This window comes from Phyllobates terribilis, unplaced genomic scaffold (assembly GCF_046119375.1).
Source record: "Phyllobates terribilis strain yellow unplaced genomic scaffold, ASM4611937v1 Scaffold_1__5_contigs__length_1240528914, whole genome shotgun sequence".
In the NCBI taxonomy this organism is placed as follows: Eukaryota; Metazoa; Chordata; class Amphibia; order Anura; family Dendrobatidae; genus Phyllobates; species Phyllobates terribilis.
This window is the reverse complement of record NW_027362761.1, coordinates 249,967,296-250,039,384: the sequence shown is the minus strand read 5'-3', so window position 1 is coordinate 250,039,384 and position 72,089 is coordinate 249,967,296. Positions and strand designations below refer to the sequence as shown.

Here is a 72,089-nt window from a genome sequence, read left to right as displayed (position 1 = left end):
TCAAAGCAAAAGGTGGCTACTTTGAAGAACCTAGAATATAAGACATATTTTCAGTTGTTTCACACTTTTTTGTTAAGCATATAATTCCACATATGTTAATTCATAGTTTTGATGCCTTCAGTGTGAATGTACAATTTTCAAAGTCATGAAAATACAGAAAAATCTTTAAATGAGAAGGTGTGTCCAAACTTTTGGTCTGTACTGTAGACATCTTTGAATAAGTTCTCAAGAGACCCTTAAAATCAGGAATGTTAGGAGTAAGATCAGCGGTGTTGAGTTTCACAGGATAGTTGTAGTAAAGAAAACATTTTGAGTGTAATAAGGAAAGATAAGAGTTCAAGGTGAATGCCTGAAATAGGAGTGGGTTGGTAGAGATGAAAGCATACAATAGATATATGGCGGAGCAGCAATGTGTAGAAGTTGTAGACTAATAGAGTAATAGAGTTCTGAATTTAATTCTGCAAGAAACAGCAACCAGTAAAAATAGTAACAAAGCAGAGTCATTAGTATAACTGCTAAGCAGAAGGATCATACTTACTACTACGGACATAATGAATTAAAGCACAGTTGGTGTTATGTTCAATGTCAGTTATTAGAGAGTTGTAGTGACCTAGGCAATGGTGAGGTTGAAACATAGATGCAAGTGTGACGCCCTGCAGCTGCAGGCTGTCACAGAACTCCTTGGTGTTGCACAGATGGGATTGTCCCCAGTGGCCTCAATACATGCAGACACCTCCACCCAAGTCCACTAGATGGAGCCCTGTCAGGTATATATATACTGGGGGGTGGAGTTCAGGAAGTCAGTCAGTGGGAAGCAGTGAGTGTAATACGATGCTGCAGCACTAGACAAGCTGAAGTCTGTGTGGCTGAAAGCCAGGCTAGGCCCAAGCTGCGGGCTAGTCTGGCCAGTGAGAGCCTAGAGTGGGCTAGAAGGAAAGGAGAAGAGAAGAGCCATGAGGGACAGAGGAACCACAGAGGGTCCGAGCCAATTGGGATCTCTATGCCCAGTAGGGAATCCGGCATACTGAGGAGGATTTCATATTCCTCAGTCCACCCGTGAATAGCGCACACACAAAGGACTAGGTATCACGAAGGCTCCAGCGTCCGGGGATCGTGGTAACCAGTGGGAAAGCCCTCGCCGCCAAGCACACAGGTGAAAGAAACATCAAGGGAGCTAGATCCTGTTCCAGGCAGGTCAGAAGCTCCAGGGAGAGAGACAGGAAGATACAGAAAGGAGGCCTTACACCCACTCACTGGGGAGCAAGACCAGAAGTGCACACCACCTACAAGTACCAAGGACTGTACCTGACTACCATCTGCAGTAAAGGTACTGAAACTAGCCCCAGTGTGTGTGTCTGTTCTTCCTCTGACCCGGCTGGGTCCCCTCTCCCCAGCATCCAGCATCTACCCCTACACTGCCCTGGAGCTTGCTCTACCTGTGGAGAGCCACACCATCCCTGCTGCCGTAACACCAGCTCCAGAGGACTGCTCCGCAGCGGCGGCTCCCTTTGGCCGCATTCCACAGGTGGCGTCACGAACTTTCCAAATCCCCTATAAATATCCCCCCTTTTTACTGACCGCCCTGGGTCACGGACCAGGCCAGCCACCGTGATATCCCCCAGCGACCAGAAGCCCGGCTGCCGAGTACCCCACGGCCCAGGGGGCGCGTCACAAGTTTATTTTTAGGTGAATCCAACAGTATTTGGCAAGGAGTTTAAAGTGTGAGGGAAAGGAAACATCTCCATCAAGTATAATAATAATGTTTATTTTTATATATAGCGCTAACATATTCTGCAGCGCTTTACATACATTATCATCACTGTCCCCATCAGGGCTCACAATCTAGATTCCCTATCAGTATGTCTTTATGTGGGAGGAAACCGGAGAACCTGGAGGAAACCCATGCAAACACGGGGAGAACATACAAACTCCTTGCAGATGTTGTCCTTGGTGGGATTTGAACCCAAGACCCCAGCGCTGCAAGGCTGCAGTGCTAACCACTGCGCCACCATGCCAATTCTGCTCTAAAGTCTGAAATGGAGGAGTATTGCAAACAAAGATGGAAATATCAGGTTTGGAGGAAGAGGACGATGCAGGAATCAGAAGAATGTGACATGTAGAAGTAGTGCAGTTTCTTTAAAAGCATTCAGCAACTATTAGAAGTAACACAAGCACAGGAGACAGGAAGTGTTGGGCTCCAGAAGCATCCAGCAACTAGAAGGGTTAACACAGTCACAGGAGAAGGGGAGTGTTTTAGCAGAGCCCCAGGGGGATTGTGGTGCAGTTGTTTACTGTCTGGCTAGAGCCGAAGAGAAAGGTGGTGTGTGTGTTCTGTATCTCACAGTAGCGCCCCTGCAAGTGAAAAGGATTCAAGTCAGGAGTGAAGCTAAGCACAGGCCAGGTAGAGTTCCTGAACTAGCAGTGCAAGGTATTGTCAGGCAGAAAGATAAGGACTGGAAGAAATGGTGTCACAGGGATCATCTCCCTCAGCAAACCCTCCCCCCACTCCATCTCACTGTGCTGTAAAGAATGCTGTGTTCATTAATGTGCCTTTGCATTAGAACTGTGCTGTCCTGTTCTACTGGGAAGATTGTGAACTGCTGTGCTGCTAAGGAAACTGTACTGTTTGTCACTGGAGCCTGTTGCTCATAAGACTTAACTTGCACTGGCTGTGCGGCTTCTTATTAAATGCTACTGTTCTACTGTTTATGAGGACTCTTGTCAAGTGTGTGTGCTCAGCAAGTGAAACAAGCTACGTGTCTGTTCCTGAGGGTCAATACCCCTGTGTGCCTGAGAGAAGCTGCAGCACATGGTCTATGGTCACCCTGAGTAACGGTTCCCCAGGATACCAAAGAATTCATGTAACCTGTCTCTCCCCTATCTGAACCTAGCGGCGTGCGTGTAACAAGAAGCTATGTATTCTAAAGATTAAGCTTGAGCTAAATAAAGGATATGTCAGTACTGACATCTGTAGGGCTACGCCGTTGCTAAGCGGGTTGCTCAGGTCTGTTGCTTTTATTTATTCATCTAATCTGCTGCATCAAAGTGCATCTTGACATAACTGGCTCTGCTGCACCATCCCACTCTAATGCACTATCATTCTGCTGCTGTGCCACTATCGTAATTCTTTTTTATTTTTCTCCCTTCGCTGAGTCTCCAGCTTCCATGTGTTTTTATTACTCTACACTCCCACATTGCTATCCAGTCTCTAGAGTCTCTAGGTCTGACAAGCAGCTCGGACCAGAGGCTATAGTGCAGCTGTTCGCATCTTGATGGACGACAAACGGTTCAGAGAGAAGAAGGGCAGCAGTGTATACAGGACAGCTGACAACAAGCAGAGCAAATATAACAGATGCAGCAGAGCCAGGCATGAAACACACAGTAACAGTAGCAGTATAGGAAACTGGTTGTAACGCTGGTGGGTGTGGATCCACTGCACCACAGGCAGGGCTTACCTTGGAGGGGGCGTAGCTACTACCGGATATTTGCCAGAGCCTCTGATGGTGAGGAAAGGCTCTGACACCGATTGTCACCAGGTACCACTCAAAGGCAGTTTCCGGGTCTGCAGCAGCTGATCAGAAGGTCAGAGGCTCGAGTACGCAGTACCGAAGGGTGAGACAGAGGCGTAGTCAGATGGTCCGAGGCTGGTGCAGGTAACACAGGATGAGTAAATGTAGCAGAGGTCAGGAGCTAGGAGGTCAGGCAAGATGAGTAAACAGGCCGGGTCGTTAACGGGAAGCGGAATACAGATGAATGCATACACGCGTGCTACAAAAGCAGGAACCACCATTTGGGCGGGGAGTGGTAGGCGGAGCTGCCTAATAAAACCAATGCTAGCACGGAATATGCCGGAGAACCTAATCTCTCCAGGACCCAGCAGGGTTAAATTCCTGCAGAGACTAGCCATGCTCCCCTAAGGCTAAATGAATGCCACAAGCAGATGCAGCAGTGCTGCATGAGGCAGACTAGTGGAATCGCCTGATGTGGGGAGAAACCACACAGTGAGTAGAAGGTCGCTGAAGAGGCATGCGAGTTACGGCTGTGACACATATATTCTAGCAGGACAAATGTTAATAGCAACAATGTTATAAAGAAGTAAATTTATCCAGGGATCTTTCACTAAGGCAATAGTTAATAGCAGAAATATATACAAACTGGAACTTCTAGCATGGGAATGTTTATCCACAGGAATGTAATGAAGTTTAGGCAAACAGGAGACATGCCTAAAAACGTCCATTACCTTCACTGCAGAAATCAAGTGTGAACAGAAATAAGAATAGTTACGAGGAGTGAATAACTTACATGCTGAGAGGTTAGTGTGGATGAAACCTAATAAACAGGATTGAACTTGGAAACAATGCTGGTTTGTAGCTTGGAAGTTAGGAGTACCAGGGAAAAATTAGAAGTAATCTTCTGATAGACTTTTAGCAACTGAGTACTATGCTGCTTCATTTCCCAAGCACCTGATCTCTGCCTAAGTCAGCCTTACAAGGCCTAGAGTGATGAAGTCAGATAAGTTTGCCAGGCTTCTTGAGAGGCATGCATACACTAATTCAAATGAAGGAAGTCATAAAAGATGAGATAGATGAGAAACAAAGGGTTTTGAGAATATGACGCGCCCCCTGGGCCATGTTCAAGGGATACCCGGAGCCGGATCTGGATAGGGGTAGTAGTCCTTGTGGCGGTGACCCGGTCCGTGCCCAGGGTGTCAGACTAAGTGGCGGTGTATTAGCAGTAGATGTTGGACGACTACGCCACCCGTTGAATGCAGCTATGGAGCTGCCGCTGCAGGGCAGACCGCTGAGGCCGGTGGTAGGATTGTGCAGCGTGGATGGTATAACCCCCAACGGGAGGGGTATGGCCTCAGGGCAGCCAACGTGGATGATGGGGGTAGCAGGAACCACTCAGAGACGATGCGGTGTAGTTCAGGGTCTTTACTGGTGACAAAGATAGACCCTCCCGGAGTACTGGCTAGCGATCGGGGCCTGGTCAGTCTTTGAGCAGATGGGATTTTCCCCTGGCCAGGCGGAGTTGTAGGCCTCCCCAACTAATTGTACTCTTCTGGCTACCTTGCTAGAGGCGGGTAAAAGTAGCCCACGTCCCTGAGTGTACCGTGTGGTGCTCACCCGTATGGCCGGTGACTCGGGGCCTTCTAGTGGCTTCCGCTCCACGACGGCGGTGCTGGTCCCACGCGTGTGACCGTGCCTTCGGGTTTCTTGGCCAGAGGACCTGAAATCCCCTGCCGGTCGGTCTCTGCTGCTGGGTCAAGGTTAATCCCCACAGCCTCGGACTCCGGGTCCGGTGGTAACTCTTCAATCAGGGCGAGCTCTTCAGCTGCCAGCCCCTGATTCCTTTTAGCACGACTTCCCCAGAGCTCCTGATCTCTCTTTCCTATAGCTGCTTCTCCTCTTCTCTCTACTCTTCTCTCTCACCCTGCCTCAGCCCCAGGTTTAAATAGGGGAAGTCCTTCCCCTCCCAGGACTGGGCAGGAGGTGTGGCATGCATAGGATTCCTGACCAAGAGACCTCCCACCTGCTCTCAGACATAACATTGCTGTTACTGTGGAAACCAGACCCCTGGGGTACCACATTCCCCCCTAGTGAAATTTAGTACTCCGGGACTAAACATATTTTTGTAAACATAACAAGGTGTAAACAATAACATACTGATAAAGACAACACATAAGGTGGTTACGGCGTGTCCGCAACCGGGTGTAACTTTTGAGGAAAACGAGGGTGTCCATTTCACCAAAACAGGGAGACGTAACCAGGTAGGGGTCTGTCCTGCCCCGAGTCCTTAACAGTCTTTAGTCCATTCCTAAGTTACGCTCCAACCAATTGTACAAGGATTCCCGGTAAATCCACCAAGGACTCCTAAAAATAACTAGAAACACATAATTATTTACAAGTAACAGACAGGTGGCCACAAATAAAACAATTTAAACACTTCAAATCCTCCAACGTGCGGGTAACTGGCCTCTAGTGGCCCTAGTGGACCTACGGAGCTGACTGTCTGGCCCTGAACTACAGGGTGTAGGAGCTGTCAAGGGTAAACTGGGCAGCTGTCTACGGGCTCTTTGGCTCACTAGGGGTATGGCAGGCTCACTATAAGTAGAGGGTTGATCTGCTTGTGTGGAGTCTTCTGCCTCCTGGACCGGCTGTTCTTCCAGCTCTACCGGTTGCTCCGTAAGTACTTGGGATGCTGGTTGGAGGAACGTGAGGACGGGTACCACAACTGCACCATTGACTTGAGTCCAGGACCGAGGGAAGTCTCCGAGCACAGTACTAACCATATCTTCCCTTTCCTCTACGGGTCGAGGATCTTCTTGTTCCTCTTCAGGGTTCCGTAGCTGTTCGGGACACTTCTTCAGGTGATCCCGGGATACAATGGTTGTGGTTTCCCCTCCGTCTTTACTGATGGTACAGACCTTTGGGTTGTCGTGGCTTGAGGGCAGTACGATGTACGGGTCCTTCTCCCACTGGTCGTCCAACTTGTGGAGCCGTCTTTTCCTCTTCAAGACCTGCTCTCCGGGCACCAGGGGAACAGCGGGAGCATACTGGTTGTAAGTTTTCTCTTGTCTTTCCCTAGCTTGACAGAGACTTCACTCCACGCTCTCCTGTACTTTCCGGTACTGCTGCTGCCTCTCTGTGTCCCAGTCTGCTTCTGGTGAAGTGTCCTCGGGTGTCAGGACTCCCATCTCCAGGTCAACAGGCAGCTTACCGGGTCTTGCCCTCATTAGGTAAGCCGGGGTACAGTTGGTGGAACCTACAGGGATGTAGTTGTATAGGTCCACCAGGTCGGGCAGCTTCTCAGGCCACAGACTGCGTTCTTCCAGGGGCAATGTTTTTAGAAGATCTATCACCACCTGGTTCATTTTCTCACAAAGTCCATTAGTTTGCGGATGATAGGGTGTCGTCCTGATCTTCCGGCAGCCATACAGAGTACAGAACTCTCGGAAGACCTCCGCTTCAAAGGCAGGTCCCTGGTCCGTCAGCACCTGCTCTGGGTAGCCGTGTGGACGTCAGAAGTGCTGCTGGAAGGCTCTAGCTGCTGTTTGAGCCGTTAAGTCCTTGACGGGGACGACAACCAAGAACCGGGAGTAGTGATCCACGATGGTTAATGCATAGACGTAGCCACTTCTGCTTGGGGTCAGTTTTACATGATCCAAGGCTACCAGTTCCAACGGCTGCCGGGTGACGATGGACTGAAGGGGGGTCTTCTGGCTGGCACGGTCCTTCCTTCTTAGGTTGCATGGGCCACAGTCTCTGCACCACCTCTCAATGGTTCCTCTCATGCCTACCCAATGGAACCGCCCGCGCAGCAGGAACTCCAGCTTCTTCCATCCGAAGTGCCCAGCCCCGTCGTGGTATGCCTCCATCACCATAGCTGCGTCCCTTCTTGGCACCACTACTTGCCAGATCAGTTCATGCGTCCGGGAGTTAACCATTCTGCGGCACAACTTCCCCTTGTAAAGGAACAGTCGACTCTTCTCTGCCCACAGTTGCTTGGCTTCCTCCGGAGCGTCTGGGTCAAGGCGAGCTTCTGGCTGAGTCAGCATCTCCTTCACCAGCCGGACGGCAGGGTCACTGTCTTGCGTTTCCGCCCAGTTGTAGTGAGGTAAGGGGTTGAACGTAGCGGCTTGCTTACCCCTTACATGGTGGGAATACTGGATAGTCCCATGACGGTGGAACGCAGGGAGTTCGACCTCTTCCAAATCTTCTGAATCCTCACCCTCGTCCGGTAGGTTTAGCATCCTGGACAGGGCGTCCGCGTTGGTATTGGAGCGTCCTGCCCGGTATTTGATTGTAAACTCATAGTTGGACAAGCGGGCCATCCATCTCTGCTCTAGAGCACCGAGTCTTGCAGTGTCCAGGTGTGTCAACGGGTTGTTATCCGTGTACACGGTGAACCGGGAAGAAGCGAGGTAGTGCTTAAAGCGTTCGGTGACTGCCCACACCACTGCCAGGAACTCTAGCTTAAATGAGCTGTAATTCTCAGGGTTTCTTTCGGTGGGTCGCAGTTTTCGGCTGGCGTAAGCAATTACCCGTTCTTTCCCCTGCTGGATCTGGGACAGTACTGCTCCTAGCCCGATGTTACTGGCGTCAGTGTAGAGGATAAAGGGCTGGCTATAATCAGGGTACGCCAGGATTTCATCCATGTGAGGGCCTTCTTCAGCTGGCGGAAGGACTCTTCTTCCAGCTTCTCCCATCTGAAGGGTGGCTTCTGGTTCTTGGCTTTCCTGGACTGGCCTATCAGGAGGTCCTGCATAGGAGCTGCCTTTTTGGTGAAACCGGGAATGAACCTTCGGTAGTAGCCTACCAACCCGAGGAACTGCCTCACTTCCTTTACGCTGGAGGGGCTTGGCCATTCCTTAATTGCGGTGATCTTATCAGGGTCGGGAGCCACTCCGTCTGCACTCACCACGTGTCCCAGGTACTGCACCTTTGGCTTCAGGAGGTGACACTTGGAGGGTTTCACCTTTAGGCCGTAGCTTGCCAGAGCTTCGAACACTTCCGCCAGGTGTTTCAGGTGATCCTCATAAGTCTTGGAATATACGATGACATCGTCCAGGTACAACAGGACCGTCTCAAAGTTTCGGTGTCCCAGACAGCATTCCATCAATCGTTGGAAGGTTCCTGGTGCGTTACAGAGCCCGAACGGCATGCAGGTAAACTCACTAAGTCCCATCGGGGTGGTGAATGCGGTCTTCTCCCGGTCCGCCTCTGCTACAGGAACCTGCCAGTACCCGCTAGTGAGATCCAAGGTAGAGAAGAAGTTAGCAGATTTTAAAGCAGCCAAAGACTCCTCTATCCTTGGTAAGGGGTACGCATCCTTGTGTGTGATACGGTTGATTTTCCGGTAATCTACACACATTCTCATGGTGTTGTCTTTCTTTTTGACCAAGACTAGTGGAGCTGCCCAGGGGCTACAGCTATCTCTGATTACCCCAGCCTCCTTCATGTCTCTAAGCATCCCCTTGGCGTGTTGGTAGTGTGCAGGGGGTACGGGTCGATACCTCTCTTTTATGGGAGGATGGTCTCCCGTGGGGATGTGGTGTTCTACCCCCTTGACTCGCCCGAAGTCTAACGGGTGTTTACTAAACACTCTCTCATACTCTTGAACCACCCGATAGACTCCCTGTTTCTGGTGTGAGGGAGTGGAGTCAGTACCCAAATGTAGTTGCTGACACCAATCCTCCATTTGTTGTTTAGAGCCGTTACCTTCCTCCGGAGAAGATGGAGGCAAGGGTTCTACGGACTGTATGGAATTCTGATTGATGGTATACAATTTGGCTAGCGTGGCATACCGGGGCAGGTACACTTCCCTCTTCCCGATATTTATTATGCGAACGGGCACCCTCCCATGGCGTACATTGACCACCCCCCGTGCTGTCAAAATGGTGGGCCTACTGTCTGAGTAAACTGGTTCTACCATTGCCTGGTAATCTCTACCTCTCAGACCAATAGCCGCCCGGCACCAAATCATCATTTCACTTTTTGGGGGCATGGCAATAGGAAAAGGGTCACACATTCTCACGCTACCAATCTCACCGCCGGAGAGTTCCACCTGTTGCCGTCGCATCAGTGCCCGGATCTCTTTTTGGAGCACTCGCTGCTGGCCGGAGCTGGCGTTCTTGGCAACCTGCTGTAAAATAAAAATCACCTCTGCAAGACAATTTTCAATTACATTAGTTCCTAGAGTTATCTTAGGGTGACTCTCGCGCTTGTCAATGTCCACAATGATCAGTCCCTGGGCTGCCAGCTCGACTTTACCGATTTTAATGGTCACCTCTTTAAATCCGATCTGTGGCACGGGCTGACCATTGCTGGCGATGATACTCAAGTCGTCGTCAGGGTAGCGGGTTATATCCGAGTCATTCCAGTACTGCTTGAAGAGCACGTACGGGATGGTGGTGACCTGTGACCCAGTGTCCAGTAGGGCACTCAGAGGAATGCCATCCAGTACCACAGGCAAGACTGGACGTCCTCCCACATATTTGTCACGCCAGTTTGATGGGCCTGATGATCTTTTTCCTAGGGGTTGGCCCTCTACCCTAGGTTGTGCCAGTTTAAAGGACAGTACCTTGCCATATGTCCGGGTTGATTGCAGCGGCGGCAGATAGGTTGTCCGTCCTCGTTGTATCGGTCGCTGGGTCTTCCTCTGGCCGGTGGGGTCCTCCTTGGTCGGCGCCACGGGATGTCCTCCGGTCCGGATGCCAGCTGGATCTTCCCTGGAGTAGAAACCTGTAAAGACTGCACAGTTCGGGTTAGCGCAGCAACGCTTTTAGCTAGCTCTTGGACCTGATGGTGCAGGTCTGGAGCCGGGTCATTGTTCAAAGCCTGCGCATCAGCTCCCACAGGCCCTGCCGACAAGGGCGCCGCCTCCTGGTGGTAAGTGGTAGTGGGGCGTCTGTGGGTCATAACGCCACCTGGTGCCGGTTCTCGGAGCACCCGGATGGCTCTGTCCTTGAACTGTGCAAATCCCAGATGAGGGTCCTGTAAGGCCATTGCCCGCAACTGGGTTCGGTGGGCATTGCAATATAAACCCTCTATAAATTGTTCAGTCAACAGCCGGTCCTCGTCTCCCATGCCGTCAGTGTCGGTCTGCTTAATGGCTCTCAGGGCCTCTTGTAGGTTTAGTGCATAGTCCCTTATACTCTCTTGTGCTCGCTGCTTGCACCCGTAGAATCTAAGCTTGATCTCGGCTGAGGTGCGGGTATCAAAGGTGTCCTTCAGCCGGGTTAGTATCCCTGCGACAGTCCTCCCCCCAGGTGGCCAGGACTTTACCTCCCTTTGGGCTGCCCCAGTTAATTGGGCCACCAGGATGCTCACTTTTTGCTCTTCTGTGAGGGGGTACACCTGGAAGAGGCTATCCAGCTTTTCTCTAAAGTCATGCAGAGTATGTGACTCCCCTGAGTACTGGGGTAGCCAGGCTGCTCCCGGGATATAGGGCATGGTGAAAGGCATGACTGCAGCAGCGGTGGCGCTGGCGGGGGTTGAGGCAGTGAAGCTCTCCTCCGTATCCGACATCTTCCTCCCCCCTAGTGGACCGTGGCCTACCTTGCGATGATCCTCTTCCGTAGGCCGCGGCTCCGCAGTGGATCGTCGCGCTCCTATGACGTCGGCGTCTGCTGGGCTCCTTCCAGGACCTTACGCAACGTCCGGACGTGAGGCGGGGCTTCAGTTCTCGCGCGCTTTCGGAGTCCACGCCCCTCTTCTTCCCGCGCGGCGTCTTCAAGATGGCGTCCAACGGCGGGAAAACTCCACGGATGGCGGGAAGAAGGCAGAAGATGGCGCCGGATGGCGGGAAAACTTCGCGGATGGCGGGAAGAAGGTAGAAGATGGCGCCGGATGGCGGGAATCTTCACCACTGGTAAGTTTGAACAGTCTTTTTCAGGCACGCAGTACCCGGTGGTTGCGGGCACGAGATCCTGCCGACTACGCCAAAAGCTGACGCGCCCCCTGGGCCATGTTCAAGGGATACCCGGAGCCGGATCTGGATAGGGGTAGTAGTCCTTGTGGCGGTGACCCGGTCCGTGCCCAGGGTGTCAGACTAAGTGGCGGTGTATTAGCAGTAGATGTTGGACGACTACGCCACCCGTTGAATGCAGCTATGGAGCTGCCGCTGCAGGGCAGACCGCTGAGGCCGGTGGTAGGATTGTGCAGCGTGGATGGTATAACCCCCAACGGGAGGGGTATGGCCTCAGGGCAGCCAACGTGGATGATGGGGGTAGCAGGAACCACTCAGAGACGATGCGGTGTAGTTCAGGGTCTTTACTGGTGACAAAGATAGACCCTCCCGGAGTACTGGCTAGCGATTGGGGCCTGGTCAGTCTTTGAGCAGATGGGATTTTCCCCTGGCCAGGCGGAGTTGTAGGCCTCCCCAACTAATTGTACTCTTCTGGCTACCTTGCTAGAGGCGGGTAAAAGTAGCCCACGTCCCTGAGTGTACCGTGTGGTGCTCACCCGTATGGCCGGTGACTCGGGGCCTTCTAGTGGCTTCCGCTCCACGATGGCGGTGCTGGTCCCACGCGTGTGACCGTGCCTTCGGGTTTCTTGGCCAGAGGACCTGAAATCCCCTGCCGGTCGGTCTCTGCTGCTGGGTCAAGGTTAATCCCCACAGCCTCGGACTCCGGGTCCGGTGGTAACTCTTCAATCAGGGCGAGCTCTTCAGCTGCCAGCCCCTGATTCCTTTTAGCACGACTTCCCCAGAGCTCCTGATCTCTCTTTCCTATAGCTGCTTCTCCTCTTCTCTCTACTCTTCTCTCTCACCCTGCCTCAGCCCCAGGTTTAAATAGGGGAAGTCCTTCCCCTCCCAGGACTGGGCAGGAGGTGTGGCATGCATAGGATTCCTGACCAAGAGACCTCCCACCTGCTCTCAGACATAACATTGCTGTTACTGTGGAAACCAGACCCCTGGGGTGCCACAAATACATTTCATACATTTCACTAGCTGAGGCATAACGGATAGATTTCCACTGAAGATAAGCTACATTAGGAAGCCTGAGCCTTTGAGCAGCAGTATGGCACCCCCACCTTTCACGGTGTAGAACACCCACTGATCATGAATGTCAGTGGATGTGCCCAATAGTTCCTTTACTTCTCGAACAGATAAATGTATTTCTGTATCCTACTTCTCACCCGCCACATGTCTTTTGTGTCTGACACTAGGATGTCTCCTGAAGGCATTGTAGAATATGCAGCATGTGATGGGGTGAATGTATGGAGAGCACCCAGATTAAACATACTTCCACATTTTGATTTTGCCTTCTAGGTTTCTGTAAGAGTCAAACATCAGTGGTGTGTTAGTATATCGAGATAGGAAAGTCCAAGGCACAGATATAAGAAAAAAGGACCTCAGTAGTGAAGAGGACAGCAGACATACCTATGGGAATGTTAAAATCTTCCATGATTAGTGTTAGTTGTTCACTGAAATGAAGGTAGGAAATGTGGGAGATAAGCTGAAAAATGATCAAAAAAGAAACTTGTTGAGAATGGAAGATGTTACTCATCTGTCCCGGCACCACTGGTCGTTCCTGCTTTCTCCTCTCTTTGTTATTGTCCACGCCAGGTTTTCCATCTAATGCAGCATACTCATTTCACATCATCAACCAAGGCCTTTTGAGGCCATCTAAGACAGCTGTGTGCTGTCTGAGAATTCAGTAAGCTTTGCATTCAATTCCACATGTATTTCTGGAGTTTGCCTCACCATCCATTTCTTACAGTTGGCAAATCATCTCTTCAGTAAACTCCTGCTTGTTTATCATGTATCGACATTTACGTTTTGGCTCAGACCTGTGGATTTCCATATGTTTGCTGTAATAATGAACGGAGATGCTGTTCACACTACAACCCTGCTGCAACAGTGTATAATTGTTTCTTCAAGTAAGTATCCAGTTTGCCTGTTTATCATTTCTGACTGTGGTTAACCATGTGTTTTCTGATTGCCAATGTCTCTACAATTACCATTTGTCTATTGATAGCATGCAACTCTGCCGTTAACCATTTGTTTGCTACAAATCCTGGCTTGACTATACTTTTTCAGTTCATGTATACTATATATCCACACTCCTGGCTTTGTGTCTTCTGGTTTACCCTACTCCGCTTGTCTGCTGCATACCCTGCTGTTCTGCTTCTCCTTGATTCATGTCCTGTCCACCAAATACTGTCTACTGTGCCATAGCCTTCGATCTGTGTTGCTCACACTGACCTATGGTTTCGAGAATCCACCTGTGAGCCCAAAACACACCTTAACTACTGTCAGAACTTTGAGTGAGAGAGAGCAGCAGAAACAGCAGTGTAAATAGCAGTGTCAGAAACTAGGGTCAAGGTTTCAGTAAGTGCCAACAAGTTAAAGGGAATCTGTCAGCACAGAATGACTGTGCAAACCAAGTACAGGACCTCGGAGCAACCTTGGAGTGGCTAAACAGTTCAGTGCACCTTCCCACCTTTTTGTGTTCCCTGTGTCTCTGCCCACCCTCTATTTTGAAAAAATAGGGAAATCCAGCTCTTGACAAAGATAAAAAATACACTTTTATTTGTGGAAAAACTTAAAAAATTTGTTTTCAAGCAGGAACAGCAATAACATGTTTGCGGCATCAAATCATTTGGTGATTCCTTGAATCTCCTAGGAATCACCAAATGACACTCAGTGCCAGGCGGGCACTGCTCCCAGAATTTTAACCCCCTAAATGCTGTGATCGGTGAGATCACAGCATTTAGCGAGCGAGCAGAGGGACAGAAGCCCCTCTGCTCTTGGACCGGAGTCGTCAGCTCAGGGTCCCAATCGTTGCGATGGTAACCCGTTGTTGTCATGATGACATTCGGGTCACCAGACACTAGCAAGTTACTTTAATCATAATTCCTCTGCTTGCTGTATATGCCACCATCTAATGCTCTGCTCTCCTGATTCAACTCACTGGTACATGCTCTTCTCCTGCATAATTCCTCTGCTTGCTGTATATGCCGCCATCTAATGCTCTGCTCTCCTGATTGAACTCACTGGTACATGCTCTTCTCCTGCATAATTCCTCTGCTTGCTGCATATGCCGCCATCTAATGCTCTGCTCTCCTGATTCAACTCACTGGTAGAATTCTCTGCTTGATATTTCTGCTTTATCTGTGCCTTTCCACTCAATACTCACATATGTCTGTCCTTTCCCCACTGTAGACTTTATCTGATGTTTAGAGGTGCTAAACTGCAGAGCCTACAGAGTCCTAGCTCTGTCTTTGATCACCCAGCCATCTCCTGGTGAGATGACCAGCTGCTAATTTAGCCACAAGCAGCTCCCACAATGCCCCTCACCTGATGGTTTAGTATGCCCTATATATTTAGAAGCTCTTTAAGGGGTGCACGCGTGCTGGGTTGTGCACGCCTCTTCTTGTGCAAAGTGGCTTCGGAGATAAGTGGCAGTTATTTCAGAGGCCATGGACTAACACCCGTCTTCTTCTCTTTTCACACAGGTACATGCTCTTCTCCTGCCTAATTCCTCTGCTTGCTGCATATGCCGCCATCTAATGCTCTGCTCTCCTGATTCAACTCACTGGTAGAATTCTCCTCTTGATATTTCTGCTTTATCTGTCCCATTCCACTCAATACTCACATATGTCTGTCCTTTCCACACTGTAGATTTTATCTGATGTTTAGAGGTGCTAAACTGCAGAGCCTACAGAGTCCTAGCTCTGTCTTTGATCACCCAGCCATCTCCTGGTGAGATGACCAGCTGCTAATTTAGCCACAAGCAGCTCCCACAATGCCCCTCACCTGATGGTTTAGTGTGCCCTATATATTTAGAAGCTCTTTAAGGGGTGCACGCGTGCTGGGTTGTGCACGCCTCTTCTTGTGCAAAGTGGCTTCGGAGATAAGTGGCAGTTATTTCAGAGGCCATGGACTAACACCCGTCTTCTTCTTCTCTTTTCACACAGGTACATGCTCTTCTCCTGCCTAATTCCTCTGCTTGCTGTTTATGCCGCCATCTAATGCTCTGCTCTCCTGATTCAACTCACTGGTAGAATTCTCCTCTTGATATTTCTGCTTTATCTGTCCCATTCCACTCAATACTCACATATGTCTGTCCTTTACACACTGTAGATTTTTCTGATGTTTAGAGGTGCTAAACTGCAGAGCCTACAGAGTCCTAGCTCTGTCTTTGATCACCCAGCCATCTCCTGGTGAGATGACCAGCTGCTAATTTAGCCACAAGCAGCTCCCACAATGCCCCTCACCTGATGGTTTAGTGTGCCCTATATATTTAGAAGCTCTTTAAGGGGTGCACGCGTGCTGGGTTGTGCACGCATCTTCTTGTGCAAAGTGGCTTCGGAGATAAGTGGCAGTTATTTCAGAGGCAGTTAGTCAGGGCAGAAGTCAGGCAACCAACACTTTGACCACTTACTCTCTTTTAACTATGTTTCTGTTAGCTCTCACTTTTTCCTCTATAGCCCTCCACTTTCTAATAACCCCTCAAATCCCTACACCTAGTAAGAAACTCTTCATCTCTCACTCCATCCTCCCCATTCATCTTACCTCCTCCTCCGAATTATTCCTCAACATTCAATCCTGGATCTCCAAACACAGACAGCCACCTTATGCTCTCTCTTGCGCCCCCCTGCTAACACTTTCTCTGCTCCTCCTCACTGCTGGAGATATCTCTCCAAATCCTGGTCCTCTTCGCCATATCCCCACAGTTACTTCTACCCCCTATCCACGACCTTACACAAACTGTCGCAACCCTTCTAGCCTCATACCCATCCAACTAATCCCCAATTCCTCAGTTGCTCTACCAGGAGCTCCCTGGAACGCTCGCTCCGTCTGCAACAAACTTTCCTACATCCACGACCTTTTCATTGCTAACAAACTTTCCTTCCTCGCCATTACCGAAACCTGGCTCACCCCCTCTGACACAGCCTCCCCAGCTGCACTTTCATATAGCGGATTCCACCTTTCCCACACCCCCCGCCCCAACGGCAAACATGGCGGAGGCGTAGGTTTTCTCCTGTCAGATACCTGCGCTTTCACCCAAATATCACTGCCACCCTCTGTTACACTCCCCTCTTTTGAGGTGCACTGTGTGTGCATCTATCCCCCCTCTGACCTCCAACTGGCCGTCATTTACTGACCCCCAGGGCTAGCCACCACTTTCTTAGACCACTTCACCACCTGTCTGCTTCACTTCCTTTCCATTGACATCCCCACTATCATAATGGGTGACTTCAACATCCCCATTGACACTTCCCACTCGTCTGTCTCTAAGCTCCTATCCCTCACTTCCTCCTTCGGCCTTGCTCAATGGTCTTCGGCAGCTACTCATAAAGATGGGCACACACTGGACCTCATCTTCACCCGCCTCTGTTCCCTGTCTAACCTCTCTAACTCACCCCTCCCTCTCTCTGACCATAACCTCCTCACATTCTCTACCCTCTCCTCTCCAAGTGCACAATCCCCACTCCACAAACTTACACATGCTCGCAGAAACCTCAAACACCTTGACCTACACTCACTCTCTGAATCCGTCCTCCCTCTTACAGACATAAATTCCTTACACAATGCAGATGTTGCTGCCACTTCATATAACACCACAATAGCTGCAGCTCTCGACTCGATCGCCCCTCTCACACATACCAAATCTCGCACAATCAACAGGCAACCCTGGCACACCAAACTTACTAAAAAACTGCGACGGGCCTCCAGGGTAGCGGAGAGGAGATGGAAAAGATCTCACTCCATCGAGCACTTCATCGCATTCAAACAATCCCTCACTATCTTCAAGTCCGCACTCACTGCAGCAAAACAAACCTACTTCTCATCTCTCATATCCTCCCTGTCTCACAACCCTAAACAGCTATTTAACATTTTCAATTCTCTCCTTCGTCCCCCAGCACCTCCTCCCTCTTCTCTCATCTCAGCCGAAGACTTTGCCTCATTCTTCAAGCAGAAGATTGACACCATCAGACAAAGCTTTTGCCTAAAGCCCGCACAACCCATCCTCATATCTACTCAACCTTCATCCTCCAAACCCCACTTCTCCACCATTACAGAAGGTCAAGTCTCCTCTTTACTCTCCAAATCACACCTCACCACCTGCGAACTTGACCCAATCCCATCCCACCTCATCCCTAACCTTACCAGTCTTCATCCCAACCCTAACCCACCTCTTCAACCTGTCACTAACAATCGGTGTCTTCCCCTCATGTTTTAAACATGCCGCAATCACACCCATCCTCAAAAAGCCCTCCCTTGACCCATCCTCTCTGACTAGCTACCGCCCCATATCACTTCTCCCCTTTGCCTCAAAACTACTAGAACAACATGTCCACCTTGAACTGTCCTCCCACCTCTCCTCCTGTTCCCTCTTCGACCGCCTGCAATCTGGCTTCCGACCGCATCACTCGACTGAAACTGCCCTGACCAAAGTCACCAATGACCTACTAACTGCCAAATCCAAGCGACACTACTCCATCCTCCTCCTTCTGGACCTGTCATCTGCCTTTGACACAGTGAACCATTCCCTCTTACTACAGATTCTCTCATCTCTTGGCATCACGGGCTTGGCCCTATCTTGGATCTCCTCATACTTAACAGACAGGACATTCAGCGTCTCCCACTCACGCACCACCTCCTCATCTCGCCCCCATCTGTCGGTGTCCCCCAAGGTTCAGTTCTAGGACCTCTGCTCTTCTCCATCTACACCTTTGGCCTGGGACAGCTCATAGAGTCTCACGGCTTTCAGTATCACCTCTATGCTGATGACACACAGATCTACCTCTTTGGACCTGATATCTCCTCCCTACTAACCAAAATCCCACAATGTCTGTCCGCCATTTCATCCTTCTTCTCTGACAGACTTCTAAAACTCAACATGGATAAAACAGAGTTCATCATCTTTCCACCCTTTCATTCATATCCCCCATCTGACCTATCCATCAACGTCAATGTCTGTTCACTCTCCCCAGTCCCACAAACTCGCTGCCTTGGGGTAACCCTGGACTCTGATCTCTCCTTCAAATCACATATCCAAGCCCTTTCCACTTCCTGCCGACTCCAACTCAAAAATATCTCCCAGATCCGAGCATTCCTCAGCAAAGACTCTGCAAAAACACTAGTGCATGCCCTCATCATCTCCCGCCTCGACTACTGCAGCCTCCTGCTCTGTGGCCTCCCTTCCAACACTCTTGCGCCCCTCCAATCTATCCTAAACTCTGCTGCTCGACTAATGCACCTGTCCGCCTGCTATTCCCCGGCCCCACCCTCTGTCAATCCTTTCACTGGCTCCCTATTGCCCAGAGAATCCAGTTCAAAACCCTAACCACGGCATACAAAGCCATCCACACAACCTGTCTCCTCCATACATCTGTGACCTAGTCTCCCGGTACCTACCTACACGCAACCTCCGATCCTCACAAGATCTCCTTCTCTACTCCCCTCTTATCTCCTCTTCCCACAATCGCATACAAGATTTCTCCCGTGCATCGCCCCTACTCTGGAACTCTGTACCCCAACACATCAGACTCTCGCCTACCATGGAAGCCTTCAAAAGAAACCTGAAAACCTACCTCTTCCGACAAGCCTACAACCTGCAGTAACCACCGCTCCACCACATTACTGCATGACCTCCTCTACCCTCACCTACTGTATCCTCATCCATCCCTTGTAGACTGTGAGCCCTCGCGGGCAGGGTCCTCGCTCGTCCTGTACCAGAACGCTGACTCGTTTTGTTAAGATTATGTAAATGTTTTTGCTATGTACAGCGCCTACAAGTAGTATTCAACCCCCTGCAGATTTAGCTGGTTTGATAAGATGCAAATAAGTTAGAGCCTTCAAACTGCAAACGAGAGTAGGTTTTATGAACAGAAGCATAAATCTTACAAACCAAAAAGTTATGTTGCTCAGTTGAATTTTATTAAATTTTAAACATAAAAGTGTGGGTCAATTATTATACAACCCCTATGTTTAATATTTTGTGGAATAACCCTTGTTTGCAATTACAGCTAATAATCGTCTTTTATAAGACCTGATCAGGCCGGCACAGGTCTGTGGAGTTATCTTGGCCCACTCCTCCATGCAGATCTTCTCCAAGTTATCTAGGTTCTTTGGGTGTCTCATGTGGACTTTATTCTTGAGCTCCTTCCACAAGTTTTCAATTGGGTTAAGGTCAGGAGACTGACTAGGCCACTCCAACACCTTGACTTTTTCCCTCTTGAACCAGGCCTTGGTTTTCTTGGCTGTGTGCTTTGGGTCGTTGTCTTGTTGGAAGATGAAATTACGACCCATCTTAAGATCCTTGATGGAGGAGCGGAGGTTCTTGGCCAAAATCTCCAGGTAGGCCGTGCTATCCATCTTCCCATGGATGCGGACCAGATGGCCAGGCCCCTTGGCTGAGAAACAGCCCCACAGCATGATGCTGCCACCACCATGCTTGACTGTAGGGATGGTATTCTTGGGGTCGTATGCAGTGCCATCCAGTCTCCAAACGTCACGTGTGTGGTTGGCACCAAAGATCTCGATCTTGGTCTCATCAGACCATAGAACCTTGAACCAGTCTGTCTCAGAGTCTTCCAAGTGATCATGAGCAAACTGTAGACGAGCCTTGACATGACGCTTTGAAAGTAAAGGTACCATACAGGCTCGTCTGGAACGGAGACCATTGCGGTGGAGTATGTTACTTATGGTATTGACTGAAACCAATGTCCCCACTGCCATGAGATCTTCCCGGAGCTCCTTCCTTGTTGTCCTTGGGTTAGCCTTGACTCTTCGGACAAGCCTGGCCTCGGCACGGGAGGACACTTTCAAAGGCTGTCCAGGCAGTGGAAGGCTAACAGTAGTTCCATAAGCCTTCCACTTACGGATGATGCTCCCAACAGTGGAGACAGGTAGGCCCAACTCCTTGGAAAGGGTTTTGTACCCCTTGCCAGCCTTGTGACCCTCCACGATCTTGTCTCTGATGGCCTTGAAATGCTCCTTTGTCTTTCCCATGTTGACCATGTCTGAGTGCTGTTCACAAGTTTGGGGAGGGTCTTAAATAGTCAGAAAAGGCTGGCAAAAGAGATCTTTAATCCACACATGTGAAGCTCATTATTCTTGGTGCCTGAACTACTTCTTAATACTTTAGGGGGACCAAACAGAATTCTTGTGGTTTGAGGGGTTGAATAATAAATGACACTCTGAATTAACTTTTAACGTTTTTAAAAAAAAAAAAAAAAATTGCTGCAGTGCATTTCCCACTTCCAGGCTGATCTACAGTACAAATGTCACAATGCCAAGTTAATTCCGCATGTGTCAACCAGCTAAATCTGCAGGGGGTTGAATACTACTTGTAGGCACTGTATATCCCAATCACATGTAAAGCACCATGGAATAAATGGCGCAATAATAAATAATAATAATAATAATCATACGCAGTGCATGATCAAAGTAACTTGTGTCCGCAGGGCAGACAGTTTCTAATGTATGGCAGAGATCCTGCACTACTATACATTATAACTGCCATCAGACTACAGAAAGTGAAAGTTCCATAGTGAGACTAAGTAAAAAAGTGAAAAAAAAGTAAAAAAAAAAGTTGTAAAAATAGAAAAAAAAAAATAATAATAAAAAATAAATAAATATATATATATATATATATACACCGCGTGCAGAATTATTAGGCAAATGAGTATTTTGATCACATGATATCTTTTATACATGTTGTCCTACTCCAAGCTGCATAGGCTTGAGAACCAACTACCAATTAAGTAAATCTGGTGATGTGCATCTCTGTAATGAGGAGGGGTGTTGACTAATGACATCAACACCCTATATAAGGTGTGCTTAATTATTAGGCAACTTCCTTTCCTTTGGCAAAATGGGTCAGAAGAGAGATTTGACGGGCTCCGAAAAGTCCAAAATTGTGAGATGTTTTGCAGAGGGATGCAGCAGTCTTGAAATTTCCAAACTTTTGAAGCGTGATCACCGAACAATCAAGCGTTTCATGGCAAATAGCCAACAGGGTCGCAAGAAGCGTGTTGGCCAAAAAAGGCGCAAAATAACTGCCCATGAATTGAGGACAATCAAGCGTGAAGCTGCCACATGCCATTCGTAACCAGTTTTGCCATATTTCAGAGCTGCAACGTTACTGGAGTATCAAAAAGCACAAGGTGTGCGATACTCAGGGACATGGCCAAGGTAAGGAAGGCTGAAAAACGACCACCTTTGAATAAGAAACATAAGATAAAACGTCAAGAATGGGACAAGAAATATCTTAAGACTGATTTTTCAAAGGTTTTATGGACTGATGAAATGAGAGTGACTCTTGATGGGCCAGATGGTTGGGCCAGAGGCTGGATCAGTAAAGGGCAGAGAGCTCCACTCCGACTCAGACGCCAGCAAGGTGGAGGTGGGGTACTGGTTTGAGCTGGTATCATCAAAGATGAACTTGTGGGACCTTTTCGGGTTGAGGATGGAGTGAAGCTTAACTCCCAGACCTACTGCCAGTTTCTGGAAGACAACTTCTTCAAGCAGTGGTACAGGAAGAAGTCGGTATCGTTGAAGAAAAGCATGATTTTCATGCAGGACAATGCTCCATCACATGCATCCAACTACTCCACAGCGTGGCTGGCCAGTAAAGGTCTAAAAGAAGAAAAAATAATGACATGGCCCCCTTGTTCACCTGATCTGAACCCCATAGAGAACCTGTGGTCCATCATAAAATGTGAGATCTACAGGGAGGGAAAACAGTGCACCTCTCGGAACAGTGTCTGGGAGGCTGTGGTGGCTGCTGCACGCAATGTTGATTGAAAACAGATCAAGCAACTGACAGAATCTATGGATGGAAGGCTGTTGAGTGTCATCGTAAAGAAAGGTGGCTATATTCATCACAAATTTTTTTTGTTTTTGTTTTTCATGTCAGAAATGTTTATTTCTAAATTTTGTGCACTGATATTGGTTTGCCTGGTGAAAATAAACAAGTGAGATGGGATTATATTTGGTTTTTATTAAGTTGCCTAATAATTCTGCACAGTAATAGTTGCCTGCAGTAATAGTTACCTGCACAAACAGATATCCTCCTAAGATAGGCAAATCGAAAAAAAGCCCACTCCAACTTCCAAAAATATTAAGCTTGGATATTTATGAGTCTTTTGGGTTGATTGAGAACATAGTTGTTGATCAATAATAAAAATAATCCTCTAAAATACAACTTGCCTAATAATTCTGCACACAGTGTATATATTGTGCACATAAATAAATATTATTATGAAAAGCAAACAAAAAAAAATAAAAGTACACATTTTTGGAATTGCCGTGTCCAGAACCACCTGACCTATAAAACTGTCCTACTAGCTAACCCCTTTAGTGAACACCATAAATAAAAATAAATAAAAAACAAAGCAAAAAATGATGCTTTATCATCATGCCGTCAAACAAAAAATGGAATAAAACGCGAAAGTAAATAAAAATGGTACAGCTGAAAACATCATCTTGTCCCTCAAAAAACAAGCTGCCATACAACTCCATCAGCTGAAAAATAAAAAAGTTATAGCGCTCAGAATAAAGCGATGCAAAAAAAAATTTTTTTTTCTATAAAATAGTTTTTATTGTGTAAAAGTGCTAAAATACAAAAAAAACTATATAAATGTAGTATCACTGTGAGCGTAATGACCCAAATAATAAAGCTACCTTATTAATTTTACCACGTGCGGAATGGCATAAAAGAAAACAAAAAATACGATTCCTGAATTTCTGTTTTTTGTTTATTCTGCCTCCCAAAAATCGGAATAGAAAGTGATCAAAAAATGTCACATGCCCAAAAATGGTATCAAGAAAAATGTCAACTTGTCCTGCAAAAAACAAGCCCTTTCATTACTCTGTAGGCCGAAATATGGAAAAATTATTGCTCTCAAAATATGGCAATGCGAAAACTAGTCTTTGCAAAAAAAAAGCGTCGACAGCTGCCAAACATAAAAACCCGATATAAATCTGGTATCGTTGTAATCGCACCAACCCAAAGAATAAAGTCGTCTAATCAGTTAAACCGCGTGAAGAACAGTGTAAAAAAATAAATAAAACCAATTCTTCACCTGCTGCTGATTTGTTCATTTTGCTTCCCAAAGATCGCAGTATGGCTCAGCCCACATTTATGTTGCGCTGAGTGCTTACACCAGGGTTTCTGTGTAAATCTCTGAAATACGTGATTCAGACAGACCCCCCGGCGAAAGACTCCCCGTAATGAAGCAGATGGAGGCACCGTGTGACCTGTGATCCCATGGTGTCTGTCTTTTTATTAGGCTTGCATAAAAATGCCATCGGCCACAGTTTTGCGATCCTCTGAAAAAAAGTACACCACTAAACAGAGACCAGACCGAGTCCAGAGTAACTCTGCTGCCTCAATATAGTGAATGGATCCCTCGGGATAGGGTTGTGTTAGGGTTAGGGTTGTCTTAATGTTAGGATTAGGGTTGTGTTAGGGTTAGGATTAGGGTTGTGTTAGGGTTAAGATTACGGTTGTGTTAGGGTTAGGGTTGTGTTAGGATTAGGGTTGTGTTAAGGTTAGGGTTGTGTTAGGGTTAGGATTAGGGTTAGGGTTTTGTTGGGGCTAGGTTTGTGTTAGGGTTAGCGTTGGGGTTGGGATTTTTTCAAGAGTAAAGAAAAAAAAATGATGACAATATGGTGACTAATGTTGAGTGCAATTGCTCGCTACTTGAGTTTTCATCAGGTCCTCAGGTATGCACCGAGTATCGCAAACTCAAGTAGTGAGCACTTGTGCTCAAGACTAAAGACAACATATTCAATATGATGACCTAATGTTATCAAATTCTGTGTCATACCTCTGGGTTCAAAATGTTCACTATATCTCTTGATAAAATCCTTGAGGGGTGTAGTTTCCAAAATGGGCTCACTTATGGGGGGTTTCCACTGTTTAGGCACATCAGGGGCTCTGCTAACGCAGCTTGGCATCCGCTCTCATTTCCAGCCAATTTTGCTTTCAAAATGTCACACAGTGCTTCTTCCCTTCTGAACCCAGCAGTGTGCCCAAACAGTGTTTCTTCCCCACATATGGGGTTTTGGCACACTCAGGAGAAATTTCACAACAGTTTTTCTGGTACATTTTCTCCTCTTACCCTTGTGAAAATAAAAAAAATTGGTGCTAAAAGATAATTTTTGTGGAAAAAGTTTGATTTTCTTTATTTCCACGGTTCTACGTTTTAAACTTTTGTGAAGCACTTGGGGCTTCAGGGTGCTCACCACATCTAGATAAGTTCCTTGAGGGGTCTAGTTTCCAAAATTGTGTCACTTGTGGGAGGTTTCCACTGTTTAGGCACATCAGGGGCTCCTCAAATGCAACATGGTGTCTCCTAATTATTCAAGCAAATTTTACATTCAAAAAATCAAATGGCACTCCTTCACTTCCGAGCCCTGCCATGCGCCCAAATAGTGTTTTTCCCCCACATATTGGGTATCGTTGTGCTCAGGAGAAATTGCACAACAAAGTTTGTGGTTAATTTTTTCCTGTTACCCTTGTGAAAATAAAAAAATTTGGGTCTAAAGTAATATTTTTGTGAAAAAAGTTAAATGTTAATTATTTTATTCCACATTCCAAAATTCCTGTGAAGCACCTGAAGCGTTAATAAACTTCTTGAATGTGGTTTTGAGAACCATTTTAGAATGGTGTCACTTTTGGGTATTTTCTATCATAAAGGCCCCTCAAAGTGACTTCAAATGTGATGTGGTCCTTAAAAGAATGATTCTGTAAATTTTGTTGGAAAAATGAGAAATCGCTGGTCAACTTTTAACCCTTATAACTTCCTAACAAAAAAAAATTGGGGGTCCAAAATTGTGCTGTTGTTAAGCAGACATGTAGGAAATGTTATTTATTAACTATTTTGTGTGACATATCTCTCTGATTTAAAAGCATGAAAATTCAAAGTTTGAAAATTTTCAAATTTTCAAATTTTTTGCCAAATTTCTGAACTTTTCACAGAGTAATGCAAGTCATATTGAAAATTTTTTACCACTATCGTGAAGTACAATATGTCACCAAAAAACAGTCTCAGAATCAGTGGGATCAATGAAGTGTTCTAGACTTATTAACTCAAGTGACCCTATTTTGGAAATTATACCCCAATGTGAATTTATCTACAGGTGTAATGACGATTTTGACTTCCAGTATGCTGTAGAGACTAGTACATTGTAGTGACCAGTATATTATGCCCAGCTCATGCTTCTGGAGACCTGCACCCATAAATTAGGTGGGCTCTTATCGCTACAGAAATGCCAAACATGTGGACCCAAACTGCGGTTTCGACACACACTGGAGCTCAGAAGGGAGGGTGACATTTGGATTTGGGAGCGCAGAATTCACTGGATTTATTTTCGAGGGCGAGAAGCCATTTCATTTTTCCAGAACCTTTGTGCTAACAGTAACGTGGAAGCCCCTATATTTTCGTTAACAGATGACAGACCTGAGTGGGGATTTGCTTTTTTGTGAATGCAGTTGAAGCGTTTATTGGGAACATTTTACATAACATTTTGAATCACATTTATCCAGTGTTCTATGCTGAGCACTTATAGTGGGTACGGAAAGTATTCAGACCCCTTTAAATGTTTCACTCTTTGATTCATTGCAGCCATTTGGTAAATTCTAAAAAGTTCATTTTTTCTCTCATTAAAGTACACTCTGCACCGCATCTTGACTGAAAAAAACAAATGTAGAAATTTTTGCAAATTTATTAAAAAAGAAAAACTGAAATATCACTTGGTCATAAGTATTCAGACCCTTTGCTCAGTATTGAGTAGAATCACCCTTTTGAGCTAGTACAGCCATGAATCTTCTTGGGAATGATGCAACTAGTTTTTCACACCTGGATTTGGGGATCCACTGCCATTCTTCCTTGCAGATCCTCTCCAGTTCCTTCAGGTTGGATGGTGAACATTGGTGGACAGCCATTTTCAGGTCTCTCCAGAGATGCTCAATTGGGTTTAGGTCAGGGCTCTGGCTGGGCCAGTAAAAAATGGTCCCAGAGTTGCTCTGAAGCCACTCCTTTGTTATTTTAGCTGTGTGCTTAGGATCATTGTCTTGTTGGAAGGTGAGCCTTCGGCCAAGTCTGAGGTCCAGAGCACTCTGGAAGAGGTTTTCATCCAGGATATCTCTGTACTTGGCCGCATTCATGTTTACTTAAATTGCAATCAGTCGTCCTGTCCCTGCAGCAGAAAAACACCCCCATAGCATGATGCTGCCACCACCAGGTTTCACTGTTGGGATTGTGTTGTGCAGGTGATGAGCAGTGCCTGGTTTTCTCCACACATGCCACTTAGAATTATCACCAAAAGTTCTATCTTCATCTCATCAGACCAGAGGATCTTATTTCTCATAGTCTGGGAGTCCTTCATGTGTTTTTGAGCAAACTCTTTGCGGGCTTTCATATGTCTTGCACTGAGGAGAGGCTTCCGTCGGGCCACTCTGCCATAAAGGCCCGACTGGTGGAGGTCTGCAGTGATAGTTGACTTTGTGGAACTTTCTCCCATCTCCCTACTGCATCTCTGGAGCTCACCCACAGTGATCTTGGGGTTCTTCTTTACCTCTCTCACCAAGGCTCTTCTCCCACTATTGCTCAGTTTGGCTATATGGCCATGTCTAGAAAGACTTCTGGTGGTCCCAAACTTCTTCTATTTAAGGATTATGGAGGCCACTGTGCTCTTAGGAACCTTGAGTAATGCAGAAATTCTTTTGTTAACCTTGGCCAGATCTGTGCCTTGCCACAATTCTGTCTCTGAGCTCCTTGGGCAGTTCCTTTGAGCTCATGATTCTCATTTGGTCTGACATGCACTGAGAGCTGTGAGGTCTTATATATGCAGGTGTGTGCCTTTCCAAATCAATTCCTATCAGTTTAATTAAACACAGCTGAACTCCAATGAAGGAGTAGAACCATCTCAAGGAGGATCACAAGGAAATGGACAGCATGTGACTTAAATATGAGTGTCTGAGCCAAGGGTCTGAATACTTATTACCATGTGATATTTCAGTTTTCCTTTTTTAACAAATTTGCAAAAATTTCTACATTTCTGTTTTTTTTCTGTCAAGATGGGGTGCAGAGTGTTCTTTAATGAGAAAAAAAAATAAACTTTTTAGAATTTACCAAATAGCTGCAATGAAACAAAGAGTGAAAAATTTAATGGGGTCTGAATATTTTCCGTACCCACTGTATATCGTGGTTTCCTTCTAAATCTCCGAGTGACAAGATTCAGATGAAATTCCCTATATATATTCACTATAATGAGGCAGCAGAATCACTCTGGACTACATCTGGCCTCTGTTCAGCATCGTCCTTTTCAGAGGTGCACAAAACTGTGGCCAATGGCATGCTTAATACAAAGACAGACACCTCCGGATCATAGGCCAGACAGGGTCCACAGTGCCTCCATCTTCCTCATTATACTGAATCTTCCACCGGGGTTCCATCTGAATCATGTATTTCAGAGATTTACACGGAAACCCCAGTGTAAGCGCTCAGCGCAGAGCGCAGGATAAATGTTAGACGAGCCTTACTGCGATCTTTGGGAGGCAAAAAGAACCAATCAACAACAAGTGAAGAATTGGTTTTATTTCTTTTTTTATGCCATTCCTCGTGCGGTATAAGTGATTAGGTGACTTTATTTTTTGGGTCGGTGCAATTACAGCGATACCAACACTAAAAGACACTTTTTATTGTAAAAACTAGTTTTTGCATCACCATATTTTGAGAGCTATAATTTTTCCATATTTTGGCCGACAGAGTCACGTAACAACTTGTTTTTTGCGGGACGAGTTGACGTTTTTATTGCTATTATTTTGGGGCAAATTACATTTTGTGATTGCTTTCTATTCCATTTTTTGGAAGGCAGAATGAACAAAAAACAACAATTCAGTAATTGTTTTTTGGGGATTTTTTTAAGCCGTTTCGCACGTGTTTAAATTGATAAGCCAGATTTATTCTTCGGGTCAGTACGATTACGTAAATACCACATTTACATAGTTTTTTTATGTTTTGCAGCTTTTACACAATAAAATCTTTTTTATAGAAAACAATTATTATTTTTGCATCGCTTTATTCTGAGAGCTGGAGAGCTGTAACTTTTTTATTTTTCCTCTGACGGAGCTGTAAGGTGGTTTGATTTTTGCAGGACATGATGACATTTTTAGTGGTACCATTTTTATTTACATGCGTCTTTTTGATCATGTTTCATTCCACTTATTCCACTCTTTGTTCGGCAGTATCATGATAAAGCATAATTTTTTGGCTTGTTTTTCTTTTTTTTTTTACAGTATTCACTGAAGGGGTTAACTAGTGGGACATTTTTATAGGTCGGTTTGTTACGGACACGGCGATACCAAATATGTGTACTTTATTTGTTTATTTTTTTTTACACAAATTTATGTATTTATTGGATTAATATTTTTTACTTTTTTTGTTCTTTATTTTGTGTTTTTTTTTAATATTTTTACACTTTTTATTAACTTTTATTTTACTTTTCTCATTGTTCCAGTATGAGACATCAAATTTACACAGTCAGATCAGCGATCTTATACTCTGCAATGCATCTGCACTGCAGAGCATCAGATCAGCGTCTGACAGGCAGGAAGGAGGCGTCTCAGCTCGTGCTCTGAGCAGAAGCTGACATAGCCACCTTCCTGAAGGACCCCGTGGCCACACTGGTACCGGGGGTCACCATGGAGACCATCAACACGTTGTGCTGATGGAATCACACAAGAGTTCACTCTCGCTCGGAAAGGGTTAAAGGGAATCTGTCAGCACATTTTTGCTAAAAATCATAGCATAGGGCAAGAAAGCCTGATTCCAGGGCTGTGATACCTACTGGGTTGCTTGGTGTAGTTTTCATAGAATCCCAGTTTCTCTGATGGAGATGTAGCAGAGCTGAGAGTTAAATTCTGTATAACCCTGCCCACATCCCTGACTGACAGCTTCTTGTGTACACTGTCCAATGTGAGCAAGCTGTCAATGGTGGGTGTGAAGTTACACAGATTAGCCTGACTGATCTGCATGTGAGCTGTAGTCAGATCGTGTTGCAGATAAAATGCTGATTGCATTAAAACTACAATATACAAACTAATAAATGAAACATCCCTGGAATCAGGCTCTCATGCCCTACATCATGCTGCTCTCAGACTACATAGCAAAAACCTGCTGACAGATTCCCTTTAAATGATGAAAACACAGGTTATAATGAAATTCTCACAAAACTATATATCAACCTGCTGAGTTCTTTCTCTTTAATTTGATGTCTGCAGATAAGACTACATTTTCTTGGTGACAGGTTCTCTTTAATGAGTTGACTATGATCAGGAATTAACCCCCAAACTCCTGCCTTGATGGCACCACAAGTCCTAGAATATCAATCAGAGATGCTGCACCTCTGTCGCTGTTCTTTGCTTACAAAGGTGTCATTACGCTGAGTGGCAGAAGCAGAAGCAGGTAGAATGGGTATAGAAATGGGCGTAATGACAGCTTGGTCCATTACTGTGTGTTTATTGCGATGTGGTTTTTGCCTTTACAGTCCACGCAGGTTAAAGCAATGGACTTTTAGCTTGATTGCATGCAAATATTAATTCATTGCAAACATATGGTAAATCACAGTAAAACTTGGCAGATAAACTGTTATTCAGTAGATTTGACAGCACCCAAAAGGTTAAAAATTCAGCAGACTAAAGAAGTTATAAAATAAACATTTGCTCCCTCCAGTATCCATTGTGCAACAGATGTAGCAATCTCTTTATTGTTGCTATTTACAAGGGAAAACCATGATACAGTTAGAGGGCTGTTCTCAGTTTTAAGTTATCCCTTGGCCCTCACTGATTCCAAGAAGTGAATGGAGCGGAGGTTGATCATGCTCCATTCATTCCAATGGGAGTGCTGAAGCTTAGCCGAGTGCAGCACCCCATTAAAAATGAATGGAGTGGCAGTACGCATAATCGGCCTCTGCTCCATGCAGCAGGAGCTCTTCAGATCCCCTCTTTCAGTGATCAATGGGGCCCCAGCGATCAGATCCACAGCAATCGGAAAGATATCTCCTATCGCATAGGGAATAGCTTTTAAATTTGAGAAAACCCCTTGTATACTAGGAACAGCCTATAGCTCTCTATTACGAAAACATATTCTACAAACTTGGCAAATGTTTTGCAGCATTTCATTGGGATCTCATCCTCTAAACTTAAAGGGAATCTGTCACGTGATATAACGATGTTAACCTGCAGATATGAGTCAATCTGCAAATTAATAGAGTTCTGATGCTGCCCGGCGCCCGCACTTAAAACCCTACTGATGGGAGGAAATGAACTTTATTCCTCCCGGTAGTGTCTGGTTTTCAGTCATGGGATCGGTTCCTGCGTGGGTTCAGTCACTGATCTGTGTATAGGGAACGACGGCTGTAATTGCGCCACTGGCACTGACTGACAGCTGGCTCAGCATTAGGGCGCTGAGCAGGTCCAGAATGCTATTAACCTTTGGATTAACCCCATATCTGTAGGTTAATAGCATTTTTTCACAAGACAGATTTCCTTTAAAGTGGTTATCCAGGACTAAATTTTGTTTCCTATGGGCCTAGGAACTAACAGGCAGGTAGTCTGTGACCTCTCTGAGGTGGCACCGGGTAGGACAGGAAGGTAGTTAGCATATACCTGCCAATTATTTTTAGGTCCATAATAAAAAAATTAAATAGTCCCGGAAAACCCTTTAGCAATAGACAGGCATTTTGTGCTGGTACATGGAGAATACATACATCTTTTAAATATAATGCATCTCTATATACCGGTATAAGGGAGTGAAATAAGTCAAAAGTCATGATTGTTTTTCTTTTTATCCTTTTAACCCATAAAAAGTTAAAGGTGTTGCCCAGGCTGGGGAAAAAAGTCTGCAGTTACTCTTTGTGACTGCAGACTGCCCGTTCGTTGCAGTGTGTGATGGGCATGCTGCCATGGTTCCCTGCTATCGGTGATAGTATGTAAACGATTTACTTACTTGCGGTCATGTGCTGACTAGACTATTCTGGCTTTTCTTAATTCATTTCAATTGAGTCCGGTCAACACCTCACAGAAAGTACGCAATTCATCATACATGTGGTCATGTGACCGGCCTCTTGCACCAGGAATCATATAGTGTAACCATTTAGCAGTCTTCATATAGAGTGACTGCATACTTTTGTCCCAAGCCTTGACAGCCCCATTAACACAAATTTAACAGTTTTTATTATTAATAGTATTATTATTTATTTTTGAAAGAACCATTAATTCCATGTTCAGATCAATAGGGAGCGGCTGTGCAATACCCGGCTGCGGTGACTATACAGTAGACGGAGCTACGTTGTGTAGCTCCATGACTGGTCAGTTCCAGCCGCCGACGACACCGAAAACAACTGATCAGCAATAGTGCTATGTGTCGGACCCACACCAATTAGACATTGATAACCTTTCTTAAGGAAAGGCCTTCAATGTTAATATAGTGGACAACCTCTGTAAGCTATATTCACCTCTTTGAATAAGGGAAATATTTTTCCTGTAAAAAATGATGAATGTTTTGCCAAAACCCAATATACCCCATTATAAGTCAATGGGGTCCATTAGTTGTCATCAGTGTCCATTGTGCTATTGATCCACTACTATATTATGGTATCTGTTTATAGCAGAAACCACAACGTAGACATGAAAAAAGCCTTATTTAACTCTTTAGAGCTTTACAGCTTAGACACAATAATACATTTTCCTAATTCATGAAGATTTTGTTAGATTTCAGAGAGAGATCATTTGAAGGCTGTGTAATTCCTCTCTTTTTTCTATGATGCGCTCTCTCTCCTTCATAAATAGATATACATTATTCAATATATATTTAATCTTTTCAGGACAGGAATGATTTCTTTCCAATTCCATGACTGCTCGTGTCGTAGATGTGATTGTGGACTTTACCGAAAAAAAACCATTTTTACAACATTTTGCATCACTGTACCAAAGAAGAGTTACCTTCCCTGTCTTGGTAGAAAAGGGGTAAGATAAAATATGTTGTATATTCTTTGTACGTTCTCATAGTATATAGAACACTGAAACTGGCAAACTTTTATTAATATGTTAATACTGCATATTCATTATTTGTTTCATGTTTAATTGCATTCAAAGGAGAAACATGGATGTCCTGGTCTATCAGTGGGCCTCAACTTCAATGGCCACATGGCATCAGGACCAATTATGATATATTTATCTTTCTCTATGTACATATGCAAATTCATTTCTTTTCTCTATTGTCTTTTCTTTATGTATGGCCAAATGACTGGACCAATCTGCACCAAATTTAGCACAGATGTAAATCAAGCACGTTGAAAGATTTTAGACCAGGTTCATCTCTCTTGGACCTACAGTTATATTCATCTTCACCAACAAAACAATTACAAAAGCAAATATTAATTAATGACCAAATGACTGGACTATGGATTATGTAAATCAGGTACTTCATAAGATTTTAGACCAGATTTCAGCTCTTTAGGACGGACCGCGCTCAACATATTAACCAAAAAAGCGAAATACAGAAGCAAATATTAATTAATGACCAAATGACTGGACTAATGTGCCCCAAATTTACAATATGCATAAATCAGGCACTTCAGAAGCTTTTAGCACCTTAGGACTTCCTGTTCTCAAGATATTCAATGACTAAACCAATCTGCATCAAATTTGTGAATTATGTAAATCAGGTACTTCACAAGATTTTAGACCAGATTTCAGCTCTTTAGGGCCTACCGTGCTCAACATATTAACCAAAAAGGCGAAATACAGAAGCAAATATTAATTTAAAGCCAAACAACTGACCCAATTTCCACCAAATTTACCACATGTATGAATCAGGCATTTCTGAAGGTTTTAGATAAAGTTAAGCTCTTTCGGAATCCAAAACCAAATATTAATTTATGCTCAAGTGACTGAGACAATTTGCCCCAAATTTGGTTCATGGGTAAATCAGGCGCTTTAGAAGATTTTACACAGTGTTTTAGCTCTCTAGGTCCCACCACAGTACTATGTACGGGAGAGGGAACCTACACTCACCGCCGATTTCTTCTGAGGATGAGGACCACAGCATCACCCCACTCCCGCAGCCACCACTGCACAAGTCATCCTGAATCAGTGACCCTGCGGAGAGGACGAGGCCCGCAGCATCGCCCGACACCTACCGCAGCCGCCGCCAACCTCCTGTATCTGTGACCCTGGCTCCTGTAACACCTGCTCCACCAAACGCCACTCCCCTCAGATAAAATGGAATATAAGGAGCAGCATTTTATTTAAAAAAACATTTTTTCCTATTTTGCACCCCAAAATTTGGGGTGCAAGACGCATAATTCTGTGTGTTTTATAATCCAAAAAATACAGTATATAGTTTCCTAAAATACAAAGGAAATGTGTCATCTTTAACTTTAGCCCTTTTAGACATCATTTCATCTTCAACTTGCTTAACTGTTCACAATAACAGTCATTTTGACCAGGGACGCCCAAACTTTTAGTTGCCATTGTATAACAGGGTGATAGAAAGCTGCACTACTATTGCCATAGAATGAAAAAGCATATTATTTTCCGTTAAAAGCAGTTTGTCAGCACAAAATGACTGCTCAAATGAAGTACATGCTCTTAGTGCACCCTTTGTGTACCCAAACAGGTCAATGTACCTGTGCTTGGTTTGAACAGTCGTTTTTAGGCTAACAGACTCTGTTTAAGTGGTTGGGTGGAATACAGGCTTTCAAGGTGCTAAAGTTAAATTGTGATTGTTATTTTAGTGTAATTTTATAGTTATTACATAAAAATATTAAAACATCATATACTGAAAATATTATGCTAATGATGTACCAAATATAGAGGGGAAAAATAATTTATGTGGTGTATTTACAGGGAGAACACATTAAATCACCATGCACATGGCTATATTATGGCTTTATTTTGCATGAAACTCATATAGATCTATTATAGAGACCCTACCTCAGAATGCCTCTGATTTTAAAAGGAGGCAAATAGAGATTTTTCTATTGGATTCGTGGAACCACAATTGTAGGATGTTCCAACTTGGCATTACTTCTAAGAAGGAACAAGCTCAGTACATACATCAGTTGCACCCAGTAGAGCATGATATGTGGGCCCAAAGAGTTGTCCATCTCCATGGCACGGAGATATATATATATATATATATATATATATAAAATATGTGTCTGTAGCTAAAGGTCACCAGTTAAAGGTCCTACTTTTACTCCATTTTTCACTTCAAGGTCTACTGATTCCCCCCGACTTCCAACTCTAACTAGGCCCTTTACAAGGTCTCGTTGAGATCTGACCCTTTTTTGGATTTCTGCCACTGTTCCCTCTAGAAGCTTTGCTACAAAGCCTACACCAAATACTCTAAATAGATCCGATGCTGCAAAGGCATACAACAGAGGGTTAACACAGGCACTAAAAAAGGCTAAAGCAGTAGCCCCAGCTCTGCTTTTTTTGGCAAATATTGCCAGTTTATCAGACATGCTTCCTGATGTCAGATTTGCAGTCACTTGAATTGCATTCACAACATGGTAAGGGAGCCAAAGGATTGCAAAAGTCACTAAAATTGCTGCAATAAGCTTCTCAATTTTGGGTCTTCGTCCAATCCGGATTGATTTCAGCTTTAACAGCACCAACATATAGCTAAAACATACCACAGGAAAGGGAAGCAAGAAAGCCACCAGTGTCTCGAAGGTGTAGTGGAAAATAGCCTCTCCGCGGCTAGCGTGGCAGGGCTCACAAATAGTTGCATTCATCTCTTGATTTACAATGACCTCTCTGAAAGCAAATGCTGGAAGAGCTAAGGCCCCTGCGAGTAGCCAAATGGCTAGGAGAACCTTGGTAACCACTTCCCTCTTACGGAGTGACTGAGCCATATAGGGCCGGAAAACAGCTAGGAACCGGTCCATGCTCATTAAAGCAATAATAAAAATACTTGCAAACATGTTAAGGCAGCAGACATAATAGGCCACCTTACAGAGACCTCTACCAAATATCCAGGTCTTTAGGGCTAAAAATGCTATAAAAAAAGGAGTCAGAAGAAGAACTGTTCCATCAGCTATTGCCAAGTTAAGGATGAGGATACAGGTTACAGATTTTTCTCTGCCTTTCAGTTTCCACAAGATGCTCCATATAATGAAGGCATTCCCAGGTAAGCCCAAGGATGCAGCCAGTCCCAGAAATATAGCTCCAGAGATGCGGGAAGCCTGTGAACTCACGATCGTATCATTTCCATAACTGTTGATACAGTTGTTCATTTTGAAAAGGCTCCACCTAAATGAGAAGGGAAGGAAAGAAAGAAAAAAGTTTTGACTATGATTAAACAATCTGTCCAGGAACTACTTTAGAAAGAGATTTCCAATGTTAACACCATTGTGATTCCAATACTTATTCCATAAGGAAAGTTACTTCAATTTTTACTTCTACGTAGAATCTTAAATAAAGGGATCAAACGAAATGTATAGTTGTATAGTGAACTGAATAATCAACAAATCCTGAAATATTTGTATGGTAAAAATAGCTGTAGGGCCCGATTCATGAAGATGGCTATTTTCTATCCCAGTTTTAGTGAAGGCACTTCTGGAGTTTGATGTACCTAATTCATTACCAGGCGCACGGCTGTTAATGAATTAGTTGCATTTAACAACTGTTCTGCGCCTCCACCAGAAGAAGTGTTACTCCAGTCAGGGACTGGAGTACATTTCTCCTATAATTTATGTCACTAGAGTAACGTAAATTTGGATGATTTTACCAGCCCTGCTTCATCAGGCCTCCTTCTATCCAAACTCCATCCACTTTGCCGGAGCTGGCCAGGACTGGCGTAAAAACACTAAAAGTTGCAAAATTTGCCTGCAATGTAGAGAATTTTGTGACATTTCAATGTGTTTTACACTAGAAAACTGGCAAAAACACCTTAAAGAATCAGGGCCCATAGTCTTTAAAGGAAATGTCAGGCATAAATTTTTATTAATGGATAAACGGAAAATAATAAATGCACCAATAATTACCCTCCAAACGTCCAGCGCTGCCTTTCCATCACTGCTTTGGTCTTTGTTAACATGCCACCGGGGTGATGTCATGACTGCAGTGTACTATTCACAAAGAAAACCACCATATCCATGAACTATACAAATTTGACCTATGCAGCGACTCGGGTGTTGAACTTGGTAATATTATTGCAGCCAAATAATAAAGACAGTTCCTGAAAAGTTTATGGGATTTAGATAAATATCATGCACTCTCTGCTTTTTTTTCTACACAATGTAAACTGTCCTGCAGTGAGATTTTACAATCTGCAACATATCATTTTTTTCTTGCAGTAAATATGTGTTTTATTTGTGGATTTTCCCCATAGACTTGAATAAGATGAGAAAAATCTGCAGATAAAAAATACATTGACATTTTTATTGCGTTTCTGCAGTGGACACACACTAAAAATACATGTAATCCACACATGACCTTATTAATACATTTCTATCAAAACTAAGCAACAGGAAGTATCCAAAACAAAGCATGCCATGGCAACATGACATATAAAAAAGAGACAAAAATGCAGGTGAAATAACGGAAGTAACCTAATTTAGCTTATAGGTGCAAAAATGATGCAGAAAATCTGCAATGTTAAAACCTCACCAAATATTCATAGCGAGAACATAGCCTATTGTTTACATTTTACATTTTTTCTGTATTTTATAAGTGGACAAAAAAGAAAGTATTTTTAAATACGGTGGCTCAGTGATTAGCACTGGAGCGCTGGGGTCCTGGGTTCAAATCCCACCAAGGACAACACCTGCAAGGAGTTTGTATGTTCTCCCAGTGTTTGCCTGGGTTTCCTCCGGGTTCTCCAGTTTCCTCCCACTCTTCAAAGACATACTGATAGGGAATTCAAATTGTGAGCCCCAATGGGGACAGTGATGATAATGTCTGTAAATTGTCTGAATTGTAAAGCACTGTGGAATATGTTGGCGCTATATAAATAAAAAGATTATTATTATTATTATTATTATTAATAAAATACAAGCCAAAGGGAATGAGATTTCTAAAATCTCCTGCACCTACTGCTAATTTCTTTTTTCCTTGGAGATTTGAACCTTCAACTCTGTTCAACATTTGTTCAGCATTTTTGCAGCGTTTCCACCCATTCAAATGGAAGGGAAAAAAGGCATAAAAAATGCACACTAAAAAGCAGCAAAACATGTATATTTTGCAGAGCATATTTTCTGCAAACACTCCAATATATGCAGAACAATCTGCTGCAAATACTGAACATACGCGCATACTCTTAAAGGAAATCTGTCAGCAGGTTTTTCTACCTCATCTGAGAGCATGAAAAAAGGAGACGGAGGAGTATATGGTATAAACAGCAAGGTAATAATTGTAGTCACGCGAAACGCACGTCGGGTGTCCTGTGGGGGATCTTCTTTTTAGGCCTGCTTACACCGGGTAAGAAAGGAGGGGGCTGGAGACATGCACAGCTAGTGTGAAGCCCTCCATGACCGGGATTGGCCGGGTGGTTTCCCTTTTAAAAGTATAGGGTTGTTGGGATTGGATAGTGGGAAGTTTAAGGGGGTGGGCAGTTGGGAGAGGCTGTGGTATATAGGGAAAAGTGCCATTCCTGGAGGAGCAGCCACAAGAGTGTCCCACCCACCCTCCCTCTTTTCCTTATGGTCTTTTGATTTAGTTTGTAAGGGGTGTGGATTAGGTCCCCCTTTTTCTCGTAAAAAAAAAGGGGGCGAGTGAGGGTTCTGGTATGCATTAACAGGAATTGCTTGTCACAGTCGCTCAGTTGGCGGGGGGTGGGGTTCTTGGAGTTGGTACCGAATTGTCGGTGGAAGGAATTGGAAATAATTTCAGGTCGTATTAAATTGAGTGGGGGTGATCTGGCAGTCGGTTCTGGGCTCTGGACGGGGTTTTACCCCGGGAGCTTTTAGTTGGTTAGTAGAGATGAGCGTTGTTCTACTCGAACTGTTCGCCAATCTCAAATTCGAGCTGTTTTGGGCGGTGTTCGAGCCGTTCGGCGAACACGAACAATTTGAGAAAAATTCGTCTGTTCGAGGTTATGTTCGATAACTGTTCGTGCACCAAAATCATAACTGGATTTTTTCTCAGTAATGATGAAAATTAATGTTAATACGCAGTTTGAGTGTACAGCGGGGTGGGGGGAGGGGCAGGGGATGGATCTCTGCAGGAACAATGAAGATCTCCATTTTTTTTTCTCTTTCCCGCATTTGCAGTGGGGAGGTGCAATCTGTCAGCCTATCAGCAGCGCACACACGGAGCGAAGTGCTTTTTTTCACACAAGCAAGGGCATGTGTCATTGGCAGTGTATGTCACATGTCCTTGCCCTATAAGACCAAGCCATTTTCCCCGTCGCCACCATTTTCTCACTGCTGCAGCTGCGTGTTAGACGGCACCGCTGTTGCTGTGTGCGCTATACCTTGCTAATTTCAAGCCAATTTTCGCACAAATCTACAGATAGCTTGGGAGTAGGGAATAGTTGTGATTGCAGTCCTTTTAAGGACTAGGTTACAGCATTTCCTACGACTTTTATCAGGGAGGTCTGTGCTCTTAAATAGATAGATTGTGGGAGTAAAGACTAATTGTAATTGCAGTCCTTTTCAGGACTAGGTTACATCAGTTCCTATCAGTTTTTGCCAGGCAGGTCTGTGCCAGTGCTGTGCAAGTTTTTTTCACAGCATTTGGCTGAATCTAGCAAAGCTAATCCTTTTTGGCCTATTGCAGAGTGTGTTAGTCAGTGGAGTAGCCTATCTGTGTTGCAAGATATACCACCTGTGTATAGAATACCAATTTTTTTACTGCACCTAGTGAAGTAAAATCTTTTGGGCATAGCATCATTCTATTAGTCCATCTATACTGACCTCCATCAGGTTGCAAATTAAAACTAATTTTTATCTCCATCTACAGTACCTCTGAAAAAATATTTGGGCTTCTACCTGTGTGTGGGACTTGTTGTATTAGTCCATCTATACTGACCTCCATCAGGTTGCAAACTGAATATATTTTTTTCCTGCATCTACCTCTGAAAAAATATTGGGCTTCTAGCTGTGTGTGGGTCTTGTTCTATTAATCCATCTATACTGACCTCCATCAGGTTGCAAACTGAATATAATTTTTTTCTGCATCTAGCTCTGAAAAAATATTTGGCCTTCTAGTAGTGTGTCGGACTTTCTCTATTAGTCCATCTATACTGACCTCCATCAGGTTGCAAACTGAATATAATTTTTTTCTGCATCTAGCTCTGAAAAAATATTTGGCCTTCTAGTAGTGTGTCGGACTTTCTCTATTAGTCCATCTATACTGACCTCCATCAGGTTGCAAATTAAAACTAATTTTTATCTGCATCTACAGTACCTCTGAAAAAATATTTGGGCTTCTAGCTGTGTGTGGGACTTGTTGTATTAGTCCATCTATACTGACCTCCATCAGGTTGCAAACTGAATATATTTTTTTCTGCATCTACCTCTGAAAAAATATTGGGCTTCTAGCTGTGTGTGGGACTTGTTGTATTAGTCCATCTATACTGACCTCCATCAGGTTGCAAACTGAATATATTTTTTTCTGCATCTACCTCTGAAAAAATATTGGGCTTCTAGCTGTGTGTGGGTCTTGTTCTATTAATCCATCTATACTGACCTCCATCAGGTTGCAAACTGAATATAATTTTTTTCTGCATCTAGCTCTGAAAAAATATTTGGCCTTCTAGTAGTGTGTCGGACTTTCTCTATTAGTCCATCTATACTGACCTCCATCAGGTTGCAAATTAAAACTAATTTTTATCTGCATCTACAGTACCTCTGAAAAAATATTTGGGCTTCTAGCTGTGTGTGGGACTTGTTGTATTAGTCCACCTATACTGACCTCCATCAGGTTGCAAACTGAATATATTTTTTTCTGCATGTACCTCTGAAAAAATATTGGGCTTCTAGCTGTGAGTGGGACTTATTGTATTAGTCCATCTATACTGACCTCCATCAGGTTGCAAACTGAATATATTTTTTTCTGCATCTACCTCTGAAAAAATATTGGGCTTCTAGCTGTGTGTGGGTCTTGTTCTATTAATCCATCTATACTGACCTCCATCAGGTTGCAAACTGAATATAATTTTTTTCTGCATCTAGCTCTGAAAAAATATTTGGCCTTCTAGTAGTGTGTCGGACTTTCTCTATTAGTCCATCTATACTGACCTCCATCAGGTTGCAAACTGAATATATTTTTTTCTGCATCTACCTCTGAAAAAATATTTGGCCTTCTAGTAGTGTGTCGGACTTTCTCTATTAGTCCATCTATACTGACCTCCATCAGGTTGCAAATTAAAACTAATTTTTATCTGCATCTACAGTACCTCTGAAAAAATATTTGGGCTTCTAGCTGTGTGTGGGACTTGTTGTATTAGTCCATCTATACTGACCTCCATCAGGTTGCAAACTGAATATATTTTTTTCCTGCATCTACCTCTGAAAAAATATTGCGCTTCTAGCTGTGTGTGGGTCTTGTTCTATTAATCCATCTATACTGACCTCCATCAGGTTGCAAATTCAAAATATTTTTTTTCTGCATCTAACCCAGCCAATAGTTTTGGCCTAATACCACAGTTTGGCCACTCAGCTCTGCTCGGTTACCATCCATTGTTTTTTTGTGCAAACAACTCCAGAGTTGTGAATTAGTTAACCACCAAAATGAGTGGAAAAAGGCCTGCTGCTGGTGGAAAGGGGAATAGGCGTGTTGGGAAGGGGAAAAAAGGTTGTGTCCGTGGGGTAGGTGTTAAAGCAACAGTAACATCTGCAGAAGAAAGACCATCTTCCAGCCAAACTAAAATGTCTACTTCTTTTAGCGGACAATGTGATAAGATCCCTTTCTTACGGCCACGCCAATCGCTACAAATTCCAGATGAGGCACAAAAACAGCAGGTGCTTCAACGGATATCAAGTGCTCCTTTAAGTGGGCTCTCCTCCACATCAACTTCAACATCACAAATACTCCAGTCCTCAAAGGTGTCACCCAAATCGCACTTGCTTCCTCACAGCTCCCAAATCTCCAGCTGCCCGTCTGAGTATGAGGTAGAACAGATGGTTGAGTCTGCAGAGCTGTTTACTCATACTATAGCCTGGGAATCAGAGGTCGACTCCAGCGCTTCTGTGAATCCAGACGAGGAAATGATCTGCACTGATGCCCAGAATCTTTATGAGTCGGATCCAGGACCAGACGCAGAAGGTTCTGACCATAATGTAGACCCTCATTCCCAAACTGTAACTCCTGTTGGTGGAGACAATGAGGAAGACGATGATAAGACTCAAATACCTGATTGGAGCGACAACTTTAGTTTTTTGTCAGGGCAGGAACAGGTTGGCTCTGAGGACGACGGGTGTGATAACGCACAGGGTGATGATGATGAGGTCGGAGATCCCACTTACTGTCAACCCACAGTCAGCCAAGAGATGAGGTCAGCAGAGGAGGTGGAGGAAGATGCTAGTGACGACGAGGTCAGGTTGCGCCTTCCTGGACAGAGACGTAGTACTGGAAGCACGTCAACAACTGCATCCTCAAACACAACTCTGCCTCTCACCACAAGTCGTGGTGGCTCTTCAGGTCGCATGGGTGCTAAGCCTTGCATAGCCTGGGCATTTTTTCAGATCGATAAAGATGACCCAACTCGTGTTATCTGTAACATTTGTCAGCAAAAGCTAAGTAGAGGCCAAAAAATACATAGTTTGAGTACTTCATGCATGAACCGGCACATGGACATGAAGCATAAGTTGCAGTGGGAAGCTCAGTGTGCTACAATGCGGCCTAGCCGGCCGGGCCAGCCACCGTCTGCCATATCTTGTGCATCCGCGGCCTCTTCATCCTCTGTGACTGGGGGGACAGCAGTCACACCTGTTTTGGGGCGCAGACCTGCCACCTCTTTACCCGCAACAGCCAGCGTGATTGGCAGGTCATCATTTTCTTTGGAGGTGGTAACACCAGCTGGTGTTGAGCGCTGTCCGACATCGATAGCACCACCTTTGGATCAAGGCAACCTAACATGTCCGCCTGCATCTTCCTCACAGACCGGCAGTTTGCCGGGGACACCCTTATCAACCCCGTCTAAGCACAATAGTCAGCCCTCGGTCCCTCAGATGTGGACAAGTAAAAGACCATTTCCTCCTAGCCATGAGAAAGCTAAGAGGTTGAATTTCACCATCTGCAAGCTCTTGGCTACAGAAATGCTGCCTTTCCGCCTGCTGGACACAGAGGATTTTCGAGACCTTATGTCCGTCGCAGTGCCCCAGTACCAGATGCCCAGTCGGCACTACTTCTCAAAGAAAGGTGTGCCTGCACTCCACCAGCATGTCGCACATAACATCACCGCTTCTTTGAGAAACTCTGTGTGTGACAGGGTGCATTTCACCACAGACACTTGGACGAGTAGGCATGGACAGGGGCGTTACATGTCGCTGACTGGGCACTGGGTAACTATGGTGACAGCAGGACAAGGGGCTGCTGTCCAAGTCTTGCCGTCCCCACGAGTTGTGCGTCAATCCTCTTTATGTCAAAGTTCCTCCACTGCTTCTGCCTCCTCAACCTCCTCTCGGTCTTCCACCTGCACCCAAATCCTGTCTGGTCATGCCACAAGCTTTCTAACTGCGCAGAAGGGATCCTGCACACCTCCTTACTATGCTGGCAGTAGGGCTCAACGTCATCAGGCGGTTTTTACATTGAAATGTCTGGGAAATGTGAGTCACACAGCTGAGGAGTTGTGGTCAGCTCTGGAGAACCAATTTCATGAATGGTTGTCTCCACTGGACCTGAAACCAGGGAAGGCCGTGTGCGACAATGCTGCAAACCTGGGTGCGGCCCTTCGCCGGGGCAATGTCACACACGTGCCTTGTATGGCTCACGTGTTGAACCTGGTTGTCCAGCAATTTTTAGCCCACTATCCCAGACTAGATGGCCTTCTGCAGAGGGCACGGTCGCTGTGTGCTCACTTCCGCCGTTCGCATCCCGCAGCTCAGGGACTTACATCTCTACAGAAGTCGTTGGGCCTGCCACTTCACCGGCTAAAATGCGATGTGCCTACCCGGTGGAATTCAACTCTGCACATGTTGCAGCGACTGTGGCAGCACCGACAAGTCCTGGTGCAATACGTTCTGACGTATAGCCTGGGCCAACGAGATTCAGAGGTGGGGCAAATCACGCTGGAGGAGTGGTCTCAGATCAGGGACCTATGCACCCTTCTGCACAGTTTTGAAATGGCGACGAAGATGTTTAGTGCTGACGATGCCATTATCAGCATGACTATTCCGGTGATTTACATGCTGGAGCACATGTTAAACAGAATTCGGAGTCAGGTGGTGGCACAAGAGGAGGTGGAGGAAGTAGAGGAGGAGGAGTTGTATGCGGAAGGGCTAACATCTGCAAGGTCCAGACGGTCGGCAGCACCAAGGCGGCAGGCATGTGAGGGTGGGGGAGATGGTTTTACCAGGGCGCATGGTAGCAGCCAAACTAGTGAGGAAGGTGCAGGAGCCCAGGAAGAAGTGGAGGACGAACTGATGGAAGACTCATCAGATGAGGGAGACCTTGATCACATTTCTGTTGTGCGAGGTTGGGGGGGAGAGGACAGAGGAAGGAAGCATGATTGTTACCTCGCCACCAACACAACAGGGACTTGGTGCTCCTGGATGCGCAACACACATGAGTGCCTTCTTGCTGCACTACCTGCAACATGACCCTCGAATTGTGAGAATTAGAAATAATCCTGACTACTGGGTTGCCACACTGTTAGATCCCCGGTACAAAAGTAAATTTGCAGAAATTATTCCTGCCATAGAAAGGGATGCACGCATGCAGGAGTATCAGCAGAGACTGTTGCAGAATCTTACATGTGCTTTTCCACAAAATACCAGTGGTGCACGTAGTGAATCTCACAGTTCCAACTTGCCAACCGTGGGACCGTCAAGTGTTCAGCACTCAAACCGTAACAGAACCACAGTATCTGCTGGTAACATCAATTTTTGCGGAATCATTTCACCACTTTTTTAGCCCATCCTTTGCAAGGCCACAGGAGACAAGAAGTCTGACACATAGTCAACGCCTAGAGACGATGGTACAGGAGTATCTCCAAGTAAACATTGAAGCCACAACTGTGTCACTGGACCCTTGCTCTTTTTGGGCTTCCAATCTGGATAAATGGCCGGAGCTAGCCACTTACGCCTTGGAGATCTTGTCATGCCCCGCAGCCAGCGTTCTGTCTGAACGTGTGTTCAGCGCTGCTGGTGGTGTGCTGACAGATAAGCGCACGTGGCTCTCCACTGATAATGTAGACAGACTCACGTTCATAAAGATGAACAAATCATGGATCCGAAACGACTTTTCTACCCCTGTGTCATCCTGGGGAGAGTAAAAGCTTGATGATTGGTTAAAATCACCCTACCAACCGTTTTAAGCTTTCAAATTACTAATCATGTTTATCTGTATCTTGACTGGAAAATAATTTGGGCTTTGTAGCAGTGTGCAGCACTGATCCTATTAGGCCATCTATACTAAAGCTTCACCAGATTTAAAATTAAAAATAATTTTTAGCTGCATCTAGCCCGGAAAATAATTTTGGGGCTCCGAGATGCGCAAGGCACATAAGTGCCTTCTTGCTGCACTACCTGCAGCATGACCCTCATATTGTCAGAATTCGAAGTAATCATGACTACTGGGTTGCCACACTCTTAGATCCCCCAAACTTTTCGATCAACCTTTTCATTTTAATAAAGACCAAAAAAATGGTCATTTTTGAAATTATAAGCATTAGCAGGTTGTTAGAAACTGAAATCAAACAGTTTTCAACTCAAAACTTTATTCTAGGTGATGTTACATTTTCACATAGGACCCCTTGTTCGAAAGGAGCTTCTGAACTCTCTCGTCCATTGAATTTGTCAGGTTTTGGATGGTTTCTGCTTCAATTGTTTTGCATGAGGACAGAATACCCTCCCAGAGCTGTTGCTTAGATGTGAACTGCCTCCCGCCATCATAGACACTCCTTTTAATGATGCTCCAAAGGTTCTGAATGGGGTAGAGGTCAGGGGAGCATGGGGGTCACACCATAAGTTTGTCCCCTTTTATGCCCATATCAGCCAGAGATGCAGATGTTTTATGTGCAGCATGAGATGGTGCATTATCATGCAGAAAAATGATCTTGCTGTGAAATACACGGTTCTTCTTCTTGAACCATGGCAGGAAGTGCTGTTTGAGAAAATCCACATACATTATGGAGTTCATCTTTAGCGCCTTCAGGGATCCTAAAGGGGCCGACAATCTCTCTCCCCATGATTCCAACCCAAAACATTACTCCACCTCCTCCTTGTTGGCGCTGTAGCCGTGTTTGCGTGGGGTGTCCATCAACCAGCCATCCTCCACTCCATCCATCTGGACCATCGAGCGCTGCACGGCACTCATCCGTGAACAAAACAGTTTTGAAATCAGTCTTCATGTAATGTTTGGCCCACTGGAGCCGTTTCTGCTTGTGTGAAGTGGATAGAGGAGGTCGACAGGATGGCGCATGCACAGCTGCAAACCTCTGAAGGACCCTGCATCTTGTTGTTCGGGGGACGTTCTAGGCACAAGCAGCTTCAAAAACTTGTCTGCTGCTATGACAAGGCTTTTTTGCCGCTGCTCTTTCAACCTGACGTAATTGCCTGTAGGAAAGAGTCCTCAATTTGCCCTTATCAGCACGCACACGTGTGTACTGTGAATCAGCTACATACTTCTTGATTGCCAAGACACTTCATCCTGATCATCGCACAATGTTGATTGTAGTCATGCCTTGACCTAAACACTCCACAATTTGTTGCTTCTCAGCAGCCGACACATCCTTTTTCTTTCCCATTTTGGCAGAAAATGTAGGCTGCTTAATAATGTGAGAGAGCCTTCTTAAGTAGTCTTGCCTTTCATTGGACACACCTGCCAAACTAATTAGCACAGGTGTCTGCAATTGCTTACAGTGATATAAAGAGCCCTGACACACATCACCATCAATGAGTTTAACTGACAAACAAACAAATTCTTCCCTTATCACTCCTAAACACTTTTTGCATAATAATTTGGAACGCAGTGTACATGTGCTTTTCCACAAAACACCAGTGGTTCACGTAGTGAATCTTACAGTTCTAACTTGCCAACCGTGGTCTGTATGGAGTTGTTCAATAAAGGGCCCAAAATTAAGATAACATAGATGGGAGAGGTCTCTATGAATAGGAATTCCTAAGTATTTGATACCCTGTGAGGGCCAGGCAAAGGGAAAGTTGGACTGGATGGAATCCTATATGGATTTGGGGAGGGAGACATCGAGGGCCTCAGACTTCGCTGCATTGATTTTAAAATTTTACCATGTAACAAAGTGATCTATTTCAGCCATAACAGCATGGATGGATATATGTGATTGAGTGATATATACTAGGACATCATCAGCAAATAGAGAGCACTTGTACTCGGTGCCTCCCACCTCAATCCACCTAATATTGGGGTTATGGCGAATTGATGAGAGCAGGTGCTCCGTCACTAGGATGTATAAGAGAGGGGACAGAGGACATCACTGCCTTGTCCCATTGGTGATTGTGAAAGGTGATGAAAATGTTCTGACGCACCCCCTGGGCCTTGGGACACCGGAAGCCGGACCCTTTTTGGTGGATGCTGGTGGTTGTAGTCTTCGTGGCGGCGACCCGGTTCCGTGGCTCAGGGCGGTCAAACCAGTGGCGGAACTATTTATGTGGTTTTGATGTTTAAATGTCCGACTACGCCACCCGTGGATTGCGGTCAGAGTGAACCGCCGCTACAGGGCAGACCGCTGAGGCTGGTGTTGTGGGTGCAGCAGAGCGTAGCATAACTCCCCACGGGAGGAGTATAGCCTCAGGGCAGTGTATGCGGAGGATGGGGGTGATGGTGCAGGGCAGCAGCAGTAACGACACGGAGTCAGTGATGCAGTTCAGGGCCTTTACTCACAGTTCTTATTATCCAGACCACGTCTGCAGGTAACGGCTGCCCACGTCGTACTGTGCTCACCAGGTGAGGGGCTCAGACAACTCCCAGATAACTTTGGAGCACTTCACAGGACCCCCTTTGTGTGTCCTTTGTCTGGCCTTTCTTACCAACACTTCTGTCCGGCTGCCTCGGGCCTCCTCTTGGTAAACTTGGCGCCAGTTTCCCTGACCCTATGTGGTGCCTTCCTAGCGGGTGTAGCGAGGGGCTGTGCCACATAAAATGTCAGAGCCTCCGGTTTCTAGCTGAGGGTCGTTTCCTGCCTCCACTAGTTCGGGGACCGGTCTCCCCCTTTGGCCTGACCCCTCCACGCAGGTGGATTCGGGCGTGCGGTGGCGACTCGCCCGTCCGCACCCCTGGGATCCCTTCATTCCTCGTTCCTGGAGCCTTCTCCGCTCCTCTTCCTTCCTTCTCCCTCTTCCAGGCCTGGGCCTCTGTTACTAGGCCCGCCTCCGGAGCAGAGCTCATGCAGAGCCCCTGCTCCCTGCCACTTCTGCTCAGACTTCTCTGCACTGAACTAAGATGGTGCCCACCTTTTATACTCCCTTCTCAATGCACCCAGGAACTGCTTCCTCCCTGCTCCTGCACTACAGGGTTCCCCTTCCTCAGTGTTCCCTCCCCCCACTCCAGCCACGGACAGGGACTGTCGTGCCCATCTCAGGGGCATATTGGTCGCCCTGCCCCACGGCAATGTGGTGTAATGCATGCAGGTGTCGGGTCCTGATCCACACTCCATCCTTACCTGAGAGTGAGATATCACACCTCTGGGTGAGGTGCAATACGTCTGTAGCAACCGAGCCCTCAGGGTGCTACAGTTCCATTTATCTTCAGCCTAGGTGACGTATTGTGATACAGGGCCGTGATTTTGGCTATAAAAGGGTCCCCTAGACCCCTACCCCAAGCTTTTTAAGAGAATCATATATGGCGTGCCAGGAGACTCTATGGAATGCTTTCTCAGCATCCAACGAGAGTATCTAATTACAAATTTTTAACTGCATCTAGCCCAGGAAATACTTTGTGCCTAGTAGCAGTGTCTGCTAGTCAGCGGATTATCCCGGCTGTTAAGCAAGCTGCACCACCTGTAGTTTAGACACTTAATTTTTTCAAAGGAAATGCTTCGGGACCATGGGATACTTAGTGAAGAGCATCAGGAGGCACCCCAAGGCATAGGGGCTGGGACTGGCAGTAGGATGCCTTGCGGTGGACAGCCGAGCTCGATCCTTATAAAAGCTTTTTAACTGCAGCAGCTTTAGTGGACGCTACTGGAGCTGGAATTACCGCGGCTGCTGGCATGAGACTTACCCTCCAATAGATCCTTGTAAATGGATTTAAAGTGTATTCATTCAAATTAGAGAGACAATTTAAATTAAAAAGCTTAGAGCTGCCTCCACCACAGGGGGGCTCGCTCGACCCACCAGCGGACAGGCACCAGTATTGGGAGAGGGGGGCTGGCCGTCAGGGTTCACCGCGGCTCTGGCACAAACCCGGCGACACGGAGGTGGCACGGGCAGGAGCGGACTGGCCGTGTCGGCTTCTCACTTTTTGGATTTTAGAAGGGCATGACATGCCTATATCTGTGTCTCCCCCTCCTTTTACTCCTCCACCTCTTTTATTTTCGCATGACTATATGTACTTGTCACTTTTCCATGTGTTAGTTATGTCTTCTGAGCAGTTTGTCAGCTTTTGGACACCTTTGAAGGTGTTTTCTATGTGTTTCTATGTGTTTTTGTTTGCCTGCCATTGGTTTTAACGGTGTTCGAAGGTGTTCGACGAACAGTTCGACGAACAGTTCGGCGAACACACAGGTGTTCGACGAACCGAACCGAACTCGAACACTACGGGGGTGGCTCAACACTATTGGTTAGTCTTTCACGGACTGTGGAAGTTTGGTGCCCTTCATCTGGTGATGCACGGCTGAGGGTAACATGGCGGTCGAATTCTTATAGTTTATTTCAAAGCCAGATCTTTTAGCTCCAAGAACCCTCCCTCCATATATATTTATTTTATTGATATTTTTGATTGTTATTGTTGTGTGTTAATAAAATGGCCGCTGTGGCCAAAATTTATCCAACGAACAACAGGTTGTAGCATTTTTATTTTGGGGACGGGGTCCTCGGGTAAGGCGGGAGAAGGTAAGCCATCAGGTAAGAAACCATATTGGCCGTACCAGGTCATGCTTAGTTACTATTTTCCAAACTGCCACTGGGCATAAACATTGTATGCTGATCTTGTTTGCATTCTGAACTTTCCCCACTGGTGTTTGTCTTTGTTTGTATATTTTTCAGTGCTGTTTTTTGATATACTTAAACCCTTAATTGGGTCTTTATTCTGTGTGTACTGCATTTAGCAATCTGCATGTATACTGGCAAACTTTGCAGAACTAGCACTCCTCTCTCATTGTCCAGTTTTTAAAACAATTTTACTATATATATATATATATATATATATATATATATATATAATGTGTATGTACATATGTATGTTCTTCTTTGTACTCAATAAAATAATTTCCTTGCTGTTTATATCATATACTCCTCATTCTCCTTTTTTCATATATTTATTGGAGTGGTATTTTCTTCATGGGTCACAGTGTCCACTTATGATGCTGTGGAACCATTATCATGATATGGGTTTTTTGTTTCTCTCATATGGGAGCAGCCTAATGTAGGCAAAGAGACCCTGAATCCAGCCTTGTATCACTTACTTTACTGTGTGCAGCAGATCTGACACAATCAGTTTATAGATTTAGCAATGCAGCAGAGCTAACCCAGCCCACACCAGGCTCTGTATGTAATTAGACTATAGACAGTGAGCTGCTTATCACAGAAGGGGGAGGAGTCGGACTAGCATGCACGTTCTGCTGTAGCTGCTGTAGTCCAGGCAATGAAAATCACCTGGTGATAAAACCTTCAGTTTAAGTAAACAACAGCACACAGCCTGACATGTGACACATCCTTAAAATCTGTGTTTTAACCCCTACCTCATGCTGTCCTCAGATTACATAGCAAAAACCTGCTGACATATTCCCTTTAAAGGGGTATTCCCAACTCCAAGATCCTATCTCAATATGTAGTAGGTGTAATAATAATAATATTAGCAAATATCTCCGATTAGAAATGTAGTATATTTTTTCTGATTCGCTATCTCTCTTACCTCATGTGCAGGTATAGCAGGACCTTAGGTATCCATGGTTACGTCCACTGATAAAGTCACAGTTAGTTAGCTAGCTGCTAGTGGTCGTAACCATGGATACCTAAGGTCCTGCAATGCCTGCACATGAGGTAAGAGAGATAGCGAATCAAAAATACTATACTACATTTCTAATTGAAGATATTTGCTAATATTACTATTATTATACCTGCTACATATTGGGATGGGATCTTGGAGATGGGAATACCCCTTTAATGCATTTGCTCACGTGACAGTGTTGTTGCAGAAATGTATGCATATAAAAAAACCCTATTCGCATCCAGTAGAAACTATGGCCTGGCTTCATAGGAGAACTTTAGTTACACTATACACTGCAATATTGTGATATTGCAGCATATAGCATAACTTGATATCAAATGACCAGGTTCAAGTCCACTGAAGGAAATAAAAAGCAAAGTAAAAGAAAAGAAGATTTTAGAAAAATAGTAAACAATAAAAATAAATTAATTTTAAATAACCTCTCTTCTCCCCATTCAAAAATAATGGAATTAAAAAATTAACATTTTTGATATAGTGGTGTCTAAATGACTAAAATCTGAAATTATTTAAAATGCACATAAAACGCCGAGAAGAAAAAAAAAAAAATCAAAACGTCACATGTATTCCAAAATGGTATAATCAAAAACTAATAAAAACTAACTCTGCTAAAAAACCAAGCCCCCACACAGGTCTATATCTCTAGGAAAAAAAAATCAAAAAGTTAACGGTCTCAGAATGTGGCGACAAACAAAAAATATATATTTCTTCTTTTTAAAATTCTGAAAATATATGTGATATATTCTGTAAAAATTGACCTAAATGGAATCTGTCAGCACCCACTTGTACAACAAACTGCCCTAGCCATGTTATATCTTGTCAAACACTGAGTATAAGGGTATGTGCCCACGATGCGGAATTGAAGTGCAAAATTTGCGCTTCATTTCCGCATGTCCTGTCCCGGAAAAAACGCATGCGGAATTTGACACGCGTTTATCGTGCGTAATTCGCGCGTTTTGCACATGCGGAATTGCCTTGCGTTTTCTACTGCATTGTAGATGGCAATTCCGCATGCGTAAACGCACAAATAATTGACATGCTGTGGAATTTTCCGCACATCAAAAACGCTGCGGAAAATTCCGCAGCATGGGCATTACAATTGCGGAATTACATAGGGGACCATGGCAGAAGGCTTAACATGCGTACATCATGCGTTTACACTGCGGAAATTTCCGCACCAATTACGCATAAAATACGCATCGTGGGCACATACCCTAATGATCTGCGGAATTATTTATATACTCACCCACATGCTCCTGCAGTTTGCCAGTAAAAGTTCTAAACAGCACATGCCAATCATCTACAAATCACACTCTGTCTCGGGCTTGGTGATGGTTTTGATGGCAAGGCATAACGGATTGAAGGAGGCTGATTGAAATCAGAGAAGGCGACTAGGCCGCTTAGGCATAACACTGAGCGGACTACTAACTGCTATGTTAGATGGATTGCAGCCGAGTACAGATTGTGAGTTTAAGGGCTCACTCACACGAGCGTATAATACGGCCAAGTGCTCAGCAATGTTTTATCGGATAGCACTCGGCCCAAATGTTATACTATGGGGCAGTGCAGATCTGCAATTTTTTTCTCATTCTGATCCGGCATGAAAAAACAATCGCACCATACTGTGAGTGCATCCGATAATCGGATCACACGAACCCATACAAGTCTATGGGAGCTTGTGAATTATCGGAATCAGAGAATGGAGAAGATGGAGAAATTAAGTTCTCCGTCTTCTCTGCACCTGTGATATGATTCTCTCATGCGAGAGAATCGGATCACAGTAAGGTGACACTTGGATCAAATTCTGTCAGAATTTGATCCGAGTGTCATTAGCATAATCGGCCTGATTCTCCGGCATAAGAGAGTGGACAGCCGTGTGACCCAGACCTAAGGCTAATAAAATACATATTCTTGCTTAGCTTTTGAAGCTCTTCATGATGCTTGCTATAGTTTACATATAAAAAAGGTGCTGACAGATTCACTTTAAAGGAGTCAGCAGGATTTCACCCCCAATACTGTGTATATGCTTATTTAGCTCTTTTAAAGACAAATCAAGCAATACCTTTCCATGGCCAGTCCGTTCCTCCGTTACTGAGAAATCAGCATTTGAATTGATATGCAAATTGGTCTGAAGAACTATTTGTAGATCGGAAGCATCAGTCACTCCAGCTCTATTCCCCACCCAGCACTGCCTCCTCCTGCTTAACTGATGGCTCCTTTGACTGAAGCCATAGAGCAAAGAGGCTGTCAGTCAAGCAGAAGGAGGTGGCATTGGGTGAAGAATAGAAATGTGTGGAAAAAAGTCTTCAGATCTACCATAGTCCTTAAGCCTCTTTTACATATCAATTCAAATGCTGATTTCTCAGTAATAGAAGAATGGACTGGCCATGTAAAGGAATAGCTGGACTTGTTTTTGAAAGAGCTACATGCATATATAAATATAAGTAGTTTAGGGGTGAAATTCTGCAGACAGACTACATAAGCAGTCTATTATCTTTGTTAATGTTCACATGAATAGGTTTGAAGCCAGTAAAGAGGATAGAATATAGTGCTTTTATTCTCATACAATATTACGTCCATAATATTAGCAGGCATAGTATGAATCAGCTACAATACCCCCAATACAGTATTGAAGCCACAGTGCCTCCATAACAGATACAAGGTTGCTTTGATCACCTCCAGCATTAAGTTACAGCAAGTTCACAATAAAACACACATTTGGCACAAGATCTCTTCCCAGACCATTTGTCACAGGAAGAAGCATCCTATGCCTGTGGGGCAATACCAGCAATCCATGACTGTCTGACTCCTGCTGAATCATGAGAAGCTGTACAACAATGACGTATTGGTCTTAATGTTCACGGCATGTCTAAATATTTCATAAGTCAGAGAAAGGTCTCAGCCAACTTTCCCAGAATCCTGAATGGCAGATCTTCACTCTTTTGCAGTGTTCCAGCCTAACACTTGTGTCACTGCATAACTGGGAAGATTTGTCATTCATGACTCTGGGATATCTGAATGACAATGACTGTGGGCAATATTGTCAGTCACCATAACGCTATATCCATACGTCCATGTGACATGTCTGTGTGCTGTTTTTTTTTTCAGGCAGCACATGGCCCCTTAGAGCTTAATTGATCTATGCACACATTTGTTTTAAGAACCGATCCGGTCTGTGAGATTCAGAGAATTACCTCTTCTTATCCGTTTTGCAGATCAGACTCGGCCATTAAAGAGGTAGGCCTCGATTCATCAAGACCACCATTGTTCACGGTGGTCTAGCTGAGAAGATGCGCTCGAGTCAGTCGCTGCTGATTCATGAAGAGGCATATGTCTCTTCCTCTTCATGAATGAGGCGCTTCGGACGAGTAATGTGCACCTCTGTGTGCGCTTCACGACAAAAACCTACTCCAGTTCCTCCTGGAATAAGATTTGTGGCATAGTGAACACCGCCGCCACCCCTGTCTTGTCCCAGGTCTACCCACTTTGTTGAAGCTGGGCAAAAATGGCGTGAAAATGCCATTATTTGCAAAATGTTAGCACAACTTTGAGTTGTGCCAAAACTGTGCGACTTTCCAAACCTTTTTATGGCAGAATTCTGGCATAAAAGTTTTGATGAATCAAGCCCATACTTTGTACTTCCGTTTTCTCTCTGTTTCATCCGTTTATCACTGATCTATTGTTAAGAATCAATGGATAAATAAAAGCTCAGTGTGTCTGCCTGCTTCAGTTTTTAAAAATGGATGCAACATGGAGGCAAAACTGATGACAGACAGAAAAAAACTGTTCCGTTTTATACGGATGTAAAATAGAGATGGATGTGTGAGTGCAGCCTTAGGGCAGATGCAGACAAGCATATTTTCAGTCTGACAAAACATTGGTTCACAGTTGGACCATTGTTGGTCTATGGTGCTATGCACAAGTCAGATTTTTTCCTCGAACCGAACCGGTCAGAGACAAAAAAAAATCACTGCATGCCCGAGTTTGATCCAATATTCGGATAGCACACGGCAATGCAAGTCAATAAGAAACCATCGGACTGCACTCGGATGACATCTGTGTGCCGTCTGATTTCTGGGCACTGAAAGAATGAAGAAATATTTGTCTCCATCTTCTCCTCATGCGAGAGAATTGGATCACACTGTGCTCACACTTTGATCAAACTCTGATCATACTATGATTAAACCAAAGACTCATCAGCTTTTAATGCATCTGGAATGGATCCACTTGTTTTAATAATTCTTTAATAAAGGATATTTTATTTTACCAGACGGTTGTGCTGCACTGCTCCCCTTTTTCTATGATTTGCACAATTGACCCTATTCTCTTGGATGAGAGAATATACACTCGTGTGTCCCTAGCCTTAAAAGAAAAATGCCTGAATAGATTTTGCTAGAATGTAACAATTTTTTATTTAGTCTTTTTTTATTTTAGTTTATCCTAATGGCCAGTTATAGTAAATGATGTATCATGTAGGATTTTTCAATATGTATAATTTCCAGAAATACTTTGCACACCACATGCTGCCTGGAGTTTGACTCTGAGGCGCTGCATCTCACATATTAACACATTTGTACAGGATTTATATGTTCTACACTTTCTTACTCTCCCTTTTCTAATAAAGTGTCCATTCTATATCAGTTTCTGAGTCGAAGAAAGCAGAATATCCCCCAGAGACCTGTAAAAGTTATTTATTACTTGTGATAGTTTTCTTCTAGGATTAGCAAGCTGTCTGTGTACCCATCTTTGATATATACTGTAGATTACATACATGCCCAGAAAAATAATCCGTATAGTCACTCACCTGGTGGGGAAGCCTTGGTCTCCGTAGGTCTCAAAAGTTCTTCGTTGTGGGATTTCCTCTCACTGTTACCCAGTAAATCAAGTAGACATAATGTTAGATGCATAGAAGAGATGTAGGAGACTATTTACTTACAGTAAGAAGACACTTACTTTTAGTGGATCAGTAGTTTACATAGGAAGCTGCTCATTTAGTTGCCTTTTTTCTGATTCTCATTCCATTGCTTGCCTGTTTTTCTGTATCTCTGTCTTGGTCCGTTTCCCATGAGTTCCTCCCTTGGACTTGGACCATCCTTCCACTCTCCAGTTGAGACATGCTCCTTAAGCCTCACGCCCAACTCATGCTAAGACAGCATAGACAGGAATGTTTCCACTCGCCTCTCGCCTCACCCAACCTCCCCATAACAAACATCCTGCAAATTCAGCCCGAGGTATATTACAAAAACAGAAAAATGTGTTTTCCCTTGACATGTCTTTTTTTCTTATTTGCCTATGTTAAAATTCCAGCATTTATTTGTTTTACATTGTATGGCATTTTTCTTTCATACTTAGTTCCTGGCCCACCCCTTATCTATGTCACAGGCCAGCAATCGGATGGCTGAGTGACGTTGATAAAGCAAATTACTTTTAATAGAACTCTGGAGAGGATACTGGCCACGAAACCTCATTCCCGTCGGTCTGCTTACCAGTATTGCCTCTCACAGAAAAGAACAGACAATATGTTCTGTATTATTATTCTTGTACTGCACATTATATAAATGTGTTCTTTATGAAGGGTGATTTCATAGAAAAGGTTAACCAACTGTTATACGTCAGAAGATAGTATAGTATTAAAGGGAACCTGTCATGTCCTAGCTACTATCTACAGTGCCCTCATTGCTTTGTTAGTGATGCAGTGTGCATTACTAAGAAGCTTTTTTTCATTAAAATTGGTGGTAGTGGTAGTAAAATGATTTTATAACATTTTATATAGTTAAATCCTACTTGCTCGTTTTCAGCGCGTGCGCAGTGAGGTTGTGTAGTTCGCAGCTTCACTGCGCATGTGCTATGTCCCGCAGGTCATCGTGCATGCGCAATGAGCTGGTAACCATATACCCTCACTGCGCACGCTCGGGGACATAGCGCGTGCGCAGTGAAGCTGGTAACCACACAGCCTGCATTACTAAGAAGCTTTTTTCATTAAAATTGGTGGTAGTGGTAGTAAAATGATTTTATAACATTTTATATAGTTAAATCCTACAAACTACACAGCCCCACTGCGCACGCTGAGACCCGGGCCGGACATGTAAAACTGCGCATGCGCCCCAATAATATCAGCGCTTGCCAGGAGCAATATTCAAATATGTGTGCGACGCCAGCAGTGACTGAATACGCCGTCGCCCATGACTGAATAGCAGGATCACACCCCTATGACTGAAAATGAGCAGATAGGATATAACTATATAAAATGTATAACTATATAAAATGCACATTGCATCACTAACAAAGCAATGGGGGCAGTGTAGATAGTAGCTAGGACATGACAGGTTCCCTTTAAGCGGAGATGTAGCCTGCTTTATATACCAATTTTGAGTTTATCATGTCTCTGTACCCCTATGCGGAGAACTATATGTGCACCGAAAAATTAATTTCACTAGAGTATAACTATTGTAAAGGAGACCAAAACCTCTTCCACTACAGCCAACCCAGCAGATGGAGACCCAATCAGGAGTATTCACTTTTCCCTAAATTAGGACCTACCACCACCGAAGTGGCATCAATTTCACTACAGTAGAAATAGTATAATTAGGACCGACACTTCTTCCCCCTACAGCCAACCCATGAGATGGAGACTCAATTTTTAGAACATTTGTTCCTAAAACCACCAAAGTGGCATCAATTTCACTAGAGTATATGTAGTATATGTTATGCTCATGCCCGGGCTGTTTGGTGTGAGCGTGGTTTGTGGTCCCACTGGGCCACAAACTGAGGAGTGCTTGGAGGGGCATGACTAGGGGCCTCGCCAGATCCGACCCTGGACGCAAGGCGGCTTAATCGACCCCGTAGTCTGAGGAGGGAGAGGGAGGTGGCCCAGGTGCTACTCCAGGGCAGACCTTAGTCACAGCTGTTGACCCACACCGGGGTATGCAGGAACGGGCAGGTCCAGCTGGTGTGTAGATAGGCAGGTAGGTACTAGCGGGCATGGCTGATATACAGGCGGGCAGGTACTGGCGGGCACGGCCGGTATACAGACAGGCAGGCACGGCTGGTATACAGACAAATGGGTAGACAGGCTGGATAGGGACCAATACAGACCGGGATACAGAAGCAGAGACGCAGGTGCAGACAGGAAGCGGTGGCAGAGCAGGGCAGAGCAGAGCAGAGCTGCAGGTGCGGACGGGAAATGGAACAGGGCAGAGCAGAGCCGTAGGTGCAGACGGGAAGCGGAGCAGAGCAAGGCAAGGCAGAGGAGAGCCACAGGTGCAGACGGGAAGCGGAGCAGAGCAGAGCCACAGGTGTGGGCGGGAAGCAGAGCAGAGCAAGGCAGGGGAGAGCAGAGCCGACACCAGCAAAGTGGCATCAATTTCAGTACAGTTGAAATTGTAGAATTAGGAATGACACGTCTTCAACTACAGCCAATCCAGGAGATGGTGACCTAACCTGGAGTGTTCACGTTTCCCTAAATTAGGGCCTGGAGTGTTCAAAGCAGAGCCGCAGGTGCGAACGGGAAGCGGAGCAGAGCAGGACAGGGCAGAGCCGCAGGTGCGGACGGGAAACGGAACAGAGCAGGACAGAGCAGAGCCGCAGGTGCAGACAGGAAGCGGAGCAGGGCAGGGTAGAGCAGAGCCGCGGGTGCAGATGGGAAGTGAAGCAGAGCAGGGCAGAGCAGAGCCGCAGGTGCAGACGGGAAGCAGAGCAGGGCAGAGCAGAGCCGCAGATGCGGATGGGAAAATGGAGCAGAGCAGGGCAAGGCAGAGGAGAGCCGCAGGTGCAGATGGGAAGCGAGGCAGGGCAGGGCAGGGGAGAGCAGAGCTGATACCAGCAAAGTGGCATCAATTTCAGTACAGTTGAATTTGTAGAATTAGGAACGACACTTCAACGACACTTCAACTACAGCCAACCCAGGAGATGGAGACCTAACGTGGAGTGTTCACGTTTCCCTAAATTAGGGCCTAACACCAGCAAAGTGGCATCAATTTCATGACAGTAGAAATTGTAGAATTAGAAACGACACCTCTTCCACTGCAGCCAACCCAATAGATGGAGAACTAATCAGGATTCTCCACATTTCAAAAAATTTGTGGTAGACACCAGCAAACTGGTATCAATTTCAGTACAGTAGAAATTGTAGAATTAGGAACGACACCTCTTCCACTACAGCCAACCCAGGAGATGGAGACCTAACCTGGAGTGTTCAAAGCAGAGTGGCAGGTGCGGATGAGAAGCGGAACAGAGCAGGGCAGGGCAGAGCCGCAGGTGCGGACTGGAAGTGGAGCAGAGCAGGGCTGGGCAGAGCAGAGCCGCAGGTGCAGACGGGAAGCGGAACAGAGCAGGGCAGAGCAAAGACGCAGGTGCAGACAGGAAGCGGAACAGAGCAGGGCAGGGTAGAGCAGAGCCGCAGGTGCAGATGGGAAGTGAAGCAGAGCAGGGCAGGGCTGAGCAGAGCCGCAGGTGAAGACGGGAAGTGGAGCAGAGCATAGCAGCAGGTGTGGACGGGAAGCAGAGCAGGGCAGAGCCAGGCCGCAGAGCACAACCAGGCGGGAATGCCGCAGAGCATGGCCAGGCAGGAATACCACCAGGCAGGTACGAGCCTGCGCATTCAGCCCCCAGGGTGGCAGTAATAGACTAGAAGTCACAGGTACAGGTAACAGGCCTGGGTACTCAGCCCCCCGGGTGGCAGAACAGGAAAGATACAGGACACAGGTACAGGCTTGGGTACTCAGCCCCCAGGGTGGCAGAAACAGGATAGGTGGACAGGACCTGGCAACTCAGCAGTTTCACACTGAGAGAATGTGTTGCTCAGGCACCTCCCACTGGGTGGAGGTGCCTTAAATACCCAGTGACTCACAACAATAGGCTGGGGACGCATTAGGAATGCACGCACTGTTCCTTTAAGAAACAGGAAGTGCTGCTGCTGCCGCCCTAAACATGCAGCCAAGACAAATGCACACAGCCAGCAGAGGAATACAGTGCCCAGCCTGGATTGGTGAGTAGGTTGGCGGCTTTGCATGGTGGTAGATGGGAAGCCATGTCAACACGCCGCCAGGGATGTTACAGTACCCCCCCTTTACGAACCCTCTTCAAGCCCTCAAGGATTTTCTGCAGAGAAGTTGGAGGCCTATCCTTCTCAATGGACTCCCAAGACTTCTCTTCAAGAAGATTACCTCCTCTGTCCACTGGGAAGAATGAGACAGGTCTCACCATCTTGGTGACTAGGATGCTTCTTCCCATCAAGCCATCCTCAGCATGAGAAGAAGCGGGCAAAGTACCAGGAACAGATTATAGGAAGGTCTCTCTCCATTTGTTGATATCAGGTAGCACTCCGGAGGATTCAAGAGACAACTGGAGGTCTTCCGCCGGATTGGAGGGGTGCAGAGACTTGGAAGTAGCCACCGCCATGACGTACTCTTTGCCAGACTTATTAGAGACGGAAGATACCTGCTCAGGGACCGTCTTTAGTCTGGTCTCTAAGACGATACATCTACGAGGCCGGGGCGGTACCTGAAGCCAGATCATTGGTACTATCATCGGGATTGTGTGGGAACAGCGCCTCCGCTTACCCTCCTTCGGAGACTTAAGCTCACAGCGAGTTGGCGACTAGCAGATCTGGCGAAGAAGATGACCATATTGCTGACTGACCTGGTGGTTTGGTGACCGGACACCCCTTGTAACTGAGCAGTTCCCCAGTAAATACCCTGCAGGGTCTCCAGACCTGAGCGGGCACTAAAGCTCTTGGCTCTGGATGACTTGTGGGCATACTAGACAGCACCTGGAATGTAATCTTCTTCATGTGTAATGCTCCTATCTGGAGCTTAATTTGTACAGACATATTTTGACTGAGAAGGGCTCGTCCTTCCCTTGACAATGCCCAAACCGGATTCTGGAGTTGTCGGACGGGAATCAGACACGACTTTTCACGGCTTTCAGCCCAAAACCTGCGGTTAAACCGAGGCCTCCACTTGCCATGGACACAGTCACAGTCATCTGTGGAGAGGAAACACTAATGCCAAGGGCAGCCTCTCCTACTGGCCTGAGGCTTTGGGACGCCCCAAACTTCGCAGAACAAAGACCTAAGGTGTTCCATACAACCGCAGCGATACCACAGTCCAATTTACGCTTCACCAGAGAAACACGGTCAACCTTCATGGTTTCTGCACGGCTAGTTTCTACAGGCTGGGAAACAGGAGGTCTTTGGGAGGACAGCACCTGACGTGACGGCTTTCCTCTACGTCTTGCTCGTCTGGACTGCCTCTTAGAGTTGGGAAGGGAAGTATTCTGCTTAGTCTGCCGAACACTGTGATCCCTCATGGATTCTGCGCGGGTAGCTGCCTCTTCAGGCTGGGAAACAGGTGGACTTCCTTCACGCGGCACCCATCTGGACTGCTCCAGGATATCGAGAGAGGAAGTGTTCGCAAAAGACACAGGGTCAGGGTAATCGAAGACCATTAGAAAGGCCACCAGGAAGGCCTGCAGGTCAGAGATGAATTGGGTCACTCCCCTATGGGAAGCAAGGGACCCTATCAAGGCTTCATCAGCTAGGTAGGACATCAGAAATGCCACTTTAACCCGATCGGTGGGAAAATAGTTAGCATAGAATTTGAAATGCAGCATGCATTGCTCCGCAAACGCACGGCTTTGTTTTGGATCCCCATGGTACCATGGTGGATCTGCGGGAATGAGTGCTGATAGCTCTGACGCGCCCCCTGGGTCGTGGGGTACTTGGTGCCGGGCCGGTCGTTGCTTGGGGAGATGTCACAGTGGCGGTGACCCGGTCCGTGACCCAGGGCGGTCAGTAAAAAAGGAATTAGGAACGACACCTCTTCCACTACAGCCAACCCAATAGATGGAGAGACCAAATCTGGATTTTATAGTTTTTATGTATGCAATTCGTGACGCCACCTGTGGTATGCGGCTATAGGTAGCCGCCGCTGCAGCGCAGATCCTCTGAAGCTGGTGTTTAATGCAGCAGAGTTGGTTTGGCTCTCCACAGGTAGAGCTTAGCTCCAGGGCAGTGTAGATGTTGTAGTGAAGTAGATGATGCTGGGCGGTGTAGTGCAGGGGTGATGGCGCTGTTAATAATCAGTCAACAACTCAATGACTGTTTCCTCTTATGTTTACTTGCGGTGATTAGGCAGACCGGGACACGGATGCTGGCTAGAAGTGGAAGTCCGGGCAGCCTGGAAGCAAGTAAGGAATCCACCTCGCCAGGTGGAGTTGTAGGCCTTCCCTTTTGCACTAATCTCTCTGGCCCTGCTGCTTGTAGCTGTGCTGTGGCCCTCGTTCCTGAGTACAACGTCTTTGTGCTCACCCGTATGGCAGGCAGCTCGGGCCTTGCTGATGCGTCGCTCCCACGTGGCGGTGCTGGGCCCTGCGGTGCTGCTGAGCCTCCGGGCGTCTGGTGGGGCCAGGAGACCTGCAGTCTCCTGCCCTCCGGTTTCTGCTGCTGGGCCTTCGGTGGCCCACAACCTCGGACTCCGGTGTCCGGTCCTTCCGTGCTCCTATCCTCAGGGGTGAACTGCCGCGCAGCTCCACTCCCTAGGTCTTTTCTCTTCAACGTCCTGACTTCAACTCCTCTCACTAAGTCTAACTAACCCCGCCTCCAGATCCCAGTTGCTAAGGGGAGGAGCTCCCCTTGCTGGTCTGGAGCCAGGAACATGTTGCATGTTAGTATACCTGACTAGGGGACCCCTGCTTGCTTCCAGGCATGGCATCACCTCTTGTGAGGGAGGCAATGCCACTGTGGCAACCGGACTCCTGGGGTGCCACAGCTCCACTTGGGCTGGTGCAGAAACTGCCTGAACTTCAGCTCTGGAAAAAAACATTTCTTGTTGCGTATATTTTCCAGACAAAGATTCCAATATCTCTGAGAGCAAAGGACCGTGGGATTCAACGGGGACCATGGCCTGAGAAAACTGTTACGCTCACGCCCGGGCCATTTGGCGTGAGCGTGGCTTGTGGTCCCACTGGGCCACGAACCGAGGAGTGCCTGGAGGGGCATGACTAGGGGCGTCGCCAGATCCGACCCCAGATGCACGGCGGCTTAGCCGACTCTGTGGTCCATGGAAGGAGAGGGACGAGGGAGGTGGCCCAGGTGCTACTCCAGGGCAGACCTCGCACAACTGTTGACCCACACTGATGTATGCAGGAATGGGCAGGTTCAGCTGGTGTGTAGATAGGCAGGCACTAGCAGGCACGGCTGATATACAGGCAGGCAGGCACGGCTGGTATACAGACAGATGGGTAGACAGGCTGGATAGGGACACAGGAGCAGAGTCGCAGGTGCGGACGGGAAGCAGAGCAGAGCCGCAGGTGCGGACAGGAATCGGTGGCAGAAACAGGATAGCTGGACAGGACCTGGCAACTCAGCGGTTGCACATAGCACACTCAGAGAAAGTGTTGCTCAGGCACCTCCCACTGGGTGGAGGTGCCTTAAGTACCCAGTGACTCACAGCAATAGGCTGGGGACGCATTAGGAATGCGCGCACTGTTCCTTTAAGAATCAGACACATGCATAGAGTCAGCAGAGGAACACAGTGCCCAGCCTGGATTGGTGAGTAGGTTGGCGGCTTTGCATAGTGGGGGATGGGAAGCCATGCCAGCATGCTACCAGGGATGTTACAGTATAATGGGGACCGACACCTCTTCCACTACAGCCAACCCAGTACTGTAGATTGAGACCCAATCAGTAATCCCCACATTTCCAAAAATTGGTGGCAGACACCAGCAAAGTGGCATCAATTTCAGGACAGTAGAAACTGTAGAATTAGGAACGACACCTCTTCCACTACAGCCAACCCATTAGATGGAGAGACCCAATCTGGATTCTCCACATTTCAAAAAATTAGAGCCTAAAACCTGCAGCAGCAGCAGCAAGAGCAGGCACAGAAGCCATATCACAGACTGCAATTCCGCAAGATCAATGCAGCACACTCAAAGCGACAACATCGCCTAGTCTGTACTGTCTGCAATTGGGGTGCAAAAGTCCTTAGAGATCCATGACTTGTTCATCATGATGAAAGTTAGGCGGTCTACACTTTCATGGGACAGCTGGCTGCGCTTATCTGTCAGGACACCACCAGCAGCACCAAAGACATGTTCTGAGAGAACGCTGGCTGCTGGGCATGATAAAACCTCCAAGGCGTGACAGGTGAGCTCAGGCCATTCATCCATTTTTGAAGACCAAAATGTAAAAGGCTCCAAATCCTCCCTGATGGTATTCATATTGAGCTCTAGATACTACTCCACCATCCTCTCCAGTCGCTCACCACATGTCAGACTTGTACTCTGTTGTGCTGGTGCACGAGCTGGTCTAAAAAATGTGTGAATGGACTCACAAAAATTGCTTCTGCCACTTACTCTGCTGCTGGTAATGTTTTGACGTTGACGAACTGATGTGCCAGAGGTTGAAAGACTACAGCTGCAATGAACACTGTGTGCCTCACTCCTATCTTAGGGAAAAGCTCTATTAAGGTTGCTTAAAAGCTTGTTTCGATACTCCAACATTACCGAGTCCCTTTCCAGGGCGGGAAGCATCTGGCAAAATTTACTCTTATAACGTGGATCTAAATGAGTGGCAACCCAGTAGTCAGCATTATTTCTAATCCTAACTATTTGGGGATCATGTTGCAGATAGTGCATCAAGAAGGCACTCATATATCGGTTTCTTCCAGGAGGTCCAAAGCCAGGCTCTATTGTTGGCTGCGTAACACTGATGCTTCTTTCCTCCGTCCACTCCTGAAAACCACGTTCAACAGAAAAGGGATGATTATCCTCTTCATCTTCTGACTGTTGCTCGCCCATCACCTCTTCCTCCACCATTTGTACCTCGGCTCTTGCACCCTCACTAACAGCATGTCTGGTATCACCAAACCCCCTCGATCGCAGGGATCCACCGTCACTTGGTATCCGCCTGTGTGACGACAGTCTGGAACCTTGAGACATTTTTATTAGTGATAAGCCAGCACTAAAATGCTCAGGTACTCATTGTTCGAGTAGCGCAAATTGGAATGCTCGAGTGCTTGAACCGAGTAACGAGCCCAATGTAAGTCTATGGGAAACTCGAGCATTTTTCCAGTGACTCCCCCTAGCGGTCTGCAGAGGGCCTAAAAATTGCCCAAATCGATGGGAACAGTGCACAAATGACATGGGCACAGCATGGGGAAGACAGCTGGAACCATTTCTGACTACCAGGTCACTGCTGTCAACAATGTTGTTAGAGGTATTACGCCACTTTTACGGACTCACAATAAAACATACAAAAACTAAACCAAAATGGATTTTCCTGGGAAATACGTTAAGGAACATTCTTTCCAGGGTAATGACTTGTATATAAGGCAAAATAAATATACAAAAATGCTTCTCCACACCTTGGGCTATGTTCATATGTAGCGTTTTTGATGTGTTTTTGCACTTTTGCATTGCTTTCAACCAAGACAAATGCATTCACTGGGAAATGTCATTTTAACATTTTACAACCTTATCTGGCCATGTGGTGTGTGACATCATCAGACACATCCTGTTTCATTTATGATGGAGGGAATCTGAAAGTCACAAAGACTAATTTTATAGGGCCATCAGGAGGCCCTTACTATTCTTAAAGGGCCAGCAGTCGGCTATGCTTTGTTGTTCCCATTATTAATGAGTGGGTCTCCTATACTGTTATTACGTATGCAGTGACTGCAACGGCTGCCAAAAATTTGGAGGAACTCCAATGCCCCTTGCAAGAGACGTAGAGGTCGGAGGGCCTCCTGAAAACAATGTTACCATTATTAGGAAGTGTGTCTCCCATACTGTTTGCCTAGGCAGTGAAGCAACGGCTGCCAAAAATTTGGAGGAACTCCAATGCCTCTTGCAAGAGACGTAGATATGTTGATATAGTGGTGGAAGGATGCGGAGAAGGAGAAGGACAAGAGCAAATAGACAAAATCAGAAAGCGTATACCCATGTCTGGGTGTGAAGACAGAGATGCATGGGAATAGAGCTCCCAAAAAAAGACACTACATTTGCGTTTGTTACGCTGCTATCATTCAGTGGTGTTGAGAAGTCTGGCCCAATCCAGCCCTTATTAATTTTTATAAGAGTCAGCCTGTCAGCATTTTCAGTTGACAGGCGGATGTGCCTATCGGTTATAATTCCACCGGCAGCACTAAAAACCCACTCTGACAAAACGCTAGCTGCAGGGCAGGCCAGGACCTCCAAGGCGTAGAGAGACAGTTCATGCCACGTGTCCAGCTGGATACCCAATAACTATAAGGCACAGAGGAATCACGGAGGACGTTGGTACGGTCGGCAAGGTACTCCCTCACCATCTTCCAAAACTTTTCCCTCCTTGGGAGAATACACCGCGCCTCAGGGCCTGTGCAATGGGAGTGTCTGAGAAAACTGTCCTAGAACTTTTACAGTGTTCTCCTACCTCTACTGGATTGCATTTGTGTCTCTCTTGCCTGTACTCCTTGGTTGTCCAACGGACTGTGACCTCTGCCGCCAGCGTTTTCAGATGGGAATTTTTTAAAGAATTCCGCAACAAGGGCCTTCTCGTATTGCCCCATTTAATTAGGCCTGCCTGCAAGGGAATAAGAGACAGAAAGTTCTCCTTGCAGCGTAGGTCTAGAAGGGTCACCATCCAATAATGACTGTCACCCAAAATTTGGACAACGCGAGGGTCACGGGAAAGGCAGCGTAGCATAAACTCAGCCATGTGTGCCAGACTGCAAAGAAGCAAGACTTCGTGTCCTCGCCAAGAGGATAACCGACCATGCTCTCCTCCTCCTCCCTGTCCTCAGGCTATCCACGCTAAACAGAGGGTATGACAGTTGTGCAGGTAGTACTGTCTACAGTATAGCGCAGGAAACTAGCTCCTGTTATTCCTCCTCCTCCTCTTCCTCATTGTCACCCAATTCACGTTGGGATGAGATGAGGCTGGGCTGTGTGTAATCACCCTGTATGGTTCCTTGCTCCATCTCATTGTGCTCCGCCTACAATGCATCCTCTCTGATTGTGAGCAGAGAGCATTTCAGAAGACAGAGAAGCGGGATGGTGACGCTAATTATGGCATCTTCGCCGCTCACCATCTTGGTGGACCCCTCAAAGTTTTGGAGGATGGTACAAATGTTTGACATCCATGTCCACTCCTGAGGTCTTAAGTGTGGAGTCTGACCTGAACACCGACGGCCTTGTTGATGCTGGTAGTCAACAACGGCCCTCTTCTGCTCACAAATCCTTCCCAACATCTGCAATGTAGAATTCCAACGCGTGGGGACATTGCAGATCAATCGGTGAGCTGGAAGCTGCAAATGCTGCTGAAGCACGACAAGGGCGGTGAAAACTGTAGCTGATTTTCTAAAATGGGCACACAGGCGGCACACTTTGACATGTATATCCGACAGATCCCGGTAGGTTTTGAGAAACCACTAAACCACGAGGTTAAGCACATGGCCCAGGCATGGTACGTGTGTGAGTTCGCCTCACCTCAGAGCCGTCGCCAGGTTACGGCCATTGTCACACATGACCATGCCTGGCTTTAGGTTCAGCGGTGTCAGCCACAGATCTGCCTGCTCTTTCAGAGCTGTCCACAACTCTTCAGCGTTGTGCGGTTTGTCACCTATGCATATTAGCTTCAGCACAGCCTGTTGCCGCTTGGCCGAGGCAGTGCTTCCAGCTTGCGACTGATGTGGTCATTTCGGAGATGGAGGCTGAAGAGGAGGAGGTGCAGGAGCTGTAGAATGTGGGGGCAACCCTGATTGATCCACGGCCTGCAATAATCGGCGTCAGGAGGACTTGTTTCATCCCAAGGTCCGACTGGGTCCCAGCTTCCACTATATTAACCCAGTGTGCCGTCAACGAGATGTACCGTCCCTGCCCACAAGCACTTGTCCATGTGTCTGTGGTTAGGTGGCCTTTCCCAGTAACTGGGAAACGTCTAATGTTGTGGGACACGTGCTCGTGTAATGCGGGGACAGCACACCGAGAGAAATAGTGGCGGCTAGGGACAGAGTACCGAGGGATGGCCGCCGCCATCAGGTTGCGGAAAGCTTTCATCTCCATGAGCCTAAAAGACAACATTTCGAGCGCAAGCATTCGCGAAATGTGGGAATTTAGTAGTGTGGCCTGTGGAGCGATGGCTGCATATTTGCGCTTGCATTCCAAGGACTGGGGTAGGGACAACTGAGCGCTGCGCTGGGACAAGGACGTGGACGTGTTTGCTGATGGTACTAGTTGAGAGTGCAAAACGACAGGTGCAGGGCGGGAGGCATCTTGGCATGCGCCATGGACAGGGGATTGGCGTGCACGCACAACTGCGGAACAAGCAGTGGTGTCACCTGCAGACACTGTTTCTGGACCCTGGGGTTCAGCCCACTTAGTCAGGTGCTTTGCTGCCATGTGCTTGATCATATTGGTAGTGGTCAGGCTGCTTGGAGTTATTGGGGTTATCTGCAGAGTCTTTAAAAAATAACCAGACTCGGGAAGACCTAACAGTTGTACTGGCAACTTCTGTTGTGTTGGCGTTACGAGGAACGCTTTCCCACCTTGTGTCTGCATCCACCACACTGCTTCTTCCTGCCTGTTGCGGTGCTACACCTCCCTCCCCCTGTGTGCTGCTGTCATCACTCTGTATGCCCCCCTGCCAGTTTGGGTCAGTTACTATATCATCCACCACCTCATCTTCCACTTCCGCACCCTGGTCCTCCTCCAGACTTTCTGGCAATTGTGTCTCATCATCATCATCATCATCATCCACCTCTTGCGACAGTAATTGCACTTTCCCACTATTGCCTTTGTGTGACTGTGGCTGCTCCAATATTTGGGCATCGCTACACGCATTCTCCTCTTGACTCACTTGAAGCTGGTCGGGCGAGAGGCCTGAATCTACAAATGGAAAAGTGACCAGCTCTTCTGAGTGTCCAAGTGTGGGATCAGTTGTCTCCGGGCACTCGGTATGGTGGGAGGAAAGAAGATCAGGGTGAGGAATATGCGGTCAAGATTCACGGCTACTGAGACTTGACTGTGTGGAAGACAGGGTGGTGGTGGTGGTGGTTAAGTGACTGGAAGCATTATCTGCTATTCAACCAATAACCTTTTAACACTGCTCTGTGTTCAATAGTGGTGTTCTGTGGTCCCCTATTAATTGGGACAGGAAGGTTGAGAAGATGTGGGTGTTTGTTGTGGCACAATTTCAGCTTGTCCCCAGCCACGTCCTCAGCCTCTGCATGCACCATCATGTCCACTTCTCCGTCCCTTGCCATGCACCTTGCCCATTTTTAATGGAGGACAATATTTTCCACGTTCACGAGAAACAGTTGATATTGGAACACAGTTATATGTGATACGTCTGATAGAGAACCACAGTTTTAAATAGCAAGCCTGTAATTTTCTAATACTATCCTTCACAGACACCTAGTGTGAATAGCTTGACCGACACACTGCAACCGAATGAAAATAGAAGAAATGTCAGATTTTGGAACACTCTTATGGGTATTGTAACGGGTCTGGGAGGTGGAACCTCTGAGCTACTATACAAAGGGGCAGTCCTTGTAAGGAAGCGGGTGGCTCCCAGGGAAAGCGGGCAGGCAGTCACGTCAAGTGACAGGGACAGTCTCTGGGTAGAAGGGCAGGAGGTCACGGCAAGTGACGGGGACAGTCTCTTGACAGGCGGGGGGTCACGGCAAGTGACAGCAGGATAAGAGTCTCTAGACAGGCAGGTGGTCACGGCAAGTGACAGCAGGATAAGAGTCTCTGGACAGGCAGGTGGTCACAGCAAGTGACAGCAGGGTAAGAGTCTCTGGACAGGCAGGTGGTCACAGCAAGTGACAGCTAAGCCTTCAGGTAGGCTAGCAGGCGGGTAGCAGGTGAGCGCTCCCAGGTGAGCGGGTAAGAGTCTCTGGACAGGCTGGCAGGCAGGCAGGTATCAGGCAGGTATCTGTCAGGTGCTTCCTGGTCCGCGGGCGGACTGATCCATAGACAGACTGGCAGATGCTGGTAGGCAGACTGTCAGACCGCAGGATTGCAAGCAGGTAGACAGGTATCAGGCAGGTATCAGGCAGGTATCTGGCAGGTACTTCCTGGTCCGCAGGCGGACTGATCCATAGACAGACTGGCAGATGCTGGTAGGCAGACTGTCGGACCGCAGGATTGCAAGCAGGTAGACAGCACTGGAAAACAAGCTGGCAACGGGACCTGAGGGCTGAAGCAGAGTTGAAAGGCTTTGCAACAACATTGCTCGGGCACCTCCATTTTGGAGTAGGTGCCTTATATATGGTGAGATCCTCTGGCCATTGGCCGGGGACTCCTTAGGACGGCGCGCGCGGGCCCTTTAAGAGAGAGGGAGCGCGCGCGCGCGCCCTAAGCACAGTGATCGGGAAGCAGCGCTCGCTGCCAGCAGAGCGGGAGGAGGAAGCCGGGCACGGAGCGGAGAGGTGAGGGGAACGGCGTCCCTGCCTAGCAGGAGGCAGGGACGCCGACGCTACAGTACCCCCCCCTTTAGGCCCCCCCTTTTTTAGGCCAGAGAGAAATTTATCAAGGATGAGAGGGGCATGGATGTTCTCCCGGGGCTCCCACGTTCTCTCCTCAGGACCAAACCCCTTCAAATCCACTAGAAAAAAGGTCTTTCCTCTTACCCTTTTGGTGGCCAGAATGTTCTCTACCTCAAACTCGTTTTCAGCGGAAACCGGAGCAGGAGGCGTACCTGTAGACTTGGAAAAAGAGTTAAGTACAATGGGTTTGAGTAGAGATACATGGAAGGAGTTAGGGATCCGCAAGTTGGCCGGGAGTTTCAATTTATAGGCCACTGGGTTGATTTGTTTGATAACTTCCAGTGGGCCGATGAACCGAGGCCCTAACTTGTAGGAAGGAATCTTGAGCCGGACATATTTGGACGAGAGCCAGACTTTATCTCCAGGACGGAATTGTGGCGGATCCAGACGTCTTTTGTCAGCCTGTTTTTTCATCCGCTCGGATGACTGAAGCAGTGCGGATCTGGTACTTTCCCAAATGGAGGAAAATTCGCTAACAAGAGATTCCGCAGCCGGATTGTCCACCGAGGTGGAGACGGGAAACGGGATCTGAGGATGCTGACCGTAGACTATAAAAAACGGGGATTTGGAGGAAGATTCGCTCTCGTGATTATTGTAGGAAAATTCGGCCCACGGTAAATGATCCACCCAGTCGGAATGGTGAGCATTAACAAAGTGCCGGAGGTAACTGGTTAAAATTTGGTTGATCCGCTCTACTTGACCATTGGACTGTGGGTGATAAGCAGAAGAGAAGTCCAAGGTGACCCCCAGCAATTTACACATAGCTCGCCAGAAGCGAGAGGTGAACTGAACTCCTTGATCGGATACGATGTGGAGAGGAAGACCATGAAGACGGAAAATATGATGGATAAAGTCTTTAGCCAACTCAGATGCAGACGGGAGGCCTGGCAGGGGAATGAAATGAGCCATCTTAGAAAAGCGGTCAGCGACCACCCAAATGACCGTACAACCGGCAGAGACAGGGAGGTCCGTTATAAAGTCCATGGCTATATGCTGCCACGGGGCAGCAGGTACAGGAAGAGGCAGGAGGCGGCCGGCTGGCAGGTGTCTAGGAACCTTGTTGCGGGCGCAGGACGCACAGGCTGAAACAAAGTCTATTACGTCCTTGTGCAGGGTAGGCCACCAGTAATGCCGGGTAATAAGCTGGAGGGTCTTTTTCTGACCAGCATGGCTAGCTAGCTTACACGAATGTCCCCAGTGTAGGACCTTCTCACGATCAGGTACTGTTACGAACGTCTTACCGGGTGGAAGACGATTTAGATTCACGGGGGCCACCTGCATTACTTTGGCGGGGTCGATGATGTGCTTAGGCTCCTCCTCTAGATCAGAGACCAAAAAGGATCGGGACAAGGCATCAGCTTTGATGTTTTTGTCTGCCGGGCGAAAATGAAGAATGAAATCAAAGCGGGCGAAGAACAAGGACCACCGAGCTTGGCGCGAGTTAAGTCTCTGGGCACTCTGGAGGTAAGCCAAGTTCTTGTGGTCCGTGTAAATTATTACCGGGTGAAGAGCCCCCTCGAGCAGGTAACGCCACTCCTCCAGTGCCAGCTTAATGGCTAATAATTCTCGGTCTCCTATAGAATAATTGCGCTCAGAAGAGGAGAAGAGTTTGGAGAAGAAGCCGCAGGTTACCATTCTTCCAGAAGACGACTTTTGGGTGAGTACCGCTCCGGCTCCGGAGGAGGAAGCGTCTACTTCTAGGAAGAATTGTTTGTTGCCGTCCGGACAATGCAGCACAGGGGCGGAGGAGAAAGCTTGTTTCAAGGAAAGGAAGG

General features: G+C 46.3%; 1 protein-coding gene across 1 annotated transcript; it reads right to left on the bottom strand.

The window, feature by feature from the left end:
- Positions 1-33,149: 33,149 nt before the first annotated feature.
- On the bottom strand, positions 33,150-55,970 carry LOC141256125 (leukotriene B4 receptor 2-like). The gene is made up of 3 exons (XM_073671148.1): positions 55,739-55,970; positions 55,590-55,651; positions 33,150-35,791 (listed from the first exon to the last, which is right to left on the bottom strand). The coding sequence occupies exon 3, from the start codon at positions 35,773-35,775 to the stop codon at positions 34,702-34,704; it is 1,074 nt and encodes a 357-aa protein (XP_073527249.1). The 5' UTR covers positions 35,776-35,791; positions 55,590-55,651; positions 55,739-55,970; the 3' UTR covers positions 33,150-34,701.
- Positions 55,971-72,089: the final 16,119 nt, after the last annotated feature.

Bases quoted from the DNA above. Each gene is read 5' to 3' on its own strand.
- LOC141256125 (XM_073671148.1), bottom strand. From the start codon at position 35,775: ATGAACAACTGTATCAACAGTTATGGAAATGATACGATCGTGAGTTCA.